The 72,089-nt window shown below is 37.9% G+C and overlaps 3 protein-coding genes, 1 non-coding gene and 2 pseudogenes across 5 annotated transcripts; 3 read left to right on the top strand and 3 right to left on the bottom strand.

Moving 5' to 3' along the window:
• Positions 1-5,954: 5,954 nt before the first annotated feature.
• Positions 5,955-7,568, bottom strand: LOC143582937 (galactinol synthase 2-like). The gene is made up of 2 exons (XM_077065393.1): positions 7,233-7,568; positions 5,955-6,647 (listed from the first exon to the last, which is right to left on the bottom strand). Exons 1-2 carry the CDS (start codon positions 7,566-7,568, stop codon positions 5,979-5,981), a joined length of 1,005 nt encoding a protein of 334 aa, XP_076921508.1. The 3' UTR covers positions 5,955-5,978.
• Positions 7,569-31,366: 23,798 nt separating this feature from the next.
• LOC143582943 (uncharacterized) lies at positions 31,367-33,245 on the top strand. The gene is made up of 4 exons (XM_077065397.1): positions 31,367-31,710; positions 31,770-32,398; positions 32,558-32,606; positions 33,041-33,245. The coding sequence occupies exons 1-4, from the start codon at positions 31,367-31,369 to the stop codon at positions 33,243-33,245; spliced, it is 1,227 nt and encodes a 408-aa protein (XP_076921512.1).
• A 5,256-nt stretch (positions 33,246-38,501) lies between these two features.
• On the top strand, positions 38,502-48,021 carry LOC143582936 (phosphatidylinositol-3-phosphatase myotubularin-1-like; annotated as a pseudogene). Its single transcript, XR_013144066.1, has 19 exons — positions 38,502-38,650; positions 38,754-38,825; positions 39,643-39,714; positions 40,862-40,933; positions 42,934-43,003; positions 43,345-43,394; positions 43,529-43,818; positions 43,898-43,971; positions 44,085-44,148; positions 44,226-44,291; positions 44,398-44,497; positions 44,585-44,698; positions 44,766-44,935; positions 45,008-45,092; positions 45,159-45,377; positions 46,090-46,149; positions 46,239-46,303; positions 46,396-46,675; positions 47,500-48,021. The product of XR_013144066.1 is annotated as a phosphatidylinositol-3-phosphatase myotubularin-1-like (transcript).
• A 16,023-nt stretch (positions 48,022-64,044) lies between these two features.
• LOC143582934 (pyruvate kinase 2, cytosolic-like) lies at positions 64,045-69,268 on the top strand. The gene is made up of 16 exons (XM_077065392.1): positions 64,045-64,138; positions 64,874-64,970; positions 65,540-65,637; positions 65,729-65,884; positions 65,969-66,046; positions 66,167-66,298; positions 66,528-66,608; positions 66,691-66,762; positions 66,850-66,939; positions 67,022-67,166; positions 67,908-67,996; positions 68,081-68,176; positions 68,298-68,365; positions 68,619-68,718; positions 68,822-68,881; positions 69,008-69,268. The coding sequence occupies exons 1-16, from the start codon at positions 64,070-64,072 to the stop codon at positions 69,158-69,160; spliced, it is 1,584 nt and encodes a 527-aa protein (XP_076921507.1). The 5' UTR covers positions 64,045-64,069; the 3' UTR covers positions 69,161-69,268.
• Positions 68,443-68,527, bottom strand: TRNAM-CAU (transfer RNA methionine (anticodon CAU)). Its single transcript is given in 2 exon segments — positions 68,443-68,478; positions 68,490-68,527. It is a non-coding gene; the product is annotated as a tRNA-Met (tRNA).
• Positions 69,269-69,362: 94 nt separating the features above from the next.
• On the bottom strand, positions 69,363-70,712 carry LOC143582935 (phosphoserine aminotransferase 2, chloroplastic pseudogene; annotated as a pseudogene).
• Positions 70,713-72,089: the final 1,377 nt, after the last annotated feature.

The following is a 72,089-nucleotide window of genomic DNA, read 5'->3' as shown; positions in this document are numbered from 1 at the left end:
TTAAATACTGTCACTTTAATTAGTGTCATGTGCTTATGGACAATCGTTACACCTCGGCATGTTCCGCCGCCTTTGGTCAGGGTGTGACAATCACGGCCGGACCCCCATCACGCGTGATGGGGGGACCGGCGGCGGTGTTCGTGAAACCATCACGCGTGATGGCCGGTGTATAACGGACCACTCCCACTTTTCTAAGCTCGCTTATTTTTCTAAATTCCAACTGCGTATGGTTATCTCTTGCAACACAAAAAGAAAAAAGAAAGAAAATAAAAAAGAAAGAAAACAACATTTGGCAAACGTTCTTAGTGGTTTAATTGCCAAACTTCAAAACAATTTATAGACATTGAAATGCATACATATATATTTAATATACTGATGAAGTAGATTAATTTAGTTATGTAACATTTATACAATTATCTATAACATTAATCTACTAAATTTAGAATTTAAAGCACACTTATTTCTTAACATTTTCCAGAAACCTATAAAATTTCAATTTAAATCGATTCACATGCCGTATACACAAATTTCAATTTGTTTCCCATTTTTAATATCAAATTACTAGGTTAGAACCTATGTGACATACGGATTGGTTAAAAATATAATAAAACAAAATAAAAAAACATATATATACATAATAAGATAGATAATGGGTTCATATTATTATATAAACAATTATACTACTTTAAGTAAACATATAAATTATAATTCTCTAAAGAGTAAAGTGTCAAAATCATTCCTGAGGTTTGGTTAGTAATGCGACTTTAGTTCAAAAAAATTATTTTTTGCAATTGAACCACTGAAGTTTCCCATTTATTACCAATTTCGTCCAAATTGCAAACTCTGTTAGTTTCTAGTCGTTAAATCAAGGGTATCATGGTCTTTTTACTATTAGTTTATTTTAGTATTTAAAATTATTTAGTCTTTTTATAATCTTATGGCCCACTTATTTTAATTAAAATAATAATATGATATGCGGGTCCCACTTTGCAACTACATTTCTACATAAATCTCTATTCCCTGGCCCCACCCGTTTCCCAACCTCCTCTTCCATTTAATCTTGACCAGCCAGACCACCATCACTGAACACCACCGTCGGGCCCTAGCAAAATCTCTTACCAGGTAACCCAATCATTTCTTCTCCCCACCACAGCTGACCTCCGTCAAACAACCACCAGTAACCCCATCATCTCCACCCCTTCGCCTGCAACCACCGCTAGTAACACCACCGTTGCAGCCCACCATCTCCGCCTCTATTCGATTTCCCGATCAAAACACACACCACCTCACCACTAACCTCGCCCCCATCTGCTAAACCTTTCAAAACCCTAAGTGGATTGTCAATCTGACCAGAATTAGGGTTTTGAGGTCTTGTTAATTGCTTTGATTTGGAAATCATAGATCAAGGTCTGTTCTTATTTGGGTAGCTATAGCAAGATTTGATTGAACTTGAAGGGCGGATTGGGTGTCGATCGACGTCGTGAATGCCAACAACTTATAATATCGGTGAGTTTGTTATTGGTGAGGTTTCTGATTAAAACAGTGATGGTGATAGAAAAGTCGAGATGAGGGAGGTCCGGTAGCGGTGGTTGCCGGATAACAAAGATCTTGGTGACTGGTAACGAACGGGCAGTGGCGATGGTCAGTGGGGGTATTAACAGAAAATGAGGTGGGTTATTTACATTAATAAAATATAAAACATATGAATAGGTAAGAAGGCACAAATGCCCTGAATTGATGTAAAAGTTAACAGAGTTAATGATTTGGACGTAATTGGAAAAAAATGAGAAACCTCGATTGTTCGGTTGCAAAAAAAAAAAAGATTTTTGGACGAAAATCGCATGAATGATCAAACCTCAGGGACGATTTTGGCACTTTATTCTTCTCTAAATATTTCATTGACTTTAGTTTATAGGCATCACAACATATGTATCGGAAAGTTTTAATGTATATCAATTAAATTTCAATAAAACTACTTACAATTATTTTGAACTAAACATGAATCCAAGCCGGTCATTTAAAATTACTTACAATTAATTGTATGATAAGGGTGATATAAAGTTATATTATGATGTGCAGACTGGTAAGATATTTGTGAGGGGTTCTTCTTTTTGTTATCACAAACCATTTGTCTTATCCTTCGGTTTTCCTTTAAGATAGCTAAACTTAAAAAATATGTATATAATATAATAGTGATAGTAACATGGCCAGTTAAAAAAAAATGAAACTTACAATTTGTGGTAAATCTTTATTGTGTTATTTGTTGTGTTGAGACTAAATTCTCATTGGTGATACCTATAAAAAGTTAAAAAATTAAAGATGATAATTTTACTAAATAAATCACTATTATGTAATCAATAATAAGAATAAGAGTTTAGATAAATATACCATCAGTAATATTAGATAGAGATATTCGCAATGTAGTATTGCTAAAGATAGAATACATCATCTCCTTAAAAACAATAAAAAGTCCATAGTTCTTCGAAAACAATCAACTAAGAATAAAAGTAATTCAAACATTACATATTCGAAAACATTTACTCATTAATCTATTAAACATTAAATCTTGTACTATATCAACTTGCTTTTTTGGATATTTTAATGTGTGTTTTTAAAGATAATATGTCTTTATTTAAATGTACTTATCGATAACTGATTACATACTTTACATTTTTGTAATATATCTCTAAGTAAAAAATTGGTATTATATAATGATCATACAATTAGGGTTTCAATTGAAAGACAATGGATTACATATAAATCAACTGCGTGAATCAGATTACATGATTCAGATTAAATGAATCGCATTAAGAAGATTGATCGATTGAACCTGTGAATCGATTGAATCCGATTGAATATGCGTAGGTGAATCAATTGACTCCGATTAAGGATGTTAACCCAATTGAATCTATGAAGGTGAAACAACTAAATATGTAAATCTAATTACAAAGGTTTAATAGTTACCTTGAATATTGATGAATTTCAATGTAATAGGTATATAGTGATTGTTAGGGTTAAAACATGTGAATTGGAATGAAAAAAATTCTGAATATTAAAGGCATCGCAAGTTTGATTTTGAAATTGAATTAAAGTAATTAAAAATAATTAAGAAATGCCACGTGGCACTTTGAAAAAATTTGGTGAAAAATAAAAGGAGAATTTAATGGAAAACTCACTTGTCACATGTCACTTTGAAAACTCCTTATTAATTTAAAATAAAAGGAAAGATATTGAGTTTTAAATTTAAAATAATTAAAAAATAATAGGAATTGCCATGTGGCACTTTAAAGACTCCTTGTTAATTATAAAAAAAGAAAAGTTTTTGAAAACCCACTCTTTTATTATGTAGGTAGATTAGAAAATTAGAATATAATTTAATTTATAATTCTATATATTGTTGATATATTTGAACGAAGGATAAGGATCAACTAACCGACACGTCGTTTGAGAATTCTAATTGTTATCGTGTGAACAAATAATTAAACAAAATAAAATCAAATCAAATAAACGTAATAATATTTCTAGACACTATTTTGTTATTTGCGATTTTGCTCAACCGTTGCATTATTAACTACTAAACGTATTTTAACTGTAATAACTGACAACCGCCACCCCTCCAAAACCTATAAATACATCGCCATCCTCACCCATCAATCATTATTACAATGGCAGCTGGTGGCGATCACATGACATCATCTTCGGCACCCCCTGCACGTTCCACTCGTGTACCAGATGGTCGCCGGTTATGGGCTACCGGGAGCACTAGCCGCCTCAAGTTATGAACCGGCATCGTAGCGTTACAAGATCCCGGAATTTAACAAGTCCACGCTTTCGGAGGATGACGAGTGTTTCTGGTTATTGTTGTGTGTTGTCATATACGGGTTGACACCAATCGCCGTTGAGACGAGATGATAACTCTTTCTTATAGAGATGGCCGATTGATTGATATCTATGGTTTCACATAGATCGTTTATGTATAGTAACGCAAACGTGAGATGAAAGTTCGGGATTGATTTGTTGTTGTGTCCTAAATCCTAATAATAATTGCGTTGAAAAGGGGATACAACAGACGACCATGAAGTAGCAAATTGAAACTTTTAATAAATTGTACATGAGTTTAAAAATGTTGCTTTTGATGTCGAGTGTGACTAATGCATCGATTTCTTATTTAAGTTTGGATTAGGAGTTGGGGATTTGGTTTAGGATGAAGCGGGTATTTAGTAACAAAGCATTAGTAAGATTTTATTCAAATGCTATTATACAAAAACGAGAATACATCTTCACTAACATTAAAATGAAACTAGCATGAAGCCATAGTCGACAACATAAAACTTTCAAAGATTACCGGTGTAACACTTAGCATGCTTAACAACAGTATCCTCTAACTGACCTTTCAAATCTTGATAGTAAGTACTTAACACATGAGTTGAACCCGGTTTTAATACCTAGCGCATCGCCTACCCTGCGTTAGCACCAAAAACGCATCGTCAGCCTTGCGTTAGCACCAGAAATGCATCGTCAACCCTATGTTTTGTCAACAAGTCACCGGCCATGAGATTCAGGAAGCCGTCGCCGGTGACGTGAACACAGGTGTCAGATATGGCAGCCCGGCGTTGACGTTGTGAACAAGAACATGTATAACTTATCGTCTGCGATGAAATGAGCTGGAGAACACATCGTGGACGACCTATTCCGGCCACGTGTCGTTATCTGGCTTGTTTACTAACACATCGTCGATGTTGCTATCATCCCGCCGGAGACGAGATACCAAAGGGACAAAGTTGGAAGCTTGATTTAGGGGGACAAATTTGAAACCACATTCAATAAATGGGTCATTTTAGGAATTTTCCCAATATAATTATAGAATTAATGTTTATAATATTTAGAAGGAAAATTGGATTTTATTACTCCAAACTATCAACCATTGGCCATTATTAATCCCAACTAACAATTTAACTCGTGACAATCCTAACTTTGATTTTTGTTACCCATGACAATCCCAGCCTAACGAATAGCTAACTCCGTTAAACTTTTGATGATGTGGCGTGGCTTGACGATGTGATATGGCATTGAGATATCTATTAGTTTATATTTATATTTATTCAAATAATAAAAGAAATACAGTGGACCCACCCAACACCAACTTCATCTTCAACCTCTCACCCACCAATCCACCATCATCTTCAACCTCTTTCACCCACCATCAACCAACATCACTGCCACAAATCATCTTCTCCGGTGCCCCGCTCATACTTGCAATCGTAGAGCAAGTTGCAAGACACTCCTTTTCTGCTAAACCGGCGGTGGTTTCTGGCAATCGGGAAAATCACCGGCCAACTTAGACAGTCAACGATTAATGCTCAATGTCATTGAAATCAACGGTTTGTAGCCAAAACAGACTCCTTGGAGGACGCCGGTGGTAATCGCGGTGGTCCGGCACGACGCCGGTGGCGGCGGGCACAGAAAGAGTATCTGTCTTGATTTTCTGTTTGACACTGGTGGTCCGGCACGGCGGCGGTGACGGGCACAGAAAGACGTGATGATGGTGTATTCAATATTAATAATGTTTATGGTTATGCAAGAATTGTTTGTGCATGGATATTAATCATAGCACGGATATATTTTTTTTTTAATTTTTATAAATTGTCATGATTATTCAAACATAACATGTAGCACATAATATACCGTGAACGTAATACCAAATAAAAATGATCTTTTTTGCCAAACACAAATAGCACCGCTACAACGTGTGAGTAACATTGCTAGTATATATAAATATGAAATTTTCATTAATAATATGCTGAAAATCCCAATAATTACAAACTTTTACAACCCCACATAAACCTCACAAAAAGGGAAAAAAAAATCCCAAACCCACGATTTCTTTAGCTACTAGTTTCTCAACTCATGTCAGCTTGAGAAACACAAAAACGATATAAAAAATAAATAAAAAACATTAACAATATCATATATAGCCTCTAAGCCGCGGACGGGGCGGTGATGTAACGCCGACCATTCTTAGTCACCGCCGCCGGCTTATCCATCGTCGTCAACTGCGTAGTAGCCCCAGAAATCCTCCAATAATCCAACGTCTCATCGTTATAAATCTCCCACCACTTGGCCACCAGCATCTTAATATCTTCCCTATCCATATTCTTCTCTTCCCCAGTGTACCTCCACGGCTTCGACCCATCAGCACAATAATGCACAACCTTCACCTTCTCAAGGTCAAAGTTCTCCGGGTGGCGCCACAACATGGCCAATATTAAGTTATACTCAGTTGGAAGAGGTTTGTAAATATCCTTAAAGAACATGTTTAGGAAATCTTGTTCAGCGAATAATGTAGGAGGTGTTGTTTTCACGGATTGTAAGAGGTCGTGGTAGGTGGTGAGATTGGGTTCGAACACGAACATGCCGGCGTTAAAGTAGAGTGGTGGTTTGGGGCCTAAGTGTTCTGGCCACTGGACTTTTTCGGGTGTTTGTTGGCAGTAGCCGATTTGGTACTGTGGGCTGTTCTTCCAGTTTGGTTCGCAGTAGCAGTCCATGACGGCGTAGAAGTGGCCGTCTGGTAAGTCGAACAAGTGGTCTATGTTGTCGAACACTTGTATGTCACCATCTAGGTAGATCATTTTGCTGTACTCCACAAACTGCAAAATAATGTGTATATATATTAATAAATATTTATCATATGCACACAAGTAAGTATATAAGAAAATAATTAAACATGCGTGTGATAAATCCGGTGGGACATAAATTATTGTGAGACATAAAAGGAAAAAAAAATCATTTTTGAGAACTTTAATTTTTTTTTTAAAATAGCGTTTTTCATTTATCTATTGATCTTGTTCATTCATGTACATATATAAATATACTATTAATATATTGATTAACAAATAAGTTTATGATTATTTTCCTAGGTGCTAGGTATATAAATTATGTATATGTATGTAAATATAACAATTGAGTAGAAACTAAACAGTTTAATTTCTTTTCTTTTTTTCTTATAATAATTTAGGGTTATTTGATTCTCTCACCTTTATATAGATATATGTGTGTATATTGCAAGAAAAATGAGGTTTTAGATAGTGCCGTTTATTTTCATGCATGCAAAATAAATTTCTATATTTAGAAAGGAAATTTAAACTTTAAATCTTCCTCATATATACACACACAACTTTAAAACTTTTTATATAAAATTATGAATAATATGATAATTATTTTCAAAATATTACCTCCCAAATACGAAGCTTGGAGTAATTAATAACATAATACGTCATCGCAAACTGCGTCTGGTTTTCCGGCGGGTACAGCGGCTCAATCTCCCGGATGATACACCCTTGGGAGATCAACTTCTGGCGGTGGTCCATGGGAACATCAGGAAGCATTGCAACCACAAGAGGGTATATTGACTTGGCCTTGCGAAGACCCTTGGCTAGAGCCACCACACCTTTCCAGTAGTCACCGTTTCCGGCCAAGAAGGTGACGTAGGCACGGCGTGGCAGGGTCTTGGTCTTGACCAGACCGGATGAGAGTCCGTTGGAGGCGGTTCTAGGAACTGGTGGAGCCATGGGTTAGTGGTTGGTGATTGTTGTGTGAAGAGTGAGATATGGTGTTTGTGGTTGTGGTTTGTAGAGAATATTCAAGTGTGTTTTGGAATGGTTTGTTGGTGATATGAAGTGTGGGTGGTGTAGGGTTTATATAGAGATGGAGCACATGAGAAAACTGAAAATTGTCAAAAATAAATAAATAGTAATTTTAATATTAAATTAGGAATATACCTGATTTTATTCCACTTTAGTTTTACCAAAGTCACTCTGGATAAAATTTTACTATATTGTATTTCTTAACTTGTTTTTTTTTTTTATGTTTTTTTAATGATTAAGTTGTAAACTTATAACAGTGGCTAAATTTTACTATATTGTTTTCTTTTCTTTTCTAAACTAAATATATTTATATAAAACTTCACTAAATTTTTGTAAGTTCGTAATATTGGTTTAGAAATAATAAAGTCTCTAGACGTGTGTATGAATTACAAGAAAGTTCATTGGATTTCTAGTACTAATTTTTAAATTAGCACTATCATGTGTGAATTGGATCTAAGTAGTTGAGCTTTTAATCCAATGACATATGATAATTGTTAAGACTTGAGATCTTAAAAGTAAAAGTTTGAAACTTAGCTCAATGGAAACTTTTCATGATGATGGTTTCCTCATTGATGTATTTTTAAGTGAGTTAGGTTTGAAGTGTCAAAATAGTATGAATGATTGGCATCTTGTCATCAAAAGACTCATCCAAATATTAAAGGTGGTTCCAAACGCTAGTTGCTAGAAAAAACGAGTGAATGGGGTTGATTTGATGTGGTTAGTTCACCGTTGGTTATCTAATGGCATTAAATGGATTAACTTAATTTTAGTAAAGGTCCTATGTATATCTTTAATTGAATAAAATATTGGAAATACTTTTAATTTATAAGATAATAAGAGTTGAATAACATGCTGTGCAAATAAAAATTTCGACCTATAACATATTATGAGTCCTGCATGACGATTGGATAAGTCAATTATTTATATATAGTTTTATACACACTAGGTTGTTATCCGACTCTTTGCGCCGGGGACGTTTGGTGTTTGGTAAAACATGGACGTTGTTTCCGCGAGTTGGTACGAATTTGGTGGCTATCAACTACTATGTTAACCAAAAAAATTCCGACAAGCTCACATATTTAAAACAAATTAAAAAACGAAACAAAAAGGCGGACGTCGCAGTAGTGAGTTGACAAAAATTTAGTAAGTATCGCTTAGGTTCATTACTGAAGAGGTATGTACCCGCCTCAACACCGAACAAGGCGGGTCAACCCACAAGATATAGACAAGAAGCTTGAAATCAAGACATTATGAAGGCACAAAGCCAAAACCTACGCGCATGGCGCGTATCACATATGCTCATGCATCACATGCTCAGGCATCATATGCCCAGGCACCACACATGCTCAGGCATCATATGCCCAGGCACACATATGCTCGCGCATCACATATGCTCGCGCATCTCATATATGCGCGTAGCGCATCAGCGCGCGGCGCATATCACATCTGCGCATGAAACATCTGCGCGTGAGAATAAAAGAGAAGACCTCGCGCATCCTCAGGATTGGCGCATATCACACATGCACATAATCAACCTCGTCCTTATCCAAATCAGGATTAGGGCAACCTTGATTGTGCACGTCAGACAACCTTCCAGAAGGTATCTTTTTAAGGAATAAGAATATGCTGATGTGACAGCTGCCAAATGAAAGGTGGACAACTCAGCATGACACATGTGCTACCACGTGATTACAACCAATGAGAAAGCACCAGGTGTCCCAGAGGACACGTGGCGCAGAGCAATTGGAGGAGGCCAACAAGGCTGAGCCCAATCAGTGGAAACCCTAGCACTATAAATACAGCATCGACTCCACAAGGAGAGACACTGATTCATTCACATTCAATCATATTCAATTACATTCAATCACAGACAGTTACAGCCAGTAACATACACAATCATATTCAATCACAGAGTATTCAGCTATCAAGCAATACTCTCCAGATTTCCTTACTCTCATATTATTATCTTCTCCACAAATACTTATTCTCACACCGGAGGGTTACCCCAAAGAGGACCCCTCTGTCCCTTTCTGAGGGGTAAGTTGACGGTGCTGTTCATTTTGTAGGTGGAAGAACCCAGATCCAAGAAAACCATCGGTGAAATAGTATAATCACACCCGAGGAAAGTAGATCGTCTACCAGTGAGTCGATCCACGCTTCTTCAATTACAATACCGGTGGGGAAAAACAACATAATCAAGTTGCAGTGTGTCTAAAATAACTTCGACATGTTTTTTGTTTGTTGATTTCTTTTATTAACGTATGATGCAATTATTATTTAAAATTTATAAGCTTAAATACCAACTTAAAAAGTAGATTTAGTGTTATAACGTTATTTAGCAACTAAAAATCATTTACTCATATTATAAAATGATTGGACAATGCCGGAAATAAAATGAATAAAACCAATTGTTGCAAGAATCAAAACCTTGGTTTGGAGGAGTACAAATACTTAATGTGGGCTAACTTCTTTCAAACTGAAATTACAAAAATATCCCTGTTACTGTAGTTATAGGTTTTCAATTATATATAGATAATATAACATAATCGAACTATAAAAATATGTCATAAACAAACATAACCAAACATTGGTTTCTCAATTAATCAAGTTATATTGATTAGGTTATAATTCAGTTTTTTTAACGGCAAAAAATATTATATGTACTATAAAAAAATTGACCTAAGACAACTTTTATCTTACAAAAAAGCTGCATTAGGTGAAGTTGCATTATACCTAATGCAACATTTTTATTAGATAGCGCAACTGTTTCTTTCAAATGCAACCTTTTTAAAATGTTGCATTTGAAAAAATGTTTGCATTATCTAACAAAAATGCTGTATTAGGTTTAATGCAACATCACCTAATGCAGTTTTTTTTTGTAAAATAAAGGTTGCTTTATATGCAAACATATATTTTCGGGGCTATGTTCAAGGTCGACTCTTCGACCGCCGTACTGTACTTCCTAATGTGCGGGAACCGGATGGAATCCATAAACCCTCGTCCTCTGTCGGGTTCAAACCCGAGATTAAAGCTTTGATTCGTTTCTTCACACAAATTTCCTTCGAACGACCCACATGAGAATCCAACACGCGTCTCTACTTTGAAAGGACAAACCTCTTACCATGTACTAGACCAATTTTTCAAGACGGTTATATTTCAGTTACAGTTCGATTATCCAATTTTTCTCTTTCATCTCTAACTAATATGTTATAATCCTAACGATAAATTAGCATGATTTGTCAAGAAAACATTCCCATCACAAAAGGTTGATCATCAATCATGTTTTCAATCAATTATCAATCAAATATTAGCAAATCATATATATCCAATATCAAACAAATTGTAAACTCAAATTAACAAATATAGTTATTCAATGATATATCTCTAAAAAAATCATATGTAATTTTATGTTCTAAATTATAAAGTAGAGGTGGTTTGTTTCGATAAGATCTCACCAATTTAAATCTGATTCGTCCCTTTTCCCATTTAACATCAACCAACAGCTAACCATTTAGATGTTTTTCTTTTTGAAATTGGTCTGAGCTCTGACTGAATTAGATAACTCTATCTTAATGGTTTTGTTTAGATGTAAACAAACAACCATTGTTTATGATCAAATAAATGCTCAAAAATTATTTTTAGGTCGATCTTAGTTATAACGTACAATCAATATATATATATATATAGGGAAGATTTTAAATGAGAACCTTTTTGAGTTTTAAGAACTCGAAAGAACTCAACGTAACGATTTTTTTTTCGAAATTTTTTTTACACATGCGTAATATATGTAGGTTACATATACGTAAAAAAATTACATAATTTTTACGCACCGAGTCGACTTTTTACACATGTGTAACGGACGTAAAAGTTTGTGTAATTACTTACATATTTTTTCTCTCTCCTACTTTGACTTTTTGGTCGTATTTAATCTCAACCACATATTCCAATCCATTTAATTAAATGTGTGGCCAAGAATTGAGTTCTTAAGTTCTTAAAACTCAACATGGTTCTCAAAATATCCCTCCCCTATATATATATATATATATATATATATATAGTGATTTATGAACTTAAATAAATCAAAGTTTGATGAACTAATTACTCCGCCATTATAAATGTTTATCAATTAAGAAAAAAAAATTAAACAACTTGGTCCTTATGTTTTGGAATTAGAAAGATCATCATATGCCGTTTAAAAACTTATATCTAAAGGCCATATAGTGAGCGCACATTTAACTTTTTGGTTACATCTTTTTAAATTGCGATTGTGTTACACGTACGAGTGATTATACGTATACAAGCAAAATAAACTCATTATGCTAATGATAATAAGATTTGACCATTGAGTGAAATGTTAAACATAATAATTATATATATATACATATATATATATGGTCACATTCTACATTCTTAAGTATCACAAAACTGTTCAAATCATCAACTTAATTATTAGAGCAAATCAATCAAAAAGTATAGCAGCAAGCATCAACCAATACATGAGCGATGCATGAGCAAATTGTGATCGGCCATGGACAACACCATTGAGTTTTAAGACTGAACAGCAAATAAGCCATTGTCGATCTCATATGCGACCATAGAACGTCTTGTTATCTATTAAGTCAAACATTGGATTGTCAAATTTTTGCACATATGTTGATATACAGCAAATACCAACGTAAATAAACCTAAGTTGGCGGTATTGTAAAAAAATCACTCTAATTAATAAGACAGCTTATTTATGGTGAGTTTCCTTCTGATGATGCTAGAGATGATGGTCAGTGCCCCGTCAGTGTTCTAAATGCCCATTAAGAGAAAATTAATAAGGTATTTTAAACAAAAGCTAAAAATAAACAATATAAATGATTTATATATCATATTATAAAACCACCTGATTACAGATATCACTAAAAGATGATCTAGGAATTTGCTTGAGAAACATAAAAACCAATCAAATTAATGATATTATAAAAACCACATGGTTATGATGCAGAAGCCCTCTCATATTGATTTAAGAGTTTTTAGTATTTGGATCAACGTACCGACATCCCTACTAACAAACCTCTTGGGCCACATATTTGTATGATATTTTCTTTAAATGATTTCATGCATTTAAATAACAAATTCATGTTTCATGACACGCGACTTATAGTCAAGGATCACATAAGTATCTTTAGTTTTTCAGAATAACGTGATATCATTCAAACTCTGATATGCAAAGAAGATGGCTTAAACGTGCGTCCAACTTACGTACATGTAGGGCTGTAAATGAACCGAACGAACACGGACAAGGCCTTGTTCATGCTCGTTCGTTAAGAAATAATGTGTTTGCGAACGGTTCACGAACACTTACCGAACGTGATTTTATGTTCGTGTTCGTTATTAAGGAAATTAATGTCTTCACAAATGGTTCACGAACACAAACGAATACAAATAAAATCAGCAAGGCCTAGAGATTGAGACCGGTGTATTCATCAATATGAATAGTGAAAGCCTGTAAACGAATAGAATGAATATGAATAAGGGCATGCTCGTGTTCGTTCATTTAACTTTAAAAGAACACGGACACTTAATCGAACAAATATTTATGCTCATATTCGTTTATTAAAAATGGATATTTGTGTTCGTTTATGTTCGTTTTTTTAAATCTAAACGAACATAACTGAACAAAGATAAACGAACATATATGAACAAATGTAAATAGACACAAACATAAACGAAGTTAAATGAACACAAATTAACAAATATAAAGCCTTTAATCAGATGACCTATCAAAATAATATTTAATTATTTTCTATTAATGCATAAACAAACATAAATAAACAGACATAAATTAACATAAATAAACGAATATAAACAAACGTTTATGAACGAAGCATGCGTTCATGTTTGTTCGTTTAATTACACGAACACAAATTTTTTGTTCATGCTCGTTTGTTTTTTAAATAAACAAACTTCCCGCCGAGCGGTTCACGAACAGTTTACCAAACGTGTAGTTTGTTTACATGCCTACGTACATGACCTCAGATTTTTGTCCACTTAAGTACAATTAAATGGGTGGTTGTATATCGATACGCAATGAGAAACTAAGTGGTTTTTTCGTGCAAATTAAGTATACTAAGCATGGATCCTTGATGAAGACAATGGCTAAGATGATGTGGTAAGAATTTCGAAATTATGTAAGCGTCAGTTATGACGGAATTAGGGAAGAAAAATATAAAGGAAAAAAATAATTAATTGTAGACTTTTAATCAGTGTTGTAAAAATCGCTAGTCGTTAATCGGACGGTGGGGTGACGCCTAGCAATTAATCGGAATTAATCAGATTGGACTTCAAAATGAACATTTTATTCTTTTTAGTTTGACGCACACATTTTTATATGCCTATATATAACTTTATGTAATTGTATATCATTGTACATCATTATATATCTACACACATATATATCAGTGTGGTACCCTGGTGGTGACGAGTGGGAGAGGGGTTAAAATAAAAAATCCATCTTCCTTAAGAGATGTAGAAAATATCGTGGGTCATTTCTCAAACGAATTAATCATTAAGATTGATTTGAAAATTATATAATACGTGAAAGGGTAAATTTACCCTTACGTTGATTCTTTTTCATTACACGCTAGTTACTAAGCTTTTTAAACTTAAATAAATGTTATATACTTAATTATGTTAAAAATATATCATAAAAGTAAGAAATTTTTTAATATGAGTATAGTATTGGTATATGCTTCTCTAGTATCATTTTTTATAACATAATTATAGTAAACGCGCAAAAAGTTGTGTACGTTATATGTTGTTACATTGTGCGTAAAATGTTTTATTTTACCATTATAAGCTTACAGTAATAAAATGTTGGTTACTTGTAACTAATTTGTTTTACCATTACAATTAAGCAGTCATACGTTATAACATCACTACTATACGGTATAACAAGATATAGACAATGGTAGAATACATAACATATGACTATGTTTTGTTTGTGTTAATTCATGCAAATACCCTCTCCTATATAGAACCAACAACGTGCGTGTGGCATGTTCTCATCGTTACCTGTGCTTATTAGGCGAAACCCACGTTATACTAAAACCACTTTCGTACAGTAATTTGCGAAAAAAATAACTTAGTACATGAAGGACCCGCTATATACATATATAGTAAGGTTGAAGATCGAGATTCGAGTTTCTCAAGATATGGGTATCTAGGATCAAGTAAAAAATAGGCTGCATGTGATCTTATTGGCCTCTTACTTGATATGGTGTGCTCAGAATGCCAAAATCTCTTAAAAATACATCAAAAAACACTAATTGTTTTGGAAGTGATAAAGACGATTCAGCAACAAAGGTTGAAGCCAATGAGCTTTAACTCAACTGACACTAGAGAGGAGGTGAAGATTTTGGATGGATGCCGCAAGCTCTCAAGTTCGAATCTGATCCCAACCGGGTTTCACCGCATCGAACCTTTGGATGGCGGGTTTTTCCTGATCCAGGAGATGATGGGCTTGAGCTACCTAACGCTATCCATGGTTACGGACATATGTGATCGCGTTTTGCTATGCTATCCTGAGTAGTCGGCCTTTATTCGTTGGTCGTTCAAACAAAAATTGACAACTTGATTAAAGTTACATCAGGAATCTCACTTCAAAGGAGAGGTTGCTTGCCCTATTTTATCCAAATAAATTGATTTACTATTCAAAAAGATATTCTACTTATTCGTCATCATAATCCACGTGGCAAGCATGTGCAATATTTTATGCCTCCATGGACCATGGGTCATTCTATGCATAATTTTCAAACTGTTTACAAATCAACATATAACACATTAAACCCCATGGTCCGATTATTATATAATACGTATAAATTTAAAAAAAGAACATAAAGGAAGAATATTATTTTAATCATATATCGCAATCGTCGGTGATGGTGGTTGACAAGGTGAAGAAACACTAAGTGACCCCGGGCAGATTATGGGTAATCTGGGGGCTAAGTAATGTTTCCCACGAAGGTTAGGTCCAGCAGAGTAAGTTGCACTTCAAGGAACCTGCAAAACAGACACCGTAAGCTCGTCACTGAGAAGGGGGGGGTTCCTCCTTGTGACCACCCTCCGGCGTGAGAATCAGTCTATATTGCTCTTTGAATATAAAAGTATATGAATACTATTAGAGCAATTATCAAGTAAGTTATACGAGATAGTAGATGATGAAATGATAATACCATTTGCTGTCTTTTATAGCCGAAGGTGGGTTTCCAAGGGGTTTAGCCGGCCCAACACGCTACCAACTGTAACCTATGCACGTGCCCTACCTGTGAGTGGTGGATAGGTAGCGGCTGACACAGAGCAGGCGTGCCGTGCACTCTTCGTCTTCTACCAACTGCAGGCTAGGCACGTGGTCTGGCAGGAGTTGGTGGGCAGGCGGCGGCTATTGGTCACAGTGCTGTGGCGTGCTGTCTGCCACGCTGCTGTCAGTGAGCTGTCGCATTCTTGGTCAGATCTTTTGTCTTTACCTCGTCAGGTATCACGCAAAAGATCCTCCATCATACGGACTGGCCCATTTTGGCGGGAGTTTTCCCCCTCCCGCCTTTGCTCATTCTTTCAGGTGACACTGAATATTTGTAAGTGTTAAGCCTTATGCGTGTAGCTATGCTGTGCGGGTAGCCTTCCCTGATGGCTTGTATCCGCAACTGCGGGAACAGGCGGGTTACTTTACCATTGGGAGGCTTTTCCCTGCGTATGCAGCTTGCATACTGCGCGTAGGCTTCTCTGAGCATGGTGGGTCCTGCGGGAGTAGATGGTCTTTGCGCAGACATCCCTGTTCAAGGTGAGTCATGCGGGACCAACTGAGCCCTGCTGGGACCTACCTCTTCAAGTCCCCCCAGTCCAATGTTCTTCTCACGAATGTCTAATAAAGTGAGGTGAATTTTTGGACTTAAGCAAAGGGTTTTGAAAAGGGGTTTTTGTAAGGTTTTCCATGGGGGTTCTTCCCGCGGAAGTCCTTGTCACTTGCAGAAATTCCCGAGTTTCCTGCTTGGTCTTTGGGTATGATGCGGGTAGGTCTGTAACCTCCTCGCAAGTCAGGAGCATTGAGTCTTAGTTGTGCGGATTCTCCCTGTGGTTCTGGTAGTTTTTGAACATAGTGATCAATTATGTTTAAACCACCAATTCCATCTTGGAGCCTCAAACAACGTAGTACTCGATGTTCCCGCAATGCGGGGATATTATTTCCGTTTTCACAAGCATTGCCCAGAAGATCCTTCCTGGTTTCAATTCTCAGCGGGTGCTAGGTATGTGAAGGGTTTTGCCTTTACACTGTACCTGCGTCCGTCTTACGGTTACTTTACTTCCAAGGTATTCCTGGCGTCCATTCCCTGCGGGTGCTAGGTATGTGAAGGGTTTTGCCTTTACACTGTACCCGCACCCGTCTTATGGTTACTTGGTTGCCAAATATTTTGGCTTCAATTCCCTGCGGGTGTTAGGTATGTGAAGGGTTTTGCCTTTACACTGTACCCACACCCGGCTTATGGTTACTTGTTTGCCAAGGTAAGGGGTATTTTCCCGCTTACTTTTTTGAACCTTAGTCTTCAAATTTTTAAATTTTGAAATTTGAAGAGTTGGATGGATAACAACCCAATACCTCAAACGTCGTGCGACGGTTTCTTCTGACTGTGTCAGGACGTGCCAGAAGTTATGGCGACATGACATTATGTGGTCATTCCAGTTGCTTTTTCAGGCGCGTGGGCACGGGATTTCGGGCGCATAGCCGCGAAATCTCTGGCACACGTCCTTTTTGACAGCTGTTGCCAGTTTGCTTTTGCCACGCGTCATAGTTTCATTGCACCTTTGATTTCTCTCTCTTCCGTATTAAATTCATCGCATTAATTGCGATTGCTATATAAAGGGGGAGAAGGTTATTTGCAATTCACACTTTCCACTTTCATCTCTTCTTCTCCAGTAATTTCCGGCGAATTTCTCTTTTTCAGTAAAGCATTGCTCTGAAATCTCTTCTTTCTTCCACCATGTCTTCTCACGATGCTGATGATCAGAAGACTGCTGGCGAATGCCAGTGTTATCTTCCTGTTGAGCTGTACCAGTATATCGTCAGGAAGTTCATGCTCGAGTCTCTCGAGCCTGAGTTTCCTGAGCCCCACCATACTGTGTACGATGCCCCTAGTGGCAAGATCGGGGTTTATGCTGCATTCTTTGTCTACGGGAACCTTAGGTTTCCGTTGACAAAGTTTGTGTACCGTGTCCTAGAGAGGCACGGTGTGCACCTGACAGAGGTGCACCCCATGGCCATTGCCAAGGTCCGGCACTTTGAGTGGGTGTGCCGGATACTGGGCTTTGAGCCCCTCGTTGACCGCCTGATGACCTTCTATACTTGGAGGTGCATCCAAGGGTGGTACACTCTTACAACCCGTATCAAGGGTTTAAAGATTTGTACCACCGAGCGGAGTCTTCGCTCATGGAGAAGAGAGTTCTTCTTTATATCCGCTCGAGCCATCCCCATTGCCATGAAGTTCAAGAATGGCCAGCCGCTTCCGAACCTTCCTGCCATCAACTACGAGGAGGCGGAATGGTTCGCGAAGATATCCCGGGTCCAGTCCCCGGTTTTCCGTTTTCCGGAGTCGGCGATGGTGATGCTGGGGATGAGCCGGGTGTGGAAGGCGGCGAATGCGGATAAGGTTCCGATCGTCCTTGAATATGGTTCGAACTCTGCCCCTTATGGTATGTCTTGTTTCTTTTTTGCTGACTACGATTTTTTCTAACTTTCTTGTTGATTTCAGAGGGTAACGATCTTCAGTCGCTCCTGAATCCGCGGGAGGAAGATGGTCCTGCGCGGATGGGTACTCGTGCTCTGGACGAGAACGAGTTGCCCATCTTAGAGCAGACCGCGGGTCGGTTCGTGGAGGTTTACCCGCCAGGCCAAGAGATCCTGAGCCACCGACGGCCAGGTAAGCCTATCTTCTACCCTGAACCTCTCAATGCTGTGCCTGCTGCTGGAGTTCATGACATTTCTTCTTCTGAGGAATCCGCAGAAGGTCCTCCACTGGTGCGGAAGAAAAAGGCTGCCGTCGGGAAAGGCAAGGAGAAGGTGGCCTCTACGGCCGACCCGGTAGTCCTATCTGACTCGGAGTCAGATAATGCAGAGGTGGCGGGGAAGCCCGGTGGTGAGGAGACCACCGCTCCGGAGGCTGCAGGTGTTACCTCCGGGGAGGCAGCGACGACGACGGTTACCGGTGTCAAGAGGCCGGCTCCATCGGGTTCGCCCCCGCTCGTCCGTGCGTTCAAGCTCAAGAAACCCCGTAAGTACCCCCATAATTCTTGTCTAGATTTGTTGTTTCAAATAAATTTTTCTAACACTTTTGCTTGTGCAGGTGTGGATGTTGACGCATTCCAGGGTGGAGTTGGAGCAAGTATTCCCCCGCCAATGACGTTAGGCTCGGTCAGCCTTCCTGAGGCGTCGACCCAGGCGTCTACGCCTGCTTCCGCTGGTTCCAGCCTTTCTGAGGCTGTTCCAGCTGAGAAGGTGTCTCCGCCGGCCGTGAGTGCAATTTTTACAGCATCTTTCACGGAGCCGGCGGTTACTGTTGCTGAGGAGGTGGCGCCAACAATGGCTACCGCAGCGGCTGCCACTATACCTGCGCCACCGGCACCGACGGCCGGACCATCAGGTACGCGCCGGGCTTCCCGCCGATCTATGCCACCTTCCCGTCTGCCTGACCTGTTGGATGGATTTCCTTTAGGTTCAGGTGATGGGTTTGGCGGCTATCGGCCTGTTATTGACCCTACAGGTACGTAGGGTTCTTTTTCCCTTATATATTTTTATCATCTTTTCCTAACTGCCTTTGTTTCTTTTGCAGTGTCGGATTCCAATGAAGTGTATGTTCCAAGATGGAACATACGCCGAGGAACAACCCTTCGCACCCCTGTGGAGTGCGTGGACTGGGCTCGCCACGCTGCTCCTCATGGTGCGTTGGGGGAAGCCATGGCTAGCTACCAAGAGGGTAGGCTAACTAATGAGCTTCGGGTTCTCCAGGCCCGGACGCAGCCCCGCGTCGAGCTGCTTTGTCGTGAAAACGACAAGTTAAAAGCAGCTCGCGCCAAAGATTTATCTGAAGCGCGGGCTCTTCGGGAGGAGAACCGGCAGTTGGCCGCTGCCGCAGCCGAGAAGGAGAAGGCATTCAAGGCCCTCGAGGTTGAAGTCCAGGCGCGACTCGAGGCCCGCTCTAAGGCTGCCCAAGCTGTGAATGAACAGCTTCGGCTGGCCAAGGAGACTGCGCGAAACTCAACTGAGAGGGCTGCCAAGGCTGAAGCTGTTGCTGAGCCACTTCGCGAAGAGAATGAGCAGCTTAAATGCAAATTAAAGGCTCTTCAGCATGCTCATGACGCCTTGGCAATGGAAGATGCCAAGAAGCTGCAGGAGATCCTTGACCAGAGGGGGGTGCTTGACCGTACTGAAAGGAAACTCAAAAGCGTCGAAGAAGCTGCCGCCAAGGAAGTTCAACTTGCCAACCTTGATAAAAGCGGAGCCGAACGTGCTTACAAAGAAAGTCAAGCTACCCTCCAATGGCTGCTTCGAGAAGCGTTGCCTCAGGTATCCTCTTTTTCTTTACGCTTTTTGCTCGTAATTAGAAAATGTTCTAACTTTATTCTTTTGTAGGTTGTGCGTCGGGTCCTTTCAGAGACCTCTTATGACGATGCGATGAGCGCAGCCCTCAACGCTTCTCATGAGGATGGGCAGAAGACTGGCTTCCTGCTTGGTCTAGGGTTTGCTGAGAGAGGCTTTCCGCCCTCCAACTTCCCTTTATTCAATGTTAATACTGAAGCTGCTTATGACCAAGCTGTGAACCAGTACGCTGCCTTCCCGCATCCAGTGGTGGAGAAGGTGAATGAAGCTGCTGCTGCTGATGATGGGCTAAACATCCTTAAGGCTTTCCTTGGGCAGCCGCGTTCTGACGGTGCTGGTCCAAGCGGTGGTGGCCCTGAAGCCTGATCCTGAAGATCCCTTCCCACTGCTAGGATAGACTTAGCTTTGTATAGATTTCTTTTAGGCGGGTAGTTACCCAGCCATTCTTGTAATTGATTGTGAAATATTAATCTCTTTGCGTATAAGATTGTTATTTCCTTCCTTGGGTTCCTTGCTTTATAAACTTATGACTTGCATACTTAGTTTGAATTAGCAATTTTCCAAGTGTTTAGAATAAGAACCTTTGAACGTGGTTGATGATGGGTTAAAGTTTCGCCTCCTCCTTCGTGATTGTGCGGGTAAAACCGTCACTTGCACTTGGTAGGATGGCTAATCTTTACCCTCTATCTGACCTGCGTGTAGGTTTTCCTTTTCGAAATTTCTAAGGCATTAAGTTAAACCTTTGAACGTGGTTGATAATGGACTAAAGTTTTCGCTTCCTCTTTCGTGATTGTGCGGGTGTAACCGTCACTTGCACTTAGTAGGATGGCTTTAACTTTAGACCTATATCTGACCTGCGTGTAGGTTTTTCTTATCCTTTTTTAAGTGTTCATAAGTTAACCTTTTAACGTGGTAGATGGTAAGTTAAGTTTGGCTTCCTTGTTCGTGATTGTGCGGGTAAGACCGTCACTTGCACTTACAAGGATGGCTAAACTTTACCTACATCTGACCTGCGTGTAGGTTTTCCTTAGAACTTTTTAACATTTTGGCGTTGTGTTTATGCGGGTATTGCCGCCTTCCACACGCAACTACTTCTTCCCGTAAGGGAAGTTCATAGGTTACAAGCTATCAATACATCATGAAAGGAGAATCATTTCCATTAGAAGTTGCTCTAGGCCTTTTCTTTACAAGTTGGAATTGATCTACATATAACATTTGCGTAATTGAGCTCCATTCCATGTTCTAGGGATGGGAGTGCCATCGAGCCTTTCGAGCCGGTATGCGCCCTTTCCCAGAACTTCTTTGATAACGTATGGGCCTTCCCAAATCGGGGCCAACTTTCCTGGGCGTTGTTGGTTCGAAGCCTCGTTGTTACGCAGTATGTAGTCTCCTTTATTGAAATTGCAGAGTTTTACCCGCGTGTTGTAGTATTTTTGCATTTGTCGTTTGTAGTTCTCTTCACGCACGGCGGCTAAGTCTCTGCGCTCTTCGGTTAGCATAAGGTCTAACCGTCTTTCCGCATCATTGTCTTCTGGTTGGATTAAGACCCTTGGTGAGGGTAAACCGATTTCGACTGGGATCATGGCTTCAGTGCCATAAGTGAGACTGAACGGGGTTTCTCCCGTACTGGTCTTCTTCAGCGTTCTGTTTGCCCAAAGGACGTGTGGAAGCTCGTCCACCCAACCGGATCTATGTTCCAAGAGTCTTTTCTTTATGCCTTCGACGATGCTCTTATTTGCTCTTTCCACCTCACCGTTACCTTGCGGGTGTGCCACTGAGGTAAAGGTGTGGGTGATTTGAAGTTCTTTCAGCCACTGCTGTAGCTTCTTGTCAGCAAAGTTGGTGCCATTATCGCTTACCAAATTCTGCGGAAGTCCAAAACGACAAATAATAAATTCCCAAATAAATTTTTTGATATGCTTTGCGGTTGTTTGGGCTAAAGGTTTCGCTTCTATCCATTTGGTGAAGTAATCAATGGCTACCACTAGGAACTGAACATTCCCAGCTGCTGTAGGAAATGGGCCTGTCACGTCAATGGCCCACTTCTGAAATGGCCACGAGGAAGTGACAGGAACAAGTTCATTTTTCGGGCGATGCGTGTTGGGTGCGTAAAGCTGGCAAGATCTGCATTTCCTGATGTATGCCAACGCGTCCATATGCATCCCCGGCCAGAAGTATCCCGCGTTGTTTAGCTTGGCTACCACAGCGCGGGGGCCTGCGTGTATTCCACAGATGCCTTCGTGAACCTCCCTTAGGAGGTAGTCAGCATCTTGGTTGTCCACGCATCTTAACAATGGGCCAAGAAAGTTACGTCTGTAAAGGGTGTCATTGACCAGCTGATAATTCAGTGCTTTACAGCGTAGTTTTCTTGCCTGTGACTTTGACTCTGGTAGCGTTCCTGCTTCAAGGTATTTTATTATTGGGGTCATCCATGTTTCTGTACCGGTTTGGATGACACAAATTTCCTTGTGCGGGACTGATGGTGTTTCGAGGAGTTCAACGCGGATATCCTTTCCCAAGTGGGTGAAGGCCAGTGATGCAAGCTTGCTTAACGCATCCGCAGATTTGTTTTCGCTGCGCTTGACGTGTATCACTTTACAATCATTAAAATCGCGCATGATGGCTTTGGCCTGGGCAAGGTATAGGGCCATTGTGTCATTCACAGCCGTGTACGTCCCGTTTATTTGGTTCGCCACTAGCATGGAATCTACATGGGCTTCCAAATTTTTTACACCCATTTTACGCGCAATCCTCAACCCGGCCAGGAATGCTTCATATTCAGCTTCGTTATTCGTACTTGGAAAATCCAGCCGAATAGCATAAGTATATTCCTGGCCTGCTGGATTTGTTAATTTTAACCCTGCGCCTGAACCCTCGTTACTAGCTGCTCCATCAGTGTAGAGTCGCCAGACTTCATTGATTTCGTGTGCTGGGGAGGGTTGAACCTCCTCCTGGCACTCTTTCTCCCGTGAAGCGGGGACTTCTGCAATAAAATCAGCCAGGACCTGGCCTTTAATGGCTGGTCTCGGCTTGTATTGAATCGCATATTCTCCCAATTCAATTGCCCATTTGGCTAGACGTCCCGATAACTCGGGTTTGCCTAGAACATTTGAGAGTTTGAAGTTGGTGAGAATAGTGATTGGGTGGCCCTGGAAATATCGTCTCAACCTGCGTGAAGCGTGTATAAGTGCCAAGACCAGTTTTTCCAGGGTAGAGTACCGGGTTTCCGCGTCTGCCAGCACGCGGCTAACATAATAGATTGGCATCTGGATGCCTTTTCGTTCTACAAGCAGGACTGCCCCGGTTGCTCTATCTGTTGCGGAGAGGTATAGGATTAACTCCTCCCCCGCTTGTGGTGCTGTGAGTGTTGGGAGTTCGATCAGGCGTGATCGAATCTCCTGAAAAGCTGCTTCCGCTTCTGGTGTCCAGCGGAAGTGCGTTTTCTTTAAACAATTTCTTAGCGTTGACACAAATGGGAACGACCTATCCGCATGGTTTGCCAAAAAGCGGTTAAGCGCGACTAGTCGTCCATTCAGTGTTTGAGCCTGTTTTATGGTGGTAGGTGATTCCATTTTGACAATGGCTTCGACCTTTTCAGGGTTCGCTCTGAAGCCATCTTTGGTAATAATGACTCCCAAGAACTTCCCTTCTTCCACCCCAAATGAACACTTGCTCGGGTTGAGCTTCATGTTTATCTTTCTGAGCGTGTTGAAAGTTTCCTCAATGTCTTTCAACATCGCCTCTGGCTCGGGGCTTTTGATGACCAAATCATCCATATAGACTTCCAAGTTTCTCCCAATTTGGGCGTGAAACTCTTTGTCCATTAGTCGTTGGTACGTGGACCCCGCGTTCTTAAGTCCGAATGGCATCATTTTATAACAAAATGTGCCATCGGGCGTCCGAAAGGCGGTTTTGTCCTGGTCCTCTACAGCCATGTGGATTTGATGGTACCCCTTATACGCATCCAAGAAGCATTTAAGGCGAAATGGTGCCACCGAATCCACCTTGAGATCAATTTCTGGCAACGGATAACAATCTTTGGGGCATGCTTTATTCAAATCTTTGAAATCTATGCACATGCGCCATTGTTTGTTATTCTTCGGTACCATTACGGGATTTGCAACCCACGTTTGATATTTGCTAACGCGCACGATGCCCGCATCAAGGAGTTCCTTGACTTGGGTTCTGCACGCGTTGGTTTGCTCGGGCCCCATTACTCTGCGCTTTTGTACGATCGGCGTAACGGCCGGATCGCATTTGAGCTTATGCTCTGCCTTACCCCGGGGTACACCAGTCATGTCGGCTGGTGTCTACGCGAAGATGTCTGCGTTTCGCTGCAGTAAGCGCTTGAGTAAGGTGCGTGTTGGATCAACAATTGTTGGGCCAATGGTAACGGCCTGGTCGGGATATCTCCCATTGAATGCCCACTGTTCAGGTTCAGTGATGGTTTGTTTGGCCATCTTCGGTTTGGGTTTAGAGGAGACAGATGCGATGCATACCTGGGGAATGCCCGTGATCATCGCTACGCCTTCAGTTGTTGGCCATCCCATCATGCCATGGACTGAGGATACCACGGCGTTGAATCTTGCCATCCCGTCTCTCCCGAATAGGATGTCATACGTATGATGTGGTTTTTTCATTACAACAAAATCCACATCCTCCGTGCGTGAATAATTCCCATCGGTGAGAGTGACGGGGAAGGATAGGGTGCCCAAGGGAGTGTTCATGCTGCCGTCAAACCCTTCCATTGAAGCGTAGACCGTCTCCAGGCGTTCCTTGTCTTCATCGTCGAGCTTGTCGAAGAACTGCCTGTACATCACTGTCGACGATGCGCCATTGTCAACGAGGGTGCGGGAGGTGATGTAGTGCCCCAGCTGGCTTTTAATGACAATGGGGCCTTCTTTGTTTGGGCCTCCCGGCACTCGCGGGAAGCGCACTTCTGCTTCCTTCCATGCGCATGGTTCGGTCATCGGTCTCTTTCTTCCTCTGACCTTACCATGGACCATGTTGATGCTGATGTCGACGGGCTTTCGTCCGTTACCCCTGTACCTGTTGTCGTTCCTTCCTCCCTTCTTGATAGATGCCACGAGGTGTGCGAGCCTCCCATCCTTGACGAATGTCTCGACGATGTCCCTCAAGGATGTGCACTCCTCAGTGCTATGGCCCTTTGTCCCATGGAAGTCACAAGACTTGCTTTGATCCGCATTGGGTTTCTGTCGGATCGCTGGGGCTTTTGGCCATGGCAGTTTTTCCGTGGCAAATATCTCCGTGACGCTCTTGGTGAGTGGCGTCCAACGGTTTTTCCGGTTCGAAGGGTGCGTGTTGTCCCTTCCGCCAACCAGAGGGCGAGAACTTGAGGGGGTGTCAAAGTTTATCCTTGACTGCCAAATACCTTGCCGCCTCTTTTTGTTTAGCCGGGCGGTTCTCACATTGTTCTCCCTTGTCCTCTGTGTGTAGAGGTTTGTATTCTGGGGGAGATCTCTTCCCAGCTGTTTCTCCGTTTCGGCGAAGCGCTTGGCTGCCGTCATTATGGCATCCCATGTGGATGGCATGCCGTCTTTACCCGTCAGAGTGCGGATAAGTTCTGGGTACTCAGCGCCCTGAATGAAAGCGGCGCGAACGAGGTCTTCGCTGATGTTGCCCAGACTCAGCTTCTTGGAGTTGAAGCGGGTGATGAAGTCCAGTAAGGATTCATCCTCTTCTCTCACACAGTTGAGGATCGTCCACTGCTCCTCAGTGTGCTTCCTCTGTTGACTAAACTGTTGACTGAACTTGTTCTGGAAGTCTGCCCAGTCATAAATGTGGTGGACCGGTAAACGGTCGAACCATGCTCTGGCTGCTCCTACCAGAGTCATCTGGAACATGTAGCACCACGTGGGTTCCGTCCAGTTACTGACGGTTGCCCCCGCAATGAACCTGTTCAGATGGTCATCTGGGTCGGATAGACCATCGTATGTGCCAATGTTGGACATTTGTTTGGCACTCCTCGGGGCGATTGCTTCTGCAATGTCCCTTGCAAATTTTGACCTTCCTGCGTTTGTGGCAGTAGGTCTAAAGGCCTTGGAGAAGTCACGCGAGCTTTTTTCCGTGACTGGTTGGAATGCTTCCCCAAAATTCCTTTTTGGCTGGGGATCCGTTTCCTTACGCTTCCCTTTCGCCCTATGGCGAGGGTTCGCGTCGGTGTCGGAGTCTTCCCTCTCGTCGTCCGAGTGCTCGTACTCACTACTCATGTTGAGGTGCTGGCGAGTACTACCGAATTCCTCAGCTTGTTGGACTGAACGCAAGCGTTCGTCCAACTCAGCCTGAAATTCTCGTTGACGTGCCTCGGCCCATGCCTTCACTTGATCAAGTGTTTGGCGAGGGGCTCGAGTTCGTTTTTCCAGCTGGGTATCAGTGAATCCCAGTGGAATATTTACTCCACTTGCCCCTACATGAGTGACTGGGGTAGTGTTCGTAAAATGTACTTCACTTGCCCCAGCTTGGGTGGCTGGGGTAGTGTTTGTAAACATTGTGTTGCCGGTGTTTACCCCAGTGGCTGGGGTTGTGGTTACCGGAGTTTCTCTAGTCATCTTGGAAGTTTTGAAAAACTGGAGAAAGATGTAGTTCTAGCTTTATGCACGGATGGCGCCAATGATGGCGCCATTGAAGAAACACTAAGTGACCCCGGGCAGATTATGGGTAATCTGGGGGCTAAGTAATGTTTCCCACGAAGGTTAGGTCCAGCAGAGTAAGTTGCACTTCAAGGAACCTGCAAAACAGACACCGTAAGCTCGTCACTGAGAAGGGGGGGGGTTCCTCCTTGTGACCACCCTCCGGCGTGAGAATCAGTCTATATTGCTCTTTGAATATAAAAGTATATGAATACTATTAGAGCAATTATCAAGTAAGTTATACGAGATAGTAGATGATGAAATGATAATACCATTTGCTGTCTTTTATAGCCGAAGGTGGGTTTCCAAGGGGTTTAGCCGGCCCAACACGCTACCAACTGTAACCTATGCACGTGCCCTACCTGTGAGTGGTGGATAGGTAGCGGCTGACACAGAGCAGGCGTGCCGTGCACTCTTCGTCTTCTACCAACTGCAGGCTAGGCACGTGGTCTGGCAGGAGTTGGTGGGCAGGCGGCGGCTATTGGTCACAGTGCTGTGGCGTGCTGTCTGCCACGCTGCTGTCAGTGAGCTGTCGCATTCTTGGTCAGATCTTTTGTCTTTACCTCGTCAGGTATCACGCAAAAGATCCTCCATCATACGGACTGGCCCATTTTGGCGGGAGTTTTCCCCCTCCCGCCTTTGCTCATTCTTTCAGGTGACACTGAATATTTGTAAGTGTTAAGCCTTATGCGTGTAGCTATGCTGTGCGGGTAGCCTTCCCTGATGGCTTGTATCCGCAACTGCGGGAACAGGCGGGTTACTTTACCATTGGGAGGCTTTTCCCTGCGTATGCAGCTTGCATACTGCGCGTAGGCTTCTCTGAGCATGGTGGGTCCTGCGGGAGTAGATGGTCTTTGCGCAGACATCCCTGTTCAAGGTGAGTCATGCGGGACCAACTGAGCCCTGCTGGGACCTACCTCTTCACAAGGTTAATTAATAACCACCACACCAACTATCCGATCAGGTGACAACATGATCGATCGTGCGGCTGTAGATTGTGTTTGAGACCAACTAAACGATGACGTATTATCCTTTTGACTATTTCACTTTTGTTTGAAATCCGCGGTTCTTGTTTTTCTAATCGAAGACACCGGAAAAGAGGACACGTGTCGAAAGTAACCGAACTAACTGCTTCATGTGGAAGGTGCTGGATTTGGACGGTGCAAGTTATCCTATAATTAAACCGCAAATACCGGAAGTGAAGAAGTAGGTCTCAGCAGAGCCCAGTTGGACCCGCAAGACTCACATTAAACAGGGACGTCTGCGCGGTTGGACCCGCAAGACTCACCTTAAACAGGGACGTCTGCGCAGTTGGACCCGCAAGACTCACTTCGAAGAGACGTCTGCGCAGTTGAACTCGCAAGACTCCTGAGGGACGTCTGCGCAAAGACCAACTGGATCCGCAGGACCAACCATGCTCAGAGACGCGACGTCCTTACGCGCAGTACGCAAGCTGTTCCCGCAGGAAAAGCCTCCCAATGGTGACGTACTCCGCCTGTTCTCGCAGCTACGGATACTAGCCATCAGGGAAGGCTACCCGCGCAGCAAGGCTACACGCACAAGGCACTAACTCAAATAATTCAGTAATGTCACCTGAAGAGGGAATGAGCAAGCCGGGAATACTCCCGCCCAAAGCCGGGAATTCTCCCGCCCAAATGAGCCAGTCCGTACGATACTGGAGGATCTTTTGTACTGTACCTGCCAAGGTATGGACAAAAGAACTGACCAAAGCTGCGACAGCTCACTGACAACAGTACGACGGGCAGCACGCTCTAGTACTTAAAGTCACTATCAGCCGCTGCCTACCCACCAACCATCAGCATGGCACGTGCGTAGCCCACAGTTGGTAGAACATGAATACTATTCAGCCGGCTGTACCTGCTTGGAAACCTACCTTCGGCTATAAATACTCCAACACCTTGGAACGGTATCATATCTTATTATCATATCATCTTCTCTCTAGCTATTTCTCTTAATATACACTTATATTCAAGAGCAATCTAGTCTGATTCTCACGCCGGAGGGTGGTCACAAGGAGGTACCCCCCCTTCTCAGTGACGAGCTCACGGTGTCTGTTTTGCAGGTCATCAGAACAACCATCTTTGCCGGAACTAACTCTCGTGGGAAACATCTATTTAACCCCCAGATTATCCGTAATCTGCCGGGGTCGATTAGTGTTTCTTCAGGAAGCTTCTGGCTTTTAGTATTGATTACCAAATTAACCTTCGGTAGGTCCTAGACTCCTATTCTTAAGAAACAAGTAACATGTGTACGTGTAGTACAATTAAATAAAATGTTAGTTGGATTATTAAAGAACTAATTTTAGCTATTAATTTCAACAAATCAATGCCATTTGTTGTCTTATATATCACTAATCACTTTATAATTTTTATATTTTTTGTGAGGTTAGCAGGTTTGTTTAACAGAATAGATAGGTGAATCCAAGCCTAAACATGACCTATGTTTCTATTTGTATTGAAAACATCAACTCTAACTGTAAACACTTAAAATCGTGTCGTGTAGCATCTGTGGTTAATCTCTTAAATGTTTTACTGGTTTTAACTCAAATGAGTATTGTTTTTGTGGTTGATCTGTTTTGATGTTTTTATTACCAGTTAACCTTTTGCATGCATATATATGATTATAGGGAGAGAAAAAAGTATCAAAGGTTAAATGTTTTAACACCTTTTACATAATCCAATATATAATATCTAAAATTATAATAAGAAAAAACATCTAGAAACTTAAATGAGTTGATGCAGCCTCATGGTCGTGTTCAAGATTAACCTTCTATAATAATTATGTTATGTAAGTCGATTCAAACTCAAATTAATTTAATGTCAAGTCTTATTAGAAATCAGCGTGTTAGCGATCATGATGACCACAATGACGATATCATTCGGTTTAATTTGATAACCTATGTTATTGATTATATAATCTATAGTTATCACAATAGAATTCATGTCGGCTAATAATAATTTCTAACTTTTTTTATTTATATTAAAGATACGTAAAATGTTTCAGTGATTAGTATGTTAATTTCGGGTTGTTTAAATGTTTTCGTATTGAGCCCAATTAACTGCACATAAGTTAAGACGAAACAATCGTTGAAGTCCAGATTGCCTTTATGTTCATATTCCCAGTCCCAGCCCAACAATTTCATAAAAGACCGAAACAGCCCCAAAATGAATTGATCATCAAAATATTTCCAACATGACGAATGTTCAGCTTAGGGCTATTCACGAGCCGAGCCAAACCGAGCGAAGGCTTGCTTGTTGCTTGGCTCGTTTACAACCGAACCGAATCGAACGGTTGAAATTCGAACCGAGCGAAAAGCGAAACGAGCCAAAATCGAACCGAGCATTTTTCGATCGAACATCGAGCGATTTCGAGCATTTTTTATTTCTTTTTCACTTTAAAATTTTCAATAAGAAACAAATTTGAAAGCTGTAAATAATATATTTTGTAAACAAACTAGTAATATTTAGACAAACGTATAATAGGCTGCAAACTTTTAGGAGAAATTGGTTTGAAGTGAGATGTAATAAACTTGTAAATAAAGTTTTAGTATTCTGAAAACTTGAATCGAACTAATAAAACTATGAAATTGATGGAATAAGAAAATTTTAAAAGGGTTTAAAAAATTGTATACTTATATTTTATGTGTGTTGTCTATATATTTATATAATTGCTCATATATAATTATATATAAAATAAACTAGAAGTATTCGAGCCGTACCGAACTGAGCAGACCTTTGCTCATTGCTTGGCTCGTTTACAAACCGAACCGAGCAGAGCGGCTCGTTTACAATCGAGCGAAAGCGAAGTATTTTATTTCGTTATAAACTTGCAGGGCCGAGCCAAGCATTATGGGGGCCCAAAGCGAAGTAAAAACCCAAGGCCCGCTTTCTATAATTTTATGTTCGCACTTTTGACTTTTATTTATCGTGAAAATTATTAAAAAAACACTTGTAGAACGAACTTATTGTGAAACGTAAACAACACTCGATAATATAGGGCGGTTCGGTTCGTGATCTCATGGGGTGGCTTGGAGGAGATCAAGATAATAAATTAATTATTATCATTATCTTTTTAGTTTAAAAGTTTGATTTATCTTTTATTATTTAAATTTTAGAATTCGTATTATAGTCCAATAAAGTGTTTGAGTTGGAATAGGAAACTAAATGTAAGGGTTATAAAAGCCCATTAGATTATTGTTTGTTTAGAGTACGTATTTTTGTTTTCTCAACTAATAAGAAGAGGAGTAGCAGGCAGTTCTGAATTGTTGGTGTTTGATTTGTTCTGTTACCCACTTTCCAAGTTCAACAAGTGGTATCAGAGCCACGTTTAGGGCTCGTAGAAGAATCTGTTCAGGTCCAGAAGAAGCAATCGGAGCAGTAGCAGATTAGAGGAAGTCTACGGTTCAATTGGAAGAAGATACTATGGCAGATCTTCAGGTTACCGGTGGGATAAGGAAGCTTAATCAGACGAACTACAACACTTGGTCTACTTGTATGATGTCGTATCTACAAGGACAAGATCTATGGGAAGTTGTCAACGGTACGGATACCGTCCTACCCAGAAACGATGTGAACGGGGCAATCGGCAAGTGGAGAGTCAAAACGGGCAAGGAGTTTTATGTTCTCAAGACTACGATTGAAGAGGAGTTGTTAGAACACATACGAGACCTTCAAACACCTAAACAGGCATGGGATGCCTTGGTAGCTCTGTTTTCCAAGAAGAATGATGCAAAATTGCAACTTCTTGAGAGAATGAATTGTTGTCCGTAAGCCAAAAAGAATTGACGATACCGCAATATTTTCATAAGGTGAAAACCTTGTGTAGAGAAATCGGGGAGTTGGATCCGGAGGCAAGAATCGGGGAACCGAGAATGAAGCGAATCATCATACACGGGTTAAAACCCGAGTATAGAATGTTTGTTGCTGCCATACAAGGATGGCCAACTCAACCATCCTTGGTTGAGTTTGAAAACCTGTTGGCTGGGCAAGAGTCTTTAGCCAAGCAAATGGCGGTTACGTCGATTGGAGGATCAACAAAAGCCGAAGACACGACGCTTTATGCAGATCGCGGTAAAGGTAAGTTCAGGTCAAATAAATGGTCTGGTCAAAAGAATTATGGTGAGCGGGCCAAGAAACAGGAGTGGCGGAAATCGAATCAGAATCAAGAAAAGGAATCGAATGATTGGGGTTTCGATAAAAGAAACAAGAAGCCATGGAAACAGTTCCCGTTTAATTGCCATAAGTGCGGACAGCGAGGTCACATGGCTAAATATTATAGAACGCCATCGAATGAGGAAGGCAGTGTTGCTGTAACCCAAGAAGAGGTTGCTTGGGATGTTGAGGCACACTGTGCCACTGTTGAAACGGTACTAGCATTAAATGCAACAACCGAAGAAAAGAACAAAGGAAAGGTAGAATGGATAGTTGACTCGGGGTGCTCGAATCACATGACGGGTGAGAAAAGTCAACTGAAGAACCCGGTAAAGTAAGAAGGAAACCAAGTTGTAGTGATCGCCGACAATTCCCGTCATAACATTGCTTATGTAGGCGATACACGATTGTGCCCGGAAGGAAAGCAAGAACTAATGTTAAATAATGTGTTTCATGTACCAGGGATGAAGAAGAATCTTTTATCAGTACCTCAAATCACCGCATCAGGGAGGTATGTTTTATTTGGGCCGAATGATGTAAATATTTATGACAAGTTTGAAACTTCGTCTAAACCCGTAGTACAAGGAAGAAGGGCTGAAACAGTATATGTTTTATCGGCCGGAACGACCTATATTGAAAAGGCGAAATCAAATCAAATCAAAACGTAGATCTGTGGCATCAAAGGTTAAGCCACGTGGGATATGATCGACTCGAAATAATGATGAATATAAGCCTAGCGATCGGGTTGCCAAAGTTAAGTATAAATAAAGATGCGGTGTGTGGAGGCTGCCAATATGGGAAGGCGCACGAGCAGCCCTTCGAGAGCTCAAACCACAAGTCATTAAAGCCATTGGAACTCGTCCATTCGGATGTGTTTGAGCCCGTTAAGCAAGCCTCGCTATCGGGTATAAAATATATGATAACATTTATTGATGATTTTTCTAGGTACCTTTGGGTTTACTTCATGAAAGAAAAGTCGGAGGCGTTCACAAAGTTTAAAGAATTCAAATATGAATCAGAGAGAGATGTTAAGTATTCGATTCAATGTCTAAGATCGGATAACGGGGGTGAGTACACATCAAGAGAGTTTAACGACTATCTTAAAGATCTCAAGATCAAAATACAACTCACATGTTCAAATACCCCGTAGCAAAATGGTGTTTCGGAACGCAAGAACCGATATCTTTAGGAGTTGTCGGGAAGTATGATACATAGCAAAAACGTGCCGGGGCGTTTTTGGGCTGAAGCTATGAAGACAGCGGCGTATGTAAGTAATCGTCTCCCACAACAAAATATGCAGTACATATCACCGTTTGAAAAGTTGTTTAATCAAAAACCGAATGTTAGCCACTTTCGTGTGTTTGGTTGTGTGTGTTACGTTTTTATACCAAGCCATTTGAGACACAAGTTGGAGAAAAAAGCGATAAGGTGTATTTTTGTAGAGTATGATAATGAACGAAAAGGTTGGAGATGTTGTGACCCTTCGACCAGGAAGTGTTACGTGTCAAGACATGTAATTTTCGATGAGGCATCGGCATGGTGGTCAATAAACCAAGAATCATTGCCTGATGCAAACGAACTAAAAGATGACTTAGAATCATATACCGTGTTAAAGTTTGACGGGGTTGACACCGTGATGGAAGATGAAGTAGCAACGAGCCCGAGTAACTCACCGTCAAGGAATAACCAGTGGGAAACTGGTGTCAACAGTACACAACCGTCAAGACTTGAAACGACCAAGGAAGCACACGAAGAAGATGGAGTCAGAAGATCAAACCGGAATCGGAAACCAAATTTGCGGTATGCAAATGTGGCTGTTGCACAAACCAAAGAAGAAACTGAACCGGAATGTTTTGATCAGGCGAGTAAAGAACCGGTGTGGCAAATCGCTATGCAAGAAGAAGTAGATGCCTTATTAAAGAACCAAACTTGGGAGCTTGTACCAAAACCAGGAGATACAAATCCGATTTCGTGTAAATGGGTATACAAAATTAAACGAAAGACGGATGGATCGATCGATAGGTATAAAGCGTGTTTGGTTGCACGAGGCTTCTCCCAACAGTTTGGTATCGACTATGAAGAGACGTTTAGTCCCGTGGCTAAACTCACAACTGTTCGGGTTATACTGGCCATAACAGCAAGTAAAAGATGGAACCTATGGCAGATGGACGTGAGCAACGCATTTTTATATAGAGACCTGGATCATGTAATCTACATGGATCAGCCCGAAGGTTTTAAGCGTATGGATCGACCGAGATATGTGTGCAAATTAAAGAAAGCTTTGTACGGGTTGAAGCAGTCGCCTCAAGCCTGGTTTGGAAAAATGGGTGAATTTTTAGAACATAATGGGTTCACACCGACCTATGCGGATACTAGTTTATTTGTTCGAATAGAAGGTAAAAGGGTTGCTGCCGTTTTGGTGTACGTTGATGATTTAATCATCACGGGTGACATGGAAGATGAGATCGAGCAGTTAAAAGTGAATCTGTGTACAAGGTTTCACATGAAAGACTTTGGAAGGCTAAAACATTTTCTTGGGTTAGAGTTGGAATACAAGGATGATGGTCTTCTGCTACATCAACATAAGTACACTGTTGACATGTTGATGAAATATGGTTTAGAATGTTGCAAGCCGGCAATGAATCCGATGGAGCCAAGCGATCGGTTTCGGGCAACCAAAGGCAAAGAATTACAAGATCCAACTATGTACTGAAAGATTGTAGGAAGTTTAATTTATTTGACACTAACCCGACCCGACATCTCGTATGCAGTTGGTGTTTAAAGCCGTTTCATGCAAGACCCAAGAAAACCGCACTTTGAAGCGGTTAGACGAGTACTACGATATTTGAAGGCAACACCAAAACATGGAATAAAGTTTGAGAGGGAGTCTCGGGCTGAATTGGTTGGTTACTGTGATGCAGATTATGCGCGAGACCGGGACACCCGAAGGTCGACTACGGGTTATGTGTTTATGATAGGATCGGGTGCCGTGTCGTGGTGTAGTAAACTGCAACCGACTGTGTCGTTGTCAACTACCGAAGCGGAGTACCGAGCGGCCGCAACGGCAACTCAGGAGTGTGTGTGGCTAAAGCAACTGATGCAAAATCTGAATCAAGAAGTTGGTGCTAATGTGGTAATATATTGTGATAATATGTCATCTATTGCTTTAGCCGAAAACCCGACATTTCATGCGCGCACTAAACATATTGAAGTACATTATCATTTTGTTCGGGAGAAAGTATTGAAAGGTGAGATCGATCTGAAGCATGTAGACACGGAGGAGCAGGTAGCGGATATGTTTACTAAGCCGTTAACCGGAGTGAAGTTGATCAAGTTTCGTGATGGCGTTGGATTGGAGAAGTCGAGTGTTGAGAGGGAGTGTGAAACGTAAACAACACTCGATAATATAGGGCGGTTCGGTTCGTGATCTCATGGGGTGGCTTGGAGGAGATCAAGATAATAAATTAATTATTATCATTATCTTTTTAGTTTAAAAGTTTGATTTATCTTTTATTATTTAAATTTTAGAATTCGTATTATAGTCCAATAAAGTGTTTGAGTTGGAATAAGAAACTAAATGTAAGGGTTATAAAAGCCCATTAGATTATTGTTTGTTTAGAGTACGTATTTTTGTTTTCTCAACTAATAAGAAGAGGAGTAGCAAGCAGTTCTGAATTGTTGGTGTTTGATTTGTTCTGTTACCCACTTGCCAAGTTCAACACTTATATGGTACCTAATTTATTAACAAATAGGTTGTTTATTTCAGTTAAGTAAAGTTTGTTATCGGAAAACAAATCAAGGTTAATTAAAGAAGTTTGATCTAAAATTGGTTGGTTCGGGTTTAAGAAAACAACAATTTACGATAGAATATGAAACCAAATTAAAGATTTGAAAATGTAAACAATTTTAGAAAAACAAATTCAAATCCGCACAAGCAGATAAATACTAACTTGGAGTTGGACTTTTATATGCAATTTTTATTTGGTATATACACAAACCAAATAACTTTGCTAGACATATAATCCTTTTATTCATTGCTACCACGGGAATAAGACTGAATTATGAATCAATATGGTCAAAGGATCTTAAAATAATATATATATATATATATATATATATATATATATATATATATATAGGAGAAGTATAGTTTGAAAACCCTCTTGAGTTGAGAAAACCTGTGAAAACCCTATGTAACATCGTTTTTTTGTTACATGTAATATATGTTGTTACATTTAATACAAAACATCGAAAACATAAAAAAAAATGTTTTGCAATTTTTTTTACATTTTTTTAGTAATTTTTATATATGTTTTCAGAGGACAGAAAATGTAAATAAACTTTTACATTTTTTATTAACTTTAATTGTGGACCACAAGATTTAATCTTTAATTAAAAACATGTGGTTGAGAATGAGTTTATAGAGTTTTTACAACTCAAGTGGAGTTTTATTCTAACATAATCCTATATATATATATATATATATACATATATATATATATATATTTCATAATTGAGGCCTCAAATATATGATGACCCTAAGCAAGTGCTTTACTATATTATACGTAAGGGCTGGTACTGTAAACTTGTAGATGTAAAAATTACTTTTCATGTGAGTCGATATGCGAGGATTTAAACTTAAACATCTATACTTGGATCATTCGTAATGGGACATTAACGGGGTGTTATATGAGTGGATAAAGCCTCTATACCATTCCCTAGGACATCATGGGGCATTATAGGCGCATATGTTTTTCCTCAATGATGTCCTTTGTGGCTTCAAGTAGTAGTGATTGAAAAACCATTAACTATTACATACATTTTTTTTACTAAAAAAAGTGTTGATTATGTGACGAAAAATGTCTTTTAAAAAACATTAACCATTACACGTAACCTTAGTCATAAAAATAAAATCTACTCATTCAGTTTGACGTGTCTCAATAATATAGATTTAAGAGTCTCATAAAATAAGTTTATAATTTAGGGAATTGGTATCGATACAACGGGTGTTTGGGATTGGGTGAGGAGTGAGGACCACCTCTTAACTTTTAGGTTAAAAGGATTCACTTCCTTACTAACACAAACTTCCTAAATACAGATATTGTTGGGAGTGTGACTGTGAATAACCAGAGAACACCTAACCGGGCCCACTTGTAATGGATCTGCTCCACTCATTGGAAAAAGTTGTTGATTCAAATATTATTTAAATTTAATATACCTTTTATTTCATATAAAGTCTTGTAAATCTTAAATCCTCTAGAAGTAACAGTAAGCATATGCTATAAACTTAATAGCATATACAGATTAATTAGAACACACATTTTAGATGGAGAACCAAGAACTAGTGAAATATATATGTATTCTTTTAATACAATAAACAAGATTTTAGATTCAAATATAACCGTTTACTAGACTATCTTTCTAACTGCTATTATATATGCCAAACGTCATGTAAAATAATATTACATAATTATCACGATTGCATACTGAATTTGATTTTGTAATGAATGCGCTATATTATAGCTGTAAATTAGTCGAGCCGAATCAGGACATACTGGGTTCGTACTTGAGGTTCAAAGTTAAACGATCCTAGTTAAACGATCCTAGCTCGACTCGTTTATCTTAACGACCTGAGTTTGGCTCCCAAAAAACTCAAGCCAACCTGCTTATCTATAAATATTTGAATTTTATTGTTTTGTACACATATTAATGTGTACCAAAGTAATATAGATATGTACATACACACGTATTAATATTTATTGTTAAATTTTAGGTTGTAACTTGTATAAAAAATTGGACCTTATATTAAACAAGCTAAACGAGTGACTCAACATGCCAACTAACATGAGACATGCTTAACTTGACTTAGGCTCGTTCGTTGGCTCCGCTCATATCATTTTTTAACACACTTCGAATTTGGTTTCCTAAATTTTAACCTATTTGAAAAGAAATCATCAAACATCTATATTAAATAAATCCAGAGATCTTAACATAACACCAATAAATCATGTAAATTATATACATAATTAATCGTGGTGGTCGGTATGAACTCCACTCCGACCACAACTTCTACATACATACATACTAATTAAACCGCTTCCTTAACACTAACTAGCGCCCGCCCTAACGACTAGTCCACGCGTTTGCTAACAAAGTCTTATTGGTCGGTACGAAAAAAGCCAATTTACCAAACCGACACCAGCCAAATTTCCACCGCATAGTACTTTTATAATATAAAAATTTTACTCTTTCCTCACTTTTTGAAAAATAATCAAATAATAATAATAATTTGTGCATAATAATAAAGAACAAAGTGAGAAGACCAAACTCGTACGAAAATCAGAAGAATCCCTCATTTTTTCTCTCTCTTCTCCGTCACCACCTCCGCCAGAAGCCGGTCGGTTTGACATTATTCAATTCATTAATAATTGATCGACGGCGATGAACAGAAATCGACGGACAACTTCGCTGCGTGAGTCGGATACTCGGCTCAATGATTCCGATAGGATTGAAGGCGCCGGTAGTTGGGACGCTATTGAGTGGACCAAAATCGATGTATATATACAAACCCTACCTCTTATATTAATTGCTATTACTCAATTGGAAATGCATTATTATTATTATTAAGTATGTGCAATTGATGCCAATTTGTTTACAGCAGCCTATATCCTGGCCTGTTCCTCATGGATTGTCTGATTTCTTATATGAAGCTGAGGAGGTTCTCGCTGAGGTATAATTACTCAATTGACTCAATTGTATGTGTGGATTGATTAATTGACATGTAGTGTGAATGTGAAACCTAATGCATTTGGAATGAATGCAAACTTGATATGCAATATTTTATATTCTTTAGCAGTTGTAATTTTTGATTGATGTGAATTTGAGTGAGGCTTTATAGAAAAGGTGTCAATCAATGCCGGTTATAAGTTGAATAGTTAATAGTATTATAGTAAATTTGTTGGCATCTAAACAAATTGTGGCTTATTTATATATGTTTTCAAATACGAGACAGCAATAAAAAAGATGCAACTTGATTATGGAACTGATGTCCTGCACTAGACAAGAAGAAATAGATTTGTTAATACTTTTGTTTGAACTCTTAAGCTCCATAGAGTAGAAACTAATTGGATGTATTTATTTTGATTTTTCATTAGTCATTACAATGGTCTGTTATTGAAGGTCATAAAATGTTTTTTTCAGTTAAACGTCTGTATGCCGTAACAAATTTTGATAGAATGAATAGAGTAGTCTGCCCAAGTATCTTTTTGAAGAAGAAGCAGAATTAACGTCAGGCCCCCATTTTCATTTCTTCGCCTTAACATGTTAAGTAATATCACACGGGATATGCCATTTAATTACACACAGCAAGTTGCTATTTAATTGTTTATGATAATATAAGAGTTATTTTCAAGTCTTATATCAAACGTCACATTTGAAGATAAATTTTGTGTTAATTTTGGTGTCATAGTGAAGGTTCCATCCTAGTGTTTTATAAAGCTTTGTTATGAATTTGTTTTTCCTGAGTTTTTCTTTTACATTGGTTTTAGGGGTATGGTGTTCTTGTTAATACAGATGAAGCAGGTACCTTGTTCGTGACCAATTTTCGTCTTCTTTTTTTGGTAAGTTTCCCATGTACTGAAGTTTTTCTTCTTAACACAAAGTAATAGCATATGCTAGAAATGTGTTTGTTTGTTTAAAATGTGCACCAAGCATATGCTAGAAATGTGTTTGAGTAATTGACATGAAACTGTTTATGCTCTATTGGTCTGTTTTTATTGGTTTAAAAGTCCCATAAAGCTCTCAAAATCTATAAAGAACTACCCATGTATGCGATGGACCAGAAAAGTTTACATCTTGCTAATAGTGCATACAGGAAAAATACTTCTTATTGGCGTGTATGGCACTAGACAATATCATCGCCAGGGCTGTAAACGAACCGAACGTTCAGCTAACAATTCGTGAACTGTTCGGCGGGAAGTTCGTTTATGTCCATCCGTTTAATAAATGAACGAACATGAACAAGAAATTTCGTTTGATAAGTTTAACGAACGAACACGAACATAGGTCTCGTTTGTTCATTTGTGTTCGTGAACCGTTCAGTAATGTGTTCGTGAACGTTCGTTTGTAACGTTTGTTCGTGTTCGTTAATTTATTTTGTTCATTAAATTTCTTTTTATATTTATTTATTTTATCCAAACTCTTTGTATTTTTTAGTTTTAACTTCTTATTATCATTTTAACAACTAAAAATATATATCATTTATGTTCATTTGCGTTTGTATGTGTTCGTTTAGAAACTTAACGAACGAAAACGAACAAATACGTTTTCTTAATAAATGAACACGAACAAGAAATATCGTTCGGTAGCGTTCGTGAACAAGTTCAAATGGTTAATGAATGAACATGAACAAGAAATCTCGTTCGGTTAGTGTTCGTGAACCATTCGTGAACAGGTTCAAATGCTTAATGAACAAACACAAACAAGGCTTCGTTTGGTTCAGTTTGTTTACAGCCCTAATCACAGTATCATACTATTTGAAAACTAGTTGATAACTGTATTTGGGTTGTTCACTCCTCATTGTGTCATTCAGTTTCATGCATGCATTTTCGGCTTATATTGAATATTGATCAGCATGGTTTATGTACTGCTTTCTATAAACATCACATGATATATGTTTGTGTGAACTGTGTGCATTTATCGGTACTTGGGAAACACTCCTATATCTTATATCTTCTTCCTTTCTTTTTTGTGTTTTCCACTTTCCAGAGTGAAGGATCCAGGGATATTATCGCGCTAGGAACTATACCATTGACCACCATTGAAAGATTCAACAAGATTGTAAGTTATGCTTTTAATAATTTGTTGCTATTGTGGCATTGAGTTTGTTTAGGCCTTAGGGTTTCTGCCAATGTTTAGAGGTCATCTTAGTACTTATTAGCATGAAATGGTTCTGCTACTTCTGAAAAATGAAATCTATGAAGGGATATGTAAAGTGTGATAATAGTGAACTAAATCAAGTGAAAGGACAAACAACAAATGAAAGAGTTAGGTCATGTTGAACAATTTTTGTTTTGTGTGAAGCCATGCTCAAATTTATAGTCAAGAAGGTCAAAACACTACTAAAATCCTCAATGTAATACTTAATTATTCTCAAATCGTGAACATAGGTCTACACCACTTAGACGCCTACTTAGCCCTTTTAAAAGAACACTGGGATAAGGGTGACATTTCAAGAGCTCTTATCAGAACATGGTATGTAATAAGGAACTGTAGATTGACAATCGTATAGCTACAAAAGGGTTTGACATCTTTTGAACTGTCAATTTCCAACATATATCTATCTACATATCTTGGTTATAAGCACAGCTTCGTAATTCGGTTTTTCCAACCACATGCTAATATTTCTAAGAGAACACATTTCATGTTCAGGTTATCTAATATTCCAAAATTGACGCAATCGTAAGCAGGTTTTCTGGTTAAAATTTATAACAAATCTCGTAATCTGTTTATGCTGATTGTTGGACAAGAACGTAGTTTAGTTCTGGATTCAACCATATTTTGGAAATACAACTAAGAGTAATGTAAAGCTTGCAGATTTCATAGCATCTATGCAGTAGATCACCAACATATATTGGTAATATATCGGTTATCGGTCCCTGGGTAAAATATCGGCCAGAATATCGGTACCTATAATATCGGCGATATTGACCGATATATCACTGATATTCCCGTTTTAAGTCTTAATTATCTTTTTTTAATGGTCAATGTTAGTGTTTTAAGTCTTCATCAGCTCCTACTTGCTACATTTGTTAGTGTTTTGCAAGTTGCAAAAGGTTTTGTTAATGGTAGGAGAGATACTGAATTATTAGTGCTAAATTGCTATATATATATATATTATATATGAATTTTACATGATATTAAAATTACCGATATCCACCGATATCTCACCGCGATAACCAATATCTCAAATATCGGTCCTTGACCGATATTCTGATGTTTTTTCGCATCAACTGCTTAGCATAGCAGTCATAGCTCTTTAGCAACTAAGGAAAGCATATGAAACCATGTTGTTGAATGTTAATACACATATATGTATCTGTGTGTGTATATTTTCTATTTCTATTAAGTCTAAACGTATGCACACACATGGACATACATATCGGGTAACCCGAAAGCTTGAAAAACAGAATATTAGAATTTAGAGGACTAGGATGAATCAGAAGATCCATAATTGAACACCCAACTTGTGATATTGTTTAATAATGTTGACATATAACATAATACCAAAAATCCCCTGGATAAGTTGAAATGGAGAGAGCATGTGGGCCACAGTCAATCACACTAATATCTTTTATTAGCTGCTAACGGGTCAATAGGTTATTGTGTATTGGAATCTTACCAAAAGGTAGATGTTACATTTTCTAGTACCTTTTCTTTTGGCATTACCTTTTCAATATGATATTATGCTGTTCCCATATAATTTGTAGGGACTCAATTCTCAAGAGAAGTGATAAAATATAATTAAGTAATTTTACCTGCATTAGATCCCGGTTTGTTCATTCCCAAAAATCAGATAGCATCATGCTTATCTGTTTCAAATCCCTATTTTAATTGTATCCTTGCAATTGCTTTAAACTACAAGATATAGAAGTTATGTTTTAATTTGAAAGTTGATTGTTAACTCGCTATATACCATTTCCTTCTTCCAGCCAATGATTATGCATACATTCTTAGCAGTACTAAAATTTTGTTTTAATTTTAAAGGGTCAGTAGCCACTAGATTCTTTTTTGTTCATCTTATACTGATTTTATTTTCATTCTGTTATGATGATATATAGGTAATAAAGCAGCAGTCAGGACCTAGGCAATCTGATAAGACTCCTACACGACGGCTTCTTCAGGTTATCGGTATGCCATATTGTATCTATTCTTGTAATGTCATATGTCGTCGCTTGTCGATGCAATGCCCGACTTCACCTGATAACTGTCTCTATAATCTGTTTCTAGAAACTTACTGGCTTTGCATAACTATCCTCATATTTTAATTGTGAAATTGGTATTGATGTTGATAACTAAAAGTGATAAGTTGAAAGCTCAAGTTTTCAGAGTGGACTTGATAATTAACCAAATCTAGTATAAGATTATGCTGGCTGCTTAGGGTTGATGGTAGTTGTAGGGTATGGTTCTTAATTATGTGCTAAGCTCGTGTGAGCTAAGAGATCGGCATGTTCATGGCTTCCATTTTGCAGGAAAAGATATGAGGATTATTATATTTGCTTTTCGGCCTCGAACTAAACAGGTAAATTATGTAATGACAGCTTAAAACTATCTAACTAAAATTTGCAGCTGTTTAACAGCTCATTGTATTCCAGTTTTTATATTGAAACCAGTCACTCTCAACAATACTTTAATAAATTTGTGATTTTTTTGCAGAGGCGTGCTGTCTTTGAAGCATTACTGAGGTGCGCATGGCCCACAAGGCTCTGGGATCTGTATGTCTTTTCTTCTGGCCCATCAAGGTTCAGCAATACCAGCCCTAGAGTACGTTTAGTTAACAAGTACTTACGGCTTCTTGGTGTGGAATCACATCATTCATCATTAAGCACCATTGAAAATGATTCTTTCACGTCGTCTAATAACTGGTGGAGGATTAGTGGCATTAATGCAACTTATGAAATGTGTTCAACTTACCCGTTTTCTCTGTTATTACCAAAATCTATCAGGTAAGACATGTTATAGTTCAAGTTACGGAAAAATGATGATTATAACTTGGCATACGGGCATTTGTTTATTGATTTTCAGAGACGAGGATGTGCTGCAAGCTTGTAAATTTCGTGCACGTTGTCGTTTGCCTGTAATATCATGGTGTGATAGACATAAGTTCTGGATTTTTTTTTAAAATGTTAACAGTAATCATCTTTTGACATTTTTGTACGGTCTTTAAGTAATTAAGTCTTTAACCAATGTGCTTTTGTTCAATGGTATGCAGGCACTGGAGCTGTTCTTGCACGATCCTCCCAGCCATTGGTTGGTCTGATGATGAATATGCGAAGGTAGGTGTAAATTTATCACGTAACTCCTAATGCATGAGTAGTAATATTTTTGAAAAAATGTAATACTTTTATTGCAGCAATGCTGACGAGAATCTGGTTGGTGCTCTCTGTACTGAACTTCCTGGTGGAAAAAAAGGACGCAGGTATAGGTTTTCTCTTTTATTCAGTATTTTCTCATTAATTTGTTTGAACTTTGAAGTTAATCATTTTATTGTAAAACATTTTATATCATTCTATTCTTTTTTCTAGGAAGTTATATATTGCTGATGCAAGACCTAGAAAAAACGCTTTAGCAAATGGAGCAATGGGAGGCGGTTCAGAGTCATCTTCCAATTATTTCCAGTCTGAGGTCTGTCAAAGGTTTGACCTAAATAATATGTTTGTTTGCCATGTCAGTCTATCTGTTATAAAACTGACTATGTGTTCGTTTATGCAGATTGTATTCTTTGGGATAGATAATATTCATGCCATGAGAGAGAGTCTTGTTCGTCTCAGAGACTATTTGGATACACATGGAACCAGATCATCAGATGGAATGTCATCATTCTTGGTATAAACCCTAAAAGTCAACTCTAAGGTTAAGAAGATATGTTATCTGATTGACTTTTATATGACAGAGACATGGTGGATGGTCATGGAGCGGACGCAATCTCACCAGTATGTCTGCATCTGTTTCAACACTCGGTGACAGTGGTTGGTTAATACACATTCAGAATGTGCTGGCGGGCTCTGCCTGGATTGCTGCTCGTGTTGCAATCGAGTCAGCAACCGTGCTTGTTCATTGCAGGTACACATCAGCATCACTCGTGACTTTTAAGCTATTATTCTGCTTGAATAACATGTAATTGTTTTTGTAAAGTGATGGATGGGACAGAACAAGTCAGCTAGTTGCTCTTGCAAGTTTGTTACTTGATCCATATTACCGCACCTTTAAGGGATTTCAGGTATGTTTGATGTCTTGTCAGCTAATAAAAAATAGTTCACTTTTTAAAATCTTTATTTTGATGCAGGCTCTTGTGGAAAAAGATTGGCTTGCATTTGGACATCCATTTGGAGAGCGAGCTGGAATGGCAGGCTTATCTGGGAGTGGTTCAGAATTACCAAGGCAGTCTTAAAGCACAAATTCCGCGTCGTCACCTATGCGACAGCAACCTGGCGCATTCCCATCTCAATCTCCAATGCCTAATCAGACACAAACTTCAAACAATTATTCTCCAATATTTCTTCAGGTGGGCCTTTTTGACATGCATATTTTTTCTATCTGGTTTGGTAGAAATGTTAAGCAATCTTATTAGGGCTTGTGAATGAACCAAACGTTCGGTGAACCGTTCATAAACTGTGCGGCGGGAAGTTCGTTTATTTAATAAATGAACGAATGGGAACACATGTCTCCTTCGTTCATCTATGTTCGTGAACATTCATTTACGTTTGTTCATTTACATTTGTTGATGTTTCTCTGTTAATGTTCCTAAGTTTACGTTTTGTTCGTTTACATTCGTTAATATGTATTTAAGTATTTTAGACACATTACAATTTAGTCTAGTTTTAATAACTTTCTAGGCCCAAAAACATTTACTTTTAATTGGTTTTAGCTCTGTTATGTTTGTTCGTCTATGTTCAGTTATGTTCGTCCGTGAACCATTTGTTTATACTGTTAATGAGCAAACATAAACGAACACAAACTCAATTCACTTTTCAAACAAACATGACAGTCTCAATTTCTTAACGAACGAACAAGAACACAAACAAGAAAATCTCGTTCCTTTAATTGTTCGTGCTTGATCATTTGTTTGGTTAAAATTAAACTAACAAACACAGACATGCTATGTTCGTGTTTGTTCGGTTCGTTTACTAGTCTAAATTTTATAACTTCGATATCACTATAGTGATGCAATTGAACCATTAAGCCATTAACCAGTTCCCCTGTGTTTCATTTGACAGTGGGTTGATTGTGTCTCTCAGCTATTGCGAATGTACCCTTTTGCATTCGAGTTCTCATCGGTATGTATCTTTCATTAATGGACTGTGTTTTTTTTGACATATTTGTTTAACTGCTTTTGTCAAATCATTTTAATTATTGTCATTTGCAGGCTTATCTGGTTGATTTTTTGGATTGCTCGCTTTCTTGTCGTTTTGGGAACTTCTTGTGCAATAGGCAAGTATAACGAACCCTACCTGTTTATTTTGTGTCTGAACATTACAACTAACAGTTATTAACCCTAAAGACTGTTATATGATAAATTTCAGTGAGAAGGAAAGAGAACAATATGGTGTATCTGATGCTTGTGGATGCTTATGGATGTATTTAGATGACATGCGTGCTTCAGGGGGGAGTTCTCACGTGCACTACAACCTCTTTTATGATCCATCTAAACATGATGGTCCTTTATTGCCGCCAGCTGCTGCCTTAGCTCCGACATTGTGGCCCCGGTTTCATCTGAGGTGGTCATGTCCTGCAGAAGCTCAAGCTGGTGAGGTTGAAGCTCAATGTAGGAGTTTGGTGGAGAGAATCTCTGAACTTCAAAAGGTAATTGATATATTTACCCTTACTAGTTCCCGTTGTTAATATCCTCTTTGATGTTTGGTAGTGACTTCAGTTGATATAGTTTAGGGGTGTTCAAAATCGTTGAAAATAGGGTGTAAACGAATCGAACCGAACTAGAGTACTAGACGTTATTTGTGCTTGTTCGTTAAGCATTTGTTGGTTAAGCGAACGGTTCACGAACACAAAGCGAATGAAATTCCTTGCTTGTGCTCATTCATTAAGGAAATGAGTTTGTGTTTGATGATCTCATAAACACAGACATACCAAGTTACCAACATATGCTAATTTGATAAATATAAATAAACATCCTTAAACTCGAGTATGAGGCATAATCACCCAAAATAAATATAAATTAAAGTACTAGGGTTTCTAGTGTAAAAGTTAAGATTGTAAACTAATCAAAATATAAAAAGTTTAAATGTAAGAATACAAAATAAAAAATTTATAAAATATAAAATATGAAACCTTTTAGTGACCGAATATAAACAAATGAACATGAACTGGTGTAAACAAATGAATAATAACGAACATATTGCCAAAAGTTCACGAACACAATTGAGTGAACGCGACCTGTTTATGTTCGTTCGACTGAAAGTTTTTTGTTTGTTTCTTTGTTAAACAAATGAACGTAAAAGAACTTCCCGCTGAACGTTTGGTTCGTTTACAGCCCTAGTCGAAGCTGACGGAACCGCCCAAACTGAGGAAAGTTGGCTGGTTTGAGATCCAAACGTGTCCGGTTTTGTAGTTTGGCAGTTTAACAGTTTGGTCCCTTAATGCTTATTTTTTTTTTCAATTAATATCAACAGGCGAAGGATATTGCTGAAAGTAAAGCCCGAGAAACGATCGCCGCAATGGAAGCTGTAAAAGCTGAAATACGCAACGAGAAACAAATCAGTAGCACAGCCTTGAATCTTGCAAGAAAAGCCAACCGGGAAAACAATATTATAAAACGAGCAATACAATCTCTCGGATGTAGAATACATGTGTCAGGAAATGATGACTGTACAATCAACATTGAAAGCAATCTAACTAACCTACCTGAAAGATTAACCTCGTCGCGTTCAACCAGAGGCAGTCCAAACGCATATGATGAAAAGACAGAAATGCCCCTATCCGCTACCTTAACACCTGATGACGATGATGATGTATCTGAGAACCCGATTCTTAGAGTTTGTGAAAACCTGTGCCCACGACGAACTCAAGAGGGCGGGTGTAAGTGGCCCGATTCTAGGTGTGCTCAACTTGAGAGTCAGTTTCTTGGTTTGAGAGCTAATTATGATGCGTTTGATCGGTTGTCTATTTATGATAGCTACTTTCAGCCCGAATAACAAACTGACTCGCGGGTTCACAAGCGGCTGTCTATTATTAATGGTAGTATAGTATGGTGCTGACATCCGGGATGTACAGTTGAGGTTGTTCTCAAGCGGTTTTGAATATATAATTTAAAGACGTTATGGGCGGTTCAGTTCGGTCTTAGGAGTGTATAGGTGAAGGGTAGAGGTGGATGGTGTAACAGTTTGTTGCAAATGAGGTGATTGATCATAATTTCATTGTATGTTTGGTATATATTTGAGATGTACAGATTCTTGGTAGATGTGTTGTCTATCAAACTAGATGTAAAAATAGGCTATGGTAAGTTTTGTTGGTCAATAAAGTGGGATAAACGTGCTGTTTTGAGTTTTTGCTATTGTTATTGCCATTTTCCTTGTGTTGATTTGCATTTGTTTGCTACTGTTTTTTGATTCTATAAGCATTATTATTACTATTACTAATAATAACAAATGAGAATTTTGGTGCCGCGAAGCCGCCATTGGGCCACTTTGCAAGCACCCTATTGGTTCTCGGCTTTTTTTTAGCCTTGGTAGCGCAACGAACATAACGAAAACCAAACGGATGCCAATATTTTTGTTTTAGTTACGTATTTCTGTAATTTTTTTGTTTTAGTTCGCGTAGACTTTTTGCCCTCCGTTTTAGTTCTGCTACCATAACGAAGGTAACGATAACCGGCCGAATGCCAATATTGTTTTTGATTTTTTTCTTTTTAGTTCCGTAACGAAAGTGACGCAAACCAACCAAATTTGCATAGATTCACCGCCTCAATGGTCGGGATTGACAATACTCGGGTTTTACCACCGTTCGAGTTTTACTAATGTATTTACCTTATTGGTCCACTCAATTTTACTATTTTTTTTTTGTTTTATTTATGGTTTTGGTTTCGACACCATAATGCCCGGAACTGACAATGTTTGGATTTTACCCTCCCGAGTTTTACCGACTAGCCCCGGAAAACTCTAGTTCAAACTAAACATATGAGCTCTCATCTAAATCAACTGTCAGCCAAATTAATAAGATATTAAAGTAAGGTTAAAGCACTTCAACACATGGCAATATGATCAACTCCAAGATTTTTACAACCTAAAAGTGGTTACGTTTATGTAGCTAGCTTGTTACAAGTTCATATAATATTATTAACAGCATTTCAAACCACTATTCATTGCCTTCATCAGCGGTTGCTGGTGGTGGCAGCGAATCTTCTTCATCAGCAGACTGATTATTTGCCCTCTGTTCATTCCATTTTGCCAACACCCACTTCAAAATGAAAAATCCTCCTATTACATAAACCTATATCCAATCACACCAGTTACAACTTTAAGTTTCCATGACCTGATTATACGCTCATAACTGGAACCAAAATATCCATTTTAGTTAAGTGTGTAAACAATTTGTATGTGTGAACAATCAAGAAGTTGGCAAAGATAACTAGTCCTAACGGGTTCTGGTTAAAACATGTTATACGAGCCGGGCCAGGCCAGGCCAAGTTGGCCCACATACAAATTTAAAAACTCGTAGTGAGTTAAAAGTAAGTTACTAATAATAAGTACACGAATAAAGGAGATGGAATCCGACGTTTAGCTGGTGTGAAAACTTCTTACATTGAGATCAACTTGATGATGAATTCAATGTAGAACCAGAAAATTGCGTATTAGAGATGAGATTTTTTCCCCATACCCGTACCAGAAACCAAACCGATACACATAACAGATACCTACATTTATCGAATTGGGTATTCGATACCCATACCGGTATTTCTTCGGTATTTGGTACCTAGATTTCTGAAGATTGGGAACAAAAACCAAAGCACAGTACCCAAATACCAGTACCGAACCAATAAGTTCAGTACGGTATTCGGCACCCAGTTTTGTTTAGTTGAGATTCAATATTGGTATATTCAGCACCGGTACCTAGGAGTGAGCAACCGGGTAAGACCCGAACCCGTCAGACCGGGATATTTACAATAGGGTCGGTCCCGGGTCATGAGAATACTACTAAGTACTAAACGGGTCCGGGTCCGGGTCCGACCCATTTGCGCACCATCTCATCCCTAGAACTATGAATTGAACCACTTGTACCATACTCTGCACTCACCAATTGATCAAGTGATAGTAAATAATTAGGGTTTAGTAAACAACAATAAATACCTGCCACAGAACAGCAGGTTTAGTCTCCTTGTCCACCTCTTTCGCTTCAAGCTTCAACGGAGCCACCGTCGTCGGACGCGGATCACCAAGCCTAACCGTCACCGGTTTCGACTCCTCCACCGCTTCGCCGCCGCGAATAACCGTTTTCCCCGGCCTCAGTTTCCACCTTCACCGGCGGCGGTGGAAACCGGAAGTTAGCAAGAAGGTCAGTGAACTTAGAGATGACCGAAGTGAAAGGATTCTGAGGCTTGATTGATTGGTACTCGGGATCCGCCATTGTTGTTGCAGGTTGAAGACACACGTTACGTGTGTGACTGACTGACTATGTGTTGTAGTGCGTGTGAGGGCGCGTGAAAACGATGGAAAATATTGTCACGGAGGTTACCAGACGAAATATTGAGGAAAGTAACTATAATATGTTTGGATGGGTGTGGCACTCGCAATACCAAACGCGTGTACAACACGACACAGTATTTTGGGCCTGACTAGTTGTGGAAAGCAAAAGTTTTAACTTGCTATTTATGAATGGGCTACCTAAAAATATCATTGGGCTTGAATTGACAAGCTTGCAAGTATAGGTGTAAAACAACCCGAACTTAGAATCGGATTCGAAAAAATACTTAGAATCAGTTTTTTTATACTTGGGTTTTACTTACCCGATCCTATTCGTAGGGTATGAATAGGATATGTATTTCAGTACCAAAATCCGTACTCAGAACTGGACCCGATTCGTACCCAACAATACCCAAAAACTGGTACCCGGTTTCATACCCAAAACCGGGTTTTTCCAATACTCAATCTATACTTGAAATTACCTGAAACATATCACAAATATACCCCAAATAGTGCAACCCCTTAAAAAACCCTATATGTACTCGAAAATTACCTGAAAAAAACCCGAATATAGGGTTATTTCCGAAAATAGGGTATTCAAATTCCCGGTTTTAGATTGCCTGGTTTTTACACGACCTGAACCCGGTGCATGGGGTATGATTTTTGGAGACAATGCATGGACTCGAATCCGACCTGGGTATTGCCAATACCCGATTTTCCATTATCCGGTCATACTCGAGTTCCATATCTGGAACTGGGTATTAAAAAAAACCTGATTTGGGCATCTCTATTTACAAGTTACAACTTACAAGCATCAAGGGCCGTTTAAGATTAAGGTTGCTTGCTGGTCCAACGCTGGACTCGAGCTTAGTAAGCCAACTTTGCTTGTTTAGTTGTTTACAAACCGAGTCAGCTCACCCTGTTTATAAACAACTCATTAACGTTGCCACGCCAAATAGCGGAGCATCATCATAACTTAGACTGAAGATTTAGGTTTTGTTTGTTTTTGTAACACCCCGGCTAAAGCGGAAAAGCCTGAGTGTGACGTACAGATTACTCAAACACACGTGACACTATTAGGTGACCATGATAACATTATTTCATTTAAATCTTCATGTAACACAAGTTTATCAAATAATACAAGTTGTAACAAATAAATAAACAAATGATAAGTTATTCTTTGAATATCCTATAGGCATGCTATGTGTCTTCTAACTTTCATCCTCGTATCTTTACACCTGTAACATATGTATAAAATAAAGTCAGCTACGAACATAGCTGGTGAGCTTTCACAGTTTAAATACGTACGTAAAAACCATACAACTCATGGACAAGTGATAAACGAGCAGTAAGTCCTTTCCAATTGGTAACAACCAACGTACTCAGGAAATCGCGCAAGTAAGATCCTTTCCAGTTGATAGCAATCAACGTACTCGGATAATGAGGCCCTTTTCCACTCGATACAAATGGACCGGAGTGCAAAGGGGGGCGTATGATCATACTTAATGAGGCTTCCCAATCGTGCAAGTAATATTCGTGCAAGTAATATTTGTGCAAGTAATACAAGTAACACACAAGTCCATATACGAATTGTAGTTTTGTAATAGAAGTAACAATACTTTGAATTTTAATATGAATACATATGCTACCCCAAAACAATAAAAATATTAAAAAGGGGTGGTGAAAAACTCACCTTGAAATTGAAGATAAATGTTGCAATGAAAACCGAAAGCATGATAACGAAACCGAAGCGGTCGAACATGCTTTAAAGAAATCCGAAACGATTGAACTTCTCGAACTATAATTAAAACAAAAGCAAAGTCTAACTATCGGGATTGAAAAGGTTAAAATTATTTTGTTAATGGAGTTAAGCATTATTTAATATAACTTTTATTATTTTATGGCATTTTTATATTTTAATAATATTGTTTAAGCTTTAACGGGTTTTAACGATTTAAATTAATATTTTACTAATAACTTAACGCTAATACGAGAATTATGATATTTGCGAATCACGGATTTTAACTATAGTTTTATCTCAAAAAAAATGATTATGTTTACAATTTATCAAAGGTAACGAGCTATAGTCAACGAAACGGAAAAATAAAATAATTTTATCGGGTTTAATGAAGGTGAACGTTAGTTTTTAGGTGAAAAATGTTAAACTTAGATTTATACATAATTTATTTATGTTAAAATGATTTTATTTGATTTAAAATAATTTTTAATAATCTATTTGGTTTATTTAATAATAAAGACGACTTAAAACAATTCGGTTCATTTCCGGTCGTACCCGGACTCAACTTTAGGTTGGGTTCGTTTCCGACATGGTAAAAAGTATTATATTTTAGAGAGTGAGATGAAAAGAATTAGTTTTAGATGTTGGATAAATAAAATAACTAAACCGAACCGAATTAATACATAAGCGAGTCAAGATCGTTTTTGATGAACTACACTATTGTTAAATAAATAATATAACATTAAGTTCTAAACGACACGAACAAGCAGAAACTAAAAACATACCCGGAACAAGAACTTAGATAATAAAAGAAGAAATCTTGAATTTCACGGTTTGACTTCATAAATCAAAGTAGGTGAAAATCACCAAAATGAGAAAATAACAAGAATCTTTTGTAAATTGAGTTGTGAGGAAATGGGAATGAATGGAGCTCTATTTATAAGTGAAGTGAGCTAGAGTTGTTTCAATTGTATTAAATTGGTCAAAATACTTAATGGGTCATGAATGCCATTTAAAACTTGTAATTGGTCATAAAAATTAAATTGTAACCTACAATTTATATTCAAACACATTTATTATCATCATAAAGAATTTTGACCAAGATTTAAATGTAGTAGGAATGTATTTTTCTTCATCTTTTAAAACCAACTAAGTAAAAAAAATGTGACATAATTAAATAATAATAAAAAAAATGTACATTGGTTATACGTAAGTAATGTTATCTATGCGACATTTGAATAAAGTATATATATATATATATATTAGTAATGGTTAATATATTTAAATAACTTTAGGAAAAGCTATTACATATGAAATATGTAACATATGATTGTATTTATAACTAAGTGGATCACCTCGACTAATAAAACGGATTAGTTTTCAAAATATATTTACTCTTTAGTCCTTCAACTTTGAGGTGCAATCTATATGAAATAGAATTTATATAACTTGGATATTTTTATATTTTACCCGCACAGTTTGCAAATTGTTTTATCTTTAAAACATTGACTTTCGTTAATTGCGCAAAATGAATTGAAAGCGACAAATGATAACCGTAAATCCTCGGAATTCAATACGAATAGAAAATGAAGGTATGATAAACGACGAACAAGAGTACATTAAAATGAAAAACCAGGTCGGTTTAACGAACACAATACTAACTCAAAAATGACGAATGTCACTTGAAGTGAAACTTAAGAATCTTTTAATAATATATATATTTATAAACAAAAACCGAAAATTTGAAATGGGTCGGGTTTTCAGATTTGAAAAGTAACGAATGTTACAGTTTTTGCCTAAAAGGTCTGCAAGGGGCTTACGTCTGCGGGCGCGCAGACATAAGCTTCTGAATACTGTTTGTTTTTTTAGAATAAAAAGATCTGAAAAATGCTTTTTAGATAATTAGACATAAGCTATTGTTCAATTTCTTCACATCCTATCAACACCCAATGCCCAACACCACCACCACCCACCGTGCGCCACCACCATCACCGTCCACCACCACCATCCACCGTCCGCCACCACCACCACCATCGTCCATCACCATCACCACCCACCGTCGGCCACAACCACCGTCCACTACCACCACCCACCGTCCGCCACCACCCACTACCACTGTGACATCCCTCGATTTCGGGTCAAATTGTATTTATTTTGTATTTGTTTTTATGTTGTAAACCGACCCGATTTATATCCTGAACATTTCAAATATATAAAATATTGGATTTTATGTTACTAAACCATTCCCGCTTGTCTAATTTGAAAAACCCCTTTTACGGATTCGAAAACGGACTTAAAACGCTCAAGATACATCAAAAACGAACTTCCGGACGCGAACCGACGTGCTGACCGCAGATCAGCAGCAGCCCCATTTTTGTTTTTTTTGTTGTTTTGTGACTTGTCTTGACCCCTCTTGCATGCAAACCTTGATATCACACTCCATGCTTAACCCTTTCAACCTACCCTATATATACACCCTTATCCCCTTCATTAATCCTTGCTCATTCATCTCTTTCTCTTCCAATTCTCAAGCATTCAAAGGTGTTCTTCATATTTTTTTGACAGTTGGACTTTCTAAAGTCAAACTGACCATAGTCTTACATTATAATCAACTTGTTAACACTTATTTATACTTGAATATTATTATACAACATATATATATAATAGCACCCTTTGTACCTTCGGTGGGCATTTCTCCGATCTCGGTCGGTTAAGTGTCCGGCCCATAAGACAAAGCTACATGGAGGACTCGTAGTAGTCCTTGATTATATATATTTTCCGCATCTAACTATCAAACTTGTTATACTTGTTTAACTTCTGCTCATCTTAGTTCTATTTTACATTTTGAGTTCCATGGTTATGGGTTTGTAAAGACTAGCCTCGGTTATTCCGTAAATAGCTCCAAACCGGAAGCCGAACTCTTGTTTACTAGTTTGTTTAAATAGTTGTATAAACATGTTTTATGTAAGATTTGAGTTTCTAAAATCATTTTAATTAGTTCCATGGTTATGTGTTTGTAGAATCTAACCTCGGTCTTATCCCGAAACAAGATCCGAACCGGAAACCAAACTTTCGTTTAAAGACTTTGTTGTTGACTTTTTGTATGTAAGACTTTGGTATTATTATTTATAAATTATTTTACAAGTTCTATGATGTTTGGACATGTGGTAACCATTCTTGGCCTTATTCCAAGATAAAAATCGAACCAAACCGAACTAAACCAAGTTTACTCGCTTAAGACACACAAGCGTGTTTTTAACCATTAAAGCTTATATACTTCTTTAAAAATACTTTATAAACTGATTTTAATTATTTTCACAAAGTACTCGGAATGTTGAATCCAACTTGATCCTATAACAAAGTTTGGACCGACTAAACCAAACACTCGCTTAACGGACGTTGTTAGTTCTAAAACAATAAGAACTATATACTTGGTTAAGTCTCTTTAAGATTTATTGAGTTATCTCATACATTTATTATTTTGGGAAAGTTGACTTTGGGTTTGGTCAAGTCACCAAGACCCGAACCGACTACCCGAACACTCGTTAAAACCCGTTTTAGTATCTATATTATAAAGGAACTTGCTTTCTTGCATTTTTACCCACCTTATTACTTAACATAGGTTGAGTAAAATTAAGGGCTAGATACTTTAACTCGGTTTCGAGTAAACTTACATTTTTAAAGGATTATTATTATAATTTCTTAAATATTTACATTTTAAACCTTAAAATTTAAATTGTTTGCATTTCTTATCATTTATTTTCGTTTAAAGACTTCCAAGACAACTTTTCTAATACAAGACTTCTTCTCCTTTAGGCTTCGTTCGTTAAACTCATCGTTCCGGTTAATCTCCAAATCATCAAATCTTTCAAGTTTATTTCTTGAACGTGAGTACTTTCATCCCCCGTTTTCACTCTTTTATATTTTAGGGGTGACATTGCAAACTTATTCAAATCCAAATGATTTATACTTGAGTCTTAATCCACAAACTTTATTGTATACTTTACTTAAATAAATGCTCGATTTGGTGATTATATGCTTATATGCTTGAGTGCTAATGTGTTTACCGCTTTTGGATGGTTGATTCATAAATCCAAGTATATCTGGCATCCCCTTATAGAAAGGTGTCGTTAATGTATTCTTATTAACGATTTCATACAAAATCCGAGTATATTTGACATCCCCTTATAGAAAGGTGTCGTTAATGTATTCTTATTAACGATTTCATTTATCTAAATTGTTGCTATTATTTATTGTTTTGTATACAAGTTGTGGAATTTCATATTATATATCTATTGTTCAAAAACTATGAAATTGCTCACCAAACTTTGTGTTGACAAAATCTATTTATGCAATGTTACAGGTTTGACTTTAGGTTGACTCGAGGACTTGAAGAAAAAAACGTTATCGAGGCTATTAGGATATTAGCAAAATGAACATTATATTATTTACTATTATTTGAATTCGGTTATTGTATGAACAAGTTATGTGACTCTTTGTGTTTTTATGAATTTAAATGAGTTGATTAAATATTGTCACTTAATAGTGTCGTGTGCGATGAACAATCGGTTGCGCCCCGACGTTTCCGTCATGGTCGGGGTGTGACAACCACCGTCCACCACCACTATCCACCACCCACCATCGGCCACAACCACCGTCCACTACCACCACCCACTATCCGCCACCATCACCGTCCACCACCCGCCACCTCCACCGTCCACCTCCCGCCACCACCACCGTCCATCACCGCCACCAGCCACCGTCGTCCACCACCACCACCCACCGTCTGCCACCACCACCCACCACCATCGTCCATCACCACCACCAACACCATCCACCGTCTGTGTAACGCCCCAACCCGGAACAGGCTAACGTGCCACTATTACAGATATCAAATCAAAGCCACAATCCAAATTACAATAAATCAAAGCAACGTAAGTCATATTATTAAACCAAAATGAATTTACTTTTTAAAATCTTGAAGTTCATTAGTCTCTCTCATCACTAACTCCTCCGAGTCTCGGATTACTTGTAAACAAATAGGAAAAACACAACAAAGAAAATACGGCTGAGCAAAAAAAATTGCCCAGTAACGGAAAGAACAATCTATAGGTAAGGACAAACGAAGGAAAAGCAAGTCTAAAAACTTTGTTTCAAACTCGAAACCAACTTTTTACTGACAAAAATACTAAAAATAAACTGACGCATAATCTGACACCTGGTCGGAACAAAATCAAACGCATACAGAAACATATCAGAATATATACACACATCAAACCACGTGACTACACATATCCAGAACTCAAAAGTCACGTGAGAAGGAAACACCCATGAGCCTAAACAAAATAGACTAGTACACAGCTAGCTAGTCCATGCACCTATGGGACGGTGAGTATGGCGTGTACCCATTATTCCATCTCCACACAACAAACGCAAACTCAGAGCTAAGATCGATCTATACGCCTCTAGGGGCCAAATTAGAGACGCCGTGAACTTTTATTACGCACTGCCATGATAAGTGTATGCCGTTGACGCCCATACGACATTTCAGACATGCTCAGGTGACAGAATACAAAAGCTAATTTCATATAAATATGCAACAAAAATGCTACTAACGGAACATACAATAATGAGTACAAAATTACATGCTACAAAAATAAATATAAAACAAACCAAATAAACCGAACTCAAACTGAAAAGTCCGCACTACAAAGTAACGGACACCGAATATAAAATGGAATATAATTTATACTACGAGTAAACAAAAACAGAAATCTTACTACAAAGTAACGGAATATAAATAATACTAAGAGGAAACAAAAATAGAATCCGTACCTTAGTTGAATTAGCAAAAGCAAAGTAGGACAAAACAAGAAGTCAAATTGTCGTTACAGGAGCAGTTTAAAACCTACACTTTATTTACACCAATTTTAAATTACTAAATTGTGTTACTCGACTGGACTTGAGGGTTCGATAATTTATCCGGCGACGGATTCATAACGTTTGTTATAACAAATATTAATGAAAACCAATACCTTGATTTATTATCTAATAAACTGTGAAAGAAATATAATTAATAATACCAACTCACATAATTTCTTCAATCATGGTGTGAGTGGAAACATAAACTAAGTGACACAAAAAGCTTTAGAAAATTTTCTAAGTTCATAAACATACTAGTTAGATAAAATGTAAACTTGGTTATATATATATATATATATATATATATAGGAGACGGTTCAGTGGAGAAATGAAATTAAAGTGAGAAATTGGAGAAATGAATCCTGACCATTAGATATAATGATCAAAGACTTACATTGATTATGGCATTTTTGTAATAATATGCATATGTTTTTAATGAGTTTTAATAGAAAAGGGTAGGGCTGTAATTTCGTTGTTATAACAAATATAGAAACTCATAAATGTTTTCTAGAATCCCATTTACTCTGAAATAAATATACACCAGTTTACAAAAATGCATTTGTTAATACAGATTCCTACGCAAGGAACGCAAAACACTGACTCTGAACCAATTGACCACCTATACAAACTCTTATACAATGTGATATGTAGACTTCTACACATGCAAACATGATGGAGTTACCAACATTAGTTGACGTTGAGCCTACATAGTTGCAAATGTGTTCCTACAATGTTCTGATTAACCTACACTTTAATGATAAATCCACATAAAATACATTTGTTATTTTTTCCTACACTGATATTATAAACATACACTAAAATAATAAACCTACATAGAATATATTATATTTGTTTATCCCTACGTTGTTATGATAAACATATACTTTAATGATATACCTAAAATAGAATGCATTACTTGTTTTTTTATAATGATATGTTTCGTTTGATATATTTTATTTTGTCAATGCATAGTGTGGTTACGGTGTTTTGGCAAAATATGTTTGTGCATACAACCTACACATGCTTTTATGCAACAAAAACATAAAAATTTCGAACTGTAAAGCATGAACTTATAAGCAACAATTTTTTTAATATGAATCAATCTACATGTTAAATAATATATCTTTATATATTTAATGTGATTAAAAATTAAAACCAAAATAAAACACAAAAAAAAAAAAAGTAAAAAAAAAAACAATAAACAATAATGGATATAGGTATACAAATAACAAAACTAACAATTTATACAATAAGAAAAATAAAAAATATAAATAACAAATGAAAATCGATATATAAATAAATAAATAGAATAACGTGTAGGATGTGTAGTTGTAACTTTAAGTATATATTATGTTATGTGTAAATTGTGTATGGTTTATCTAAAAACTATGTATTGGTTTTCTACATATAGGTACTTGATTTTTTTTTAAATTGTGTAAGTTTTTTTTAAAAATTATGTAGGTATTAACTGAGCATTGTGTAGTGTTTTTTAATATTTTTGCAAATTGAGTAGGCTGTGTAGGTATTAATTTAAGTGTACATAATGATATGTGTAAGTACGTTGTGTAGGATTATTCTATAAGTTGTGTAGGGTTTTATCTGAAAATTGTGTATTGGTTATGTGTAGGCTAGTGATGAAGAGACTTATGTTTTCTAAGTTCGGGATCACCGACATCACCCGTTGATTGAGAACTTGATTCTTGACTTTCAGAAAGTTTTAAAGAATTGGTTAACTTGGTTATACAAGTTACTTTTATGGTGTTTAGTGTTACTTTGAACTAATAACTTGACCATAGTTAAATTTCAATGTATTCGTTTCATTTAATGTAACGTACGTTGATTGTTTATATTGTCAACTTTTACTTTTAATAATGATAAAAACACAACATTAAAGAAGATTAGATAATCATATAAAATGCTATGAGGTGAAAAAAAATTGCACTAGTAATGTGTCTTTATACATAATAATCTATTTAACAAAGTATGTTTGTGGGAACTGGGAAGGAAATGATCTACCTGCCCAAAGTGAACGCGTTTAGTTGATATGTAGGATGGTGTAGCAGATTTTACGTGAAATATGACCTATATCAAAATAATAAGAAATGTAATACGAATAAAGAAATGAATCAGTATGCATTGTTAATTTAATAAACAAATAAGTAAAATAGTAAAAAGTTAATTCATTGTAAAACTTCCATAATGTAAAACTTACCATGTATAAACATTTTAATCTTTACCATTATATACTTGCAATTAATTAAAAGAAAAAAGCAAAAGAAAATTTTTGATTGGTTCAAAGGATTTCTCCAACTTCTCACACTAATATGATTTCTCCATTAAACTCAACCCTATATATAGATAGATAGATAAAGGATATATACAATAATCGTTTATCGTACATTACGTACGAGACACCCTCAGCCCTAGATTTCAAAAAACACACGGTGGCAAATTTGTAAATTATTTCAAATCGTTTCCATCCTAATTAATCGTTGCGTCGATTCAACCGTCGTTACCGACGCCATTTGCAGACACACGCTTCAATTTGCTGATGAGTCTGAAGCTTCTATTAATGAACAGATCAAGTAGTTTTTGCACTTTTAGTTTAGTAATTATTAATTATTAATTATTCATGTTTTAATTAGTTATGTGCCTAAATTTGAAAGTGAATTTAGAACGTATTAGGTGTTTGACGAACTTAGGAGAAATAAGGTTTAGTTATACGTATATATAATATCAAAATGTTTTACACATTACAGTAGATATATTATAATACGTTTTAGCAAATTGACTATATCCCTAAAACGTTTTATCAAATTGACTATATATATCAAAACGTTTTAGCCAAATTGTTTAATACGTTCTAGTTTATTTGCTCATATTTATTTGCTCAAATATCAGAACGTTTTAATACTATTCAAAACATTTTAATACGTTCTGTTTTAATACGTTTTGGTTTGATAAAATGTTTTGATAATACATTCTAGTTTGAAATAAAATTGATGTCTTCTTATACATTTTGATAAAACGTTCTTTATATACGTTTTGAATTAAAAAATAAAATTGATTTTTTTAATACGTTTTGATAAAACGTTCTGTTTTATTTGCAGGTAACGAACATTTTTGATAACCGCCGTATAGTAATTCAAAGAAAATACTATTCGAAACATGATTAATTTAACTATAAAGACCTGCAAATTCAATTAGTTATGCCGATATGGGACGCTCGATTTTAGGGGTGGGTTATTGTACAATAATGAAGAACAACGATTTGGGGAATTGAAATACTAGATTTGGGGGAGTATACTTGTACGTTCTGGACGGAATTACCCTTTTGATATCCACCGTATAGTATCGTATTAATGTATCTAATAATTTAATCGTGTTGAATTGTACATTTTGAATTTTCGCGTACCTAATGTACGATAAGGTATTAGAGCATTCTCATCCAACCCCTCATATTATGTGAGGGTGTTTTTATAATTTAGAGAGTGATTTAGAGTGTTGTGAGTGAAGAGTTTTTATATTTTAGAAAAAGTAGTGATTTTTCTGTATATTTGAAAAGTTACTGTTCATCCCCTATAATTTTTTAATATATTTTGAAAGTGGTTGTGAGTGAAGGAAAGAGAAAAGGTAATGATAAAAGGTATAAAAAGTATTATTTAATTGAAATAGAGAGTGAAAATAAAGTGAGTTTTAGTGTAATTTTTGGTTTGAAGATGGGGAGTAGGATGAGAATGCTCTTAGTGTACGTTAACCGCCCCACATATATATATATATATATATATATATATATATATATATATATATATGCATCCAAGTATTCATAATATGAAACTCAAGTTAGTTTGAACTAAGCAAAACAAAAACGCTTGATTTATTTATGCCTACATATGTTCTTCCAAAACAAAATCTTATATTAAACATTTGTTAGTCGCCGGAATGAAACGGAACTCAAGATGATACTTACGCTCACATGAAAGGTTAACAGGAGTATAATTATTACCTCCGCAGCCGAACAAAACTAAGCGTATCGAGGAGCGAGAGCGGCGAGAGAATACGGATGCGTGACGGTGGCTGAATTGCGGAACAGGACGTCAAATGGTGAGCAACAGTAACGGTGCGCGGCGGCTGTAGCTGGCGTGACAGGCACAAGCGGTAAACTCGCGTGATGGTGATGATTATCTCCGGTAACAACTCATAGCGCTGGCCGTGTATTTCCGGCAAGTTGCGAACGATGGTGGTCGTGGTGAATACGGCAGAGACGAAGGAATGGATTTTATATGTATTTAAATGGTTGGCTAATCCCAAAACTCGTGTTAATTGTTTTTTAATAGGATTAAAATTAAGTTACGGATAAAACTCGTTTTCGTCGGAAGTTACAGCGGAAAAAATAATGCTTATGGTTTCAAATCAACTTTCAAGATATAGCAAAATTCACACTTATCATTGTTTCTAATTTTTTTTTTCATATATTTACGAATTAAACCTTTTTGTTTAGTATTATGTATTTTATATCTTATAATACTAGACTCTGAAGTAAAGATTCACAAAACGTAATCTTAAAAAATTATTATAATTACCATTTAAATTGCGACTATTACAGTTTGCCACCACCACCATCCACTACCATCACCACGTACCGTCCACCACCCACCATAACTGTCTATCACCACTACCCATAATTCGCCACCACCACCGTCCACTACCACCACCACAACTGTCCATCACCACCACCCACCGTTCACCGCCTACCACAACCGTCTGCCACCAATCGTCCACCACCACCCACTTTCACAGTTCGTACACCATACCAATTATTTTAGTAGTTTATAGACGTTAAATAAATTTCATCTACTGTGATATGTATGATAGATAACTAAATTTCAGCTTATGCAGACGCTATCCAATTTATAAAACAAACAGTATTATTTTCAGATTGCAGACCTTCAAACCACATCTTCAGTTGTAGACATGAAATTAAATTGCAGACAGTTTTTGTTTTAAAAAACAAACAGAGCAACATACCAAGAACAACATAAACCACAAGCCACCGCTACAAGCGGTCGGATATAGCACCAATGCACAACCAACAGGTAAACCACAACCATTAAAAGAATCAAACAACTTCCCTCACCCCCTACCAAGTGTCTTCCACACCGCCGCACCATCACAATAGCTCCACGACTAGCAACCTGAGTTTTTGAATAGACCCTTGGTGAACGGTGGTTGCTTTTAGAGAGAGAGATGTGTCCAACCGAACCCATCAGAATTATAAATGCGTCTAATTGAACCGAATTAAAATGATTAAACCCATTAATCGGTTTACCCGGTTCGGTTATTTGTGTAAACCGTTTATGATTCAATTTATTCGACTGAATTCGGTTTGATTATCCATATAAGCAAGATTTACGAAACCAAAAACCGAATTCACAATTCGACTAAATTTTCTGGTTACGAGTACGATTCAACTTTCAAGTTCTTTTAATTCTGTTTTATTTTATTTTTATTAACGCCCCTACGGTACGAAGGCAAGCTTGAAGAGCCACATTACTTTTTTGTTTTTTCCACTTGGCACGTGACTGTCCGAAAGTAAACAATTTGGTGGGACCAGATTTCCGCGATAAGACGTGTAATCCACGTGGCGCCGTGACCATCATTGACCCGACCTTTATTCCAAAACACCTTTCCCCACATCCACAACCGCTCAAACCACTTGTACATTCCGCTTAGTCACTTGTACCATACTCTACACTCAACAACTTCCACCCTGTCACCTCTCACTTTCCGTTGATCTAGACGTCCATTCGGCGACGGTTTTCCATCCACAGAGCCAATCTGCTATTAGTATTAATATTATCATTTCATTACAACTGGTAGTAGTTTTAGATCTTAACCGGCAATATGCACTCGCATCACTTGCTTCTCGAGGAACCGATCCGTATGGCTTCAATTCTCGAGCCTTCCAAGCCTGTAAGTGATCTAATTGCTGCTGTATTAATTGTACTACTTGTATTCATGATCGTCGTGAGTTTGAAATAGCTAGGTTATTAGATGAGGTTTTGCTATTAGTTTACGGTTGTTTTATTGTGTACAAGGGAATCTGATTACTAGTTTAGTTGATTTTAATGCTGCTTGCCTGATTTAGTAATTAAATTCATTATCGGTTCGAATTTAGTTGATTTTTAGTGTGTTAGACTAATTATATCTGCAATTGCTGCGGATTTGGAAATAGTAGGATTGTGAGTAGGAGTGAGCATATGTAGGTTATTCTGCTCCACTGAAACCGATAACTGAAATTCGATTTTTGAAAAATTAACCACCGAAATCAGTTAGATTCAGTTACTTTGTCGGTTTTCAGTTTGTTTGATTTCGGTTGAACACATGAAATGGAGGTACATGAAAATATGAATGGTTCGGTACTTCGGTTAACCGAGGATAAACAAAACAGACCAATAGCCGATTTTCGGTTAGTCAGTTTTCGGTTAATTTTGGTTCAGTTTTGATGGTTTTTGGTTAACTTTGGTTCAGTTTTGTTGGTTTTCTGTTTGGTTTTGATTAACGGTTCGGTTATTGCTCACGCCTAATTGTGAGTGGCTATCATGTGATGATCTTTGATCTTACTTGTTATCGGAAGAGTTATGATAGTTTTTTTGTATTCTTTTGTATTTTGTGAATAAGCAAATATGTTTGATTATTGATGCGTAGAGCTTCTTTCCTGCTATGACGAAGATCGTTGGGACTTTGGGCCCTAAATCTCGATCGGTTGAGACGATATCAAAATGCCTGGAGGCTGGGATGTCAGGTGATTTGTCACTTTCTATTGTGTAGTTCAGATGATGTAACTTGTTGGAACGAGAACTAATTACCGACCTCATACGGTTTGGTAATGGGCTGGGTATTTTAGGGATTACTAGTTAATGTGTATTAGTAGTCTAGTTTATTTCAAATTCATGTTTACATGTAAATCAAGTTGTGTATGTATCTAATAAGAAGTTTGAGCCTAGCTAGGATTTGTTAGATTATCTAAACATTGTAATCAAGTTTTTGAGTTAAGTATTCTTGATCAATAATATTTCGGAGTTTATCCAAGATTGTTTTGTTCTTGATTAATGGATTCATTTGGTGATAAGTTGCCCGGGTTTATCTAAGATACAATTTGACTTTACTGTCAATTGCGTCAAATTCTTGATTTCTGACTTATGACACAAGTTTATATTACTTTGGAGATTAATTAAAGGCTTTTTCTGGATCCATTTGAATAGCATATGTTAGATGTGCTATTTTCCCTTACAAACTTAATTATGTACTGTCCTAATTAGATGTGTTACAGTACTAACTAAGCTGTGTTGGAATCATATACTGTCCGGGCAGTGGCACGGTTTGATTTTTCATGGGGTGACATTGAGTTTCATCAAGAATCACTGGAAAACCTTAGGATCGCAATGAAGAGTACAAAAAAGCCTTGTGCTGTAAGTTTGTCAAGTGCAGAATTCCTTACACTTTCCCAATTCATTATATGATAGTAATATTTATAAGTTCAAATATATTCTTTTATACCAGGTTCTGTTGGATACTATTGGTCCAGAGTTGCAAGTTGTCAACAAAACCGAGAGTCCTATTTATCTGGAGGAAGAGACCTTGGTCACCCTCACACCCAATCAAGAAAAAGAAGCCACTTCAAATCTGTTACCAATAAATTTTAGTGGGCTTTCAAAGGTACATGTGTTAAAGTCTGCTATCCACAAGAACTGTTATATCACATTAAATAATCTCAAGTTGAACTCTTTTAACTCTTTGTAGGCTGTGAAAACTGGTGACACTATTTTCATTGGTCAATATTTGTTCACGGGAAGTGAAACAACATCTGTTTGGTTGGAGGTAAGGCAGCACCGAAGAACATTTCACATATTTTAATACATGCTAAGTTTCTTTATAAACATAGATGTTTTATAATCAGGTTTTTTTGCAAATATTAATTTTTGTTTTTCTGATTCAAAGGTAAATGAGGTGAAAGGAGAGGATGTTGTTTGTCTGATAAAGAATTCTGCCACTTTATCTGGATCACTATTCACCTTAAATGTATCCCAAATCCGTATTGATGTTCCAACTCTTACTGATAAAGATAAGGAGGTGAACTTTCTTTTGTGTTTCCATTAGATATTCTGATGTTTATAACTTATAAGGTTGTTTGGTAGAAACCAATGTTTGATATTATATCACTAATAATTATGTCAAATCATATGTATGCTTGTTGGAGTTCTTTATATAACTGATTGGCTGTTCAATCGTTTGGAAACAAATATCTTCATAATATGCTTACATATTCTAGTTCTTATCTAGCATACATTGCAAACTTCAGGTTATAAGCACATGGGGAATGCGTAACAATATAGACTTCCTTTCTTTGTCTTATACTCGTCGTGCAGAAGACATACGACAAGTAAGGATACATTCACCACTTTTATACTATGTTATATGTGGGTTTATTAAAATTAATCTTGTTTATTTTTATTGTCACTCAGGCTCGTGAATACCTCTCCAAATTGGGTGATCTCAATCAAACCCAGATTTTTGCAAAGATTGAAAATTCTGAAGTACAATGCTATAATTTTCTAGCTACATGTAATTTAATCACCTCTCCTATTATGTCTAACATCAGTCTAAGCTGGTTTTTCTTGCAGGGTTTAACTAATTTTGATGAAATTCTAGAAGAAGCAGATGGTATAATCCTTTCTCGAGGAACTCTGGGGATAGATCTGCCCCCGGAAAAAGTATGTTTCGTTATTATACCGTTAAGTGTGCACTCAGTGCAAATGATAACAAGTCCCAACTTTACGGTTTCTGTGTTTTTAGGTGTTTTTGTTTCAAAAACAAGCTGTTTTCAAGTGTAACATGGCTGGAAAACCTGCAGTAATCACCCGAGTTGTGGACAGCATGACAGACAACTTAAGGCCCACTCGCGCTGAGGCGACTGATGTTGCCAATGCCGTTTTGGATGGTAAGCTTAACTTTGTGTAATTAGGTGTGTCGTGTTCGCTTGTTTAACTTTCACAAACAATTGATTAAACACGAACAATCAAGCGAATGAGGTTTTCTTGTTTGTGTTCGTCCGTTAAGAAAATGAGCGTGTTTGTGTTCGTTTATGTTCGCTTGTTAACAATATAAATGAACGTATCACGAATGTAACTGATCGTAGATGAACTAAATGAACGTATCACGAACATAACTGATCGTAGATGAACGAATATAATTGAGCTAAACCAATTAAAATTAAACGTGAAAAACAATGTGTAGGGTCTAAAATGTTATTAAAACTAGACTGAATTGTAACGGACCTATATATTTCAATGAATATATTAAATATGTAAACCAAAGAACTTGAACAAATGTAAGCGAAGGAACGATCATAAACGATACTAAATGGACGAACGTTCCAGAACCTAAATGAATGAACGAGGCATACGTTCATGTTCGTTCATTTAACTAACAAAAAAAGGTTTGCTATATAAATGAACTTTCTGCCGAACAGTTTATTGAACAAATGATTCGTTTAGAGTTTAGACACCTATGTGTAATATATATATTCTTATGGTTCAACTGAAAGGTGTTTTCACTTTCACCATGTAATAAGTATATGTAGTTAACGGATATGAGATATGAAATATCAAACTACGATCATATACAAACTGTCATGAATAAAGCGGTTACAGCTTTTATTGATATTCTTACTCTGATTCAGGTAGTGATGCAATTATCCTAGGTGCTGAGACATTGAGAGGATTATACCCTGTTGACACTATCTCCACAGTTGGTAAAATTTGTGCAGAGGTAGATTTTTTTAAACCTCATACAGTCATACCATTATTATATATCTGGACACTTCTAATTTGTAGTATAAATCTTATTTTGCAGTCAGAGAAGGTATTCAATCAAGATTTATTCTTCAAAACTACTGTCAAACATGTTGGAGAACCTATGTCCCACATGGAATCGATCGCTTCCTCTGCGGTATTCAACTTAACTTTTTTCAGGCTCTTAATATTGCGCAATTTGTAGTTTTAACACTTTAACGTTCTCATATTATGAGGGGCCTAGTATAGTTTATGTTTTCCTTATTTTGTTGATCAAGGTGCGTGCTGCCATTAAGGTTAAAGCTTCAGTTATCATTTGCTTCACTTCATCAGGGAGAGCTTCCAGGTATATTGTTACAAAATTCGTATCATCTTTCAATAATTATTCTTTTTTTGCTATTTTTATATAAAAAAAAAGGATTATGGGGTGAGAGAGGCTCGAACTCTCGACCTCAGGATCACTCTTTAGCTATGAGACCTACGCGCTAGCCAACTGCGCCACCACCCCTTGATGCTTCCCAAGCTGAATCTTCTTTTGTTATCCGAATGTAGCATTTCAACTTTTCAAAATCTCATATAATATTTGGACGATATTGCAGATTGATTGCAAAATATAGGCCAACAATGCCTGTGATTTCAGTTGTGATTCCTCGTCTCAAAACAAACCAACTAAGATGGACATTAACCGGTTCCTTTGAGGTATGCTACTACTAGAAGTCTAGGATGACTATTGTTAACTTTTTTTGAATTCTAGTGATTGACTCGTATTTAACTATTTATGCTTCTGAGTGATGTTATGCAGGCAAGGCAATCTCTCATCGTTAGAGGCCTCTTTCCAATGCTTGCAGATCCTCGACATCCAGTGAGATTCTTCTCAATTTTCCAAACCCTTTCTATTTTAATATCATATGACCATTCATGTCAACAATTGTATTATTAAAATTCAGATTCGATTTCTTATTTGTGTATATTGTCATTTTGGGGGCAGGCGGAGTCAACAAGTGCAACAAACGACTCAATCTTAAAGATTGCATTGGACCATGGAAAGGCTAGTGGTATGGTCAAGCCACATGATCGGGTTGTCGTTTGCCAAAAGGTCGGTGATGATTCGCTCGTGAAGATTATCGAGCTTGAAGGCTAGATCAATTTTCTAAACCCCCCGAGGCAAATCGGATCCTCGGGTTTTACTCTATTCTCATCGTACAATAATACAGTTCACATGTTTTCATGATGCTGATTACTCTAATAACCCATGATGCTACCTAAACATTATTGTTAAAATCCAATTCATTTTATGTATCAAGCAACTTATATAGAGAGAAAGAAACAAGACCATAGTAAAATAACATAGCAGAACCACCAAAAACAGAACCAAACAACAAACCACTACAAAACAAACCCTAAAACCACCAACTCTTAACCATGTTTAGCTTGGAAATCCTTCATGAAAGCAACCAACTTCTCCACACCAGCCAAAGGCATAGCATTATATATCGAAGCACGCATCCCACCAACCGATCGATGCCCCTTAAGTTGAACCATCCCCTCCTTAGCAGCCTCCTTAATAAACTCCCCTTCCAATTCAGACTTCTCAAGAGTAAAAGGCACATTCATCAACGACCTCACCGATTTCTCAACCGGCGACCGATAAAAACCACCACTCCCATCAGTAGCATCATACAAAATCTGAGCTTTCTTCACATTCTTCTTCTCAATCTCCACCAACCCACCCTGCGCCAACAAATCCTCAAACACCAACCCACACATATAAATCCCATAGCACGGCGGAGTATTATACAATGACTTATTATCTGCGTGGATCTTGTAATCCAACATCACGGGAGTAATCTCCTGCGCGTTCCCAATCAAATCCTTCCTAATAATCACAATCGTAACCCCCGACGGACCAACATTCTTCTGAGCACCCGCGTAAATGATCCCAAACTTCGAAACATCCACCGGCTTCGAACAAAAGTTGGAAGACATATCCGCAATTAAAATCCCCTCTTTGTTCTTAGGCACAGGGTATTCTTTAAACTCGACACCATGTATGGTTTCGTTCGCACATATATGCAAATATTTAGCATCCTCATTCTGATCCAGTGTCTCAAAAGGCGGGATCCCCGTGTATTTATCCGATTTACCACTCCAAATCACTCTAGGCTTGGAGTACTTTGTTGCTTCTTTATACGCCTTATCGCCCACGATCCGGTCACAATGTAATCGACCGGATCGTCGGGTTTACACAAATTAAGCAGCACACTCGCAAATTGCGTAGTGGCGCCGCCTTGAAGGAACAACACGGCGTAATCTTCGGAAATGTTTAATAATTTCCTTAGATCTGATTCAGCTGTATCAATAATCGATAAAAAGTCTTTACCTCTGTGGCTCATCTCCATGACACTCATACCGGCACCACGCCAGTTGTAAAGCTCCGATTCGGCTTTCCGGAGGACGTTTTCCGGCAGCGTAGCGGGATCGGCGGCGAAATTGAAGAGGCGGTCTTGGGCAGCGGCGGGGGTGGGTGGCGCTACGGCGGGGGCGGTGGATTGGGAGCATTTGATGGAGATGGATTTGGTGGCGCGTGTGATCGGAAATGGGTTGAAGCCGGTGGTGGTGGTGGTTGTTGGGGTTTTGAGGATGCTAGGGTTTTTGAGAAGGAGGGTGTTGGGGGTGTTGGCTGACGTGGCCATGGCTCGTCACGACTAAATAAGTTTCATGTCTCGCAATCAACGCCCACGAGTAATTCATAAGTCCTTTATTCGCGACGAGTAGATTATAAGGTCAAATTAGTCGCGACGAGTTAACTACTAATAGCATGAGTTAGGGTGTGACAGTTATTGTCAAACTTGGCACTTAGTTTATCTTTTAAGAGTATTTTAACATTCCTCATCAAGTGATAATTACAACATAACCTTTACTTATTATAGACGGATCACATGTTAATCAATATTATTAAACTTCAATTAAGATTCATTAACCAAGATGATACTATGAAAGTTTAGCTAATAGTAAACATAATGTGATAAATCAAAGTAATAGATACAAACATGATCAAATTAAAAAAATCTAACCAATTTAGATGACTAATCTTTGTAAATTAGAAAAATTATAAACATTAGTGGTTTTTTATTATAATATAATTGCTAATGACTTATTCCAATAGCTTAATCTTCTTAATCTTCAAGGGTTGGATGGATGAGATAATTCCCTTATTAATTGTGGTGAAAGTGAGTGGGTGGAGTGTATTGATTGTTCCTACAAGTCCATTAAATGTGGTGGATGAGCATTCAATTTATAGAGTAAGTTGGGCACCTCAACACGGCCGTGGAGAGTTGGGCACGACTATGGTGATCATTTTGTCTTGTCGTAATTAATGCTCGTTGTCATATGGTACAGCAGAAGAGTGAACATGGCCGTGGTAAGTGTAAACACGCCGTGGTGAGTCTGGGAGAGTCCAAATTTGTCATTTCTCTTGTATTTTCAACATGGGGTGCGTTGAGGTTAACATAGCCATGTTGAGCTTCAGAATCTTCTATTTTGTCTTTTGCTCTTGTTAACATAGGGTATATTGAGGTTAACATGACCATGTTGTGACTACCTGAATTTTGTCCTTTCTTCGTATATTCTTGACATGGCCATGCCTTAATTCACCATAGGGTATGTTGAGTCTGTTTTCACAGTTTTTTCCCGTATATCAGCTCGTTTTGTTCTTTAGGGCTATTTACTTATAGATAAAAATTATAAACATCAGTGGTTATTTATTCTAATATAATTGCTGATATTATGCTTATTATGAGATACTTTAGTGCTGAAAAAATGTATAAATTATTATACATCAATTGCGTTGTGTTATGGGGTCAAATAAAACAACTATAAAAGAATGATAGTTTTACATGTGGATTAAAGACCAAGTTAGGGAAAATAGAACTTGGAGACCAAGTATGTGTTGTGTGGGGTAAAAAAAATAAAAAAACAAGCATAACTCTATTTTGCTTCTTCTCCAATAGTTATACACATTCACAATAATAAATTAGAGAAAGATACATTAGTTAATATTAAGTTGGTAA

The sequence above is a fragment of the Bidens hawaiensis genome, unplaced genomic scaffold, assembly GCF_021521415.1.
Source record: "Bidens hawaiensis isolate Kalapana, Puna unplaced genomic scaffold, B.hawaiensis_p1.1 tig00032067_1, whole genome shotgun sequence".
Taxonomy (NCBI): domain Eukaryota; kingdom Viridiplantae; phylum Streptophyta; class Magnoliopsida; order Asterales; family Asteraceae; genus Bidens; species Bidens hawaiensis.
This window is presented reverse-complemented; position numbering and strand designations above follow the sequence as displayed.

Excerpts from the sequence above, each read along its gene's own strand:
- LOC143582937 (XM_077065393.1), bottom strand. The coding sequence starts at position 7,568 with ATGGCTCCACCAGTTCCTAGAACCGCCTCCAACGGACTCTCATCCGGT. Across the intron at positions 6,648-7,232 it reads CCAAGCTTCGTATTTGGGAG|TTTGTGGAGTACAGCAAAAT; the intron begins GTAATATTTTGA and ends ATTATTTTGCAG.
- LOC143582943 (XM_077065397.1), top strand. The coding sequence starts at position 31,367 with ATGGCAGATCTTCAGGTTACCGGTGGGATAAGGAAGCTTAATCAGACG. Across the intron at positions 31,711-31,769 it reads GAGAGAATGAATTGTTGTCC|AGAAATCGGGGAGTTGGATC; the intron begins GTAAGCCAAAAA and ends AACCTTGTGTAG. Across the intron at positions 32,399-32,557 it reads GTGCTCGAATCACATGACGG|GGATGAAGAAGAATCTTTTA; the intron begins GTGAGAAAAGTC and ends TTCATGTACCAG.
- LOC143582934 (XM_077065392.1), top strand. The coding sequence starts at position 64,070 with ATGCACTCGCATCACTTGCTTCTCGAGGAACCGATCCGTATGGCTTCA. Across the intron at positions 66,609-66,690 it reads GTGCAGAAGACATACGACAA|GCTCGTGAATACCTCTCCAA; the intron begins GTAAGGATACAT and ends ATTGTCACTCAG. Across the intron at positions 68,177-68,297 it reads AATCGATCGCTTCCTCTGCG|GTGCGTGCTGCCATTAAGGT; the intron begins GTATTCAACTTA and ends TTGTTGATCAAG.